Below are 70508 nucleotides of genomic sequence, written 5' to 3' on the forward strand. Positions count from 1 at the left end.
CTCGGGTCGGTCATGATGAACCAAGGGAGGGTTCGGACACAAGGGGCTGGGTCAAGGAAAAGCATGCCAAAATCAGTGCATGTATAAGCCGAGCTGTTAGGAGAGGTGTTCAGAAAAGTGAAGTGCAAGGCCAAAGTAGTGTTCAAAAAAGTGAAGTGCAAGGCCAAGGTAGTGTTCGGTCATGGGAAGAGCACATTGTGTTCAGGTCGGGAATGAACACGTGTCTTAACCAAAATCAGTGCATGTATAAGCCGAGCTGTTAGGAGAGGTTTCAAGCATTCAAGTGATGAGATGCTTAGTGTCCTTCCAGATGTCAAGGTCTCGTGCATTTCAGTGACACCTGTCCCAGTTCAAAATCTATAAATAGGAGCTGGGAGTTCGGTTATTTACACATCACTTCCATCTCACTTCATATTTCTGCTCGGGAAGGAAGAGCTCGGGGTCGGACCAAGAGGCCAGGTCGGGTCCGGTCGGGTCGGGCTTGAGAACAGGTCGGGTCGGGAGTTGACCTAGGACAGCTAGGGGTTGTCTTTTTTCCAGCTTAGTTCAGACTTCGGTGTTAGGTACATACACATTGACTGAGATTGCCAGCGAGTATACATGTTTATATGTTGTATTTATTTGGCATTATTATGTGGCATGATGTATGTTTTACCGTTTTATATATTCATATATCATGTGCACATACACGTTGAGTCTATACCTTGTTATACCTGATTATAGAGCCGCTCAGCTCTATACTCGATAGTCTGTCACTGAGAGTACCGCGACGGTGGGGACATGTATGTCTGACTACTCTGGTGTACTAGACGAGTGTGATTGCACACAAAAGTTGATCCGTGCGGTGGCAGCACTCATGTGGCGCCGGTACTGAGCATGACTTTTCAGATGACCCTTTACCAGTCATCATGTTGCATGCATCATATACATATGTTTACTCATGTTTATGTACTGGGCGTTAGCGCTCACGTCCTAGTTGTTATCTTGGATACCCATTCCACGAGGCAGGTCGCAGGATGGACGGAGCCGGTAGCTCGAGGCAGGATTAGGGATCCAGAGCTTTTCAGGGGATTTTATACAGCATGATTTGTTTAGCTGTATAAATGTTTTAGACAATTTATTTTAAGCATTTCAATATGGTTGTATCACTACAGATTTAAGCTTGGATATGTTTTACTAAGTTGTTATGTAAAGCATGGATTATATGTCCGCACATTTTTACTCTGTTTAAGAATTTTGCTGTATTAAGTTTAATGCATGCTATTAGTTACCAATTAGTAGGTGATTTCATGCAGGGTCAATACATCTCAAGTATCTATACCAAAGATAAAGTTGACAATATACAATATAAAACTTTGCTTTTGGTTAATACTTTATATATGTATATATATATATATAGTGAAGTTTTCAGCGGCCCAACAAATTCTTGCACACTTCATCCCCGATCACTAAAAACCCGGTGGTGGGTTTTAATTATTTTTTATTTTGATTTTTCGCACCAATAAAGCCCCCCACCGAGTTTTAGTGGTCAGACATGAAGTAGGGAGACATTGTTGGGCAGCAGAGGTATATATATATATATATAGTTTCTTTCAAATGTCCACCTATCATGCCCACTACCATGTCCATCAATGATGTGGCACTATTCTATTGAATGTGATAAAGATGTGATAAATTATAGGTCCAATAGAATAGTGCCACATCATTGGTGGGCATGGTAGTGGGCATTTAAAAGAAACTATATATATATATATATACATATATATATATATATAAAAAAATTTGTTCCCCTGCACTCTGTGATCGACCATTCAAACCCGATAGTGGGTTTTAGTGGTGCAAAAATATAAAAAAAAACCACTAAAACTCGGTATCGGTTTTAATGGTCGCACACAAATTTTCTGCACTCTAAGATGCAAGGGATGATGTACTATCAAATTACGATGATACTATGTATTATTAATAAATCGAATTTTACAAGTTTAATTAATAACAATAAATAAATATATATATATATATAGGTATATATCCCTCGTATAACAAAATTTTGATCTCCTACACCCTAGAGTGCAGAGAATCTGTGAACGACCACTAAAATCCGGTAGTGAGTTTTAATGGTGCAAAAAAATAAATAAAAATAAAAAACCACTAAAACCCGGGTTTTAGTGGTCGCTCACAAATTTCTTGCAGATCCATTCTGCATCCGGAGACACTGAGCTTGGCAATCACACAGTACTTAATGCCAAGGGCAACTTTCACTGGAGTTTCCGGATCAACTATGGGTTTTCGACCATGTTTTTCAGTCGATTTCACTGGGGTGCGAGGAACAAAGCTTTCGCGCGAGGTCTTTAACAAGCATGTTGCCCTCTACTGTGAAGGCCCTCATGAGAAGGAGGTTAGGAATGTATGCTAGGGAAGATGGGTTTTGGATTGGGTATGCAATTCCCCCTCCAGTCCTAGAACAAATGCAAGTGTGGTAGCTAGCTAGGTTGATATATATAGTTTTTTTTATAGCATGTGTGTCACACCAGCAGCAAGCAACAGATGAGAAATGAGTAAAACCGAAGAAATTGCAAATATTGGATTAAGATCTATTGACCATTAAGATAATAAAAATGAAAAATGTGCCATGCATATACGAAAATACATTAACATATCATTGAATCACATGCACGAGTGGTTAATTCTTCGAAGGTGTCGTTTGATGTCTTTAGACATCGTGTAACCCGCCAAGCCCTTTGAGACAAAACAAGGCAAACTCACATATATTATTTGTTTTTCAATTTACAAATACAATATTAAATTATAGTATCATGTAACAAGAAAATTCACAACGTAAAATGACAAAATATATACCATCGGAGGGACAGCTCATCGTGGGAATCAATTCAAATGCATCAACGTTATATAGCCGGCCCATCATTCAAATGATTTTGTAACACAAATCTGCATATTTCCTCATTTTTTTTCCAGTCTTTTTTTCCTGTATCGAATTAAACATATATATACCAAAAAAATGTCAACACCTCCAGCACCCTTTCTTCCTTCCAACTTAATCCCCGACGAGGCGAATCCGCCATGGATGAACAAAGGAGACAACGCGTGGCAGCTCACGGCCGCTACCCTCGTAGGCCTACAAAGTGTGCCGGGGCTTATAATCTTGTATGGTGGCGCTGTCAAGAAAAAATGGGCCGTAAACTCGGCTTTCATGGCTTTATACGCTTTCGCTTGCGTTCTGCTTTGTTGGGTATGCTGGGGATACCGGCTTTCCTTCGGTGACAAGATGATACCTATCTGGGGTAGGATCAATGTGGCCTTGTCTCAGCATTATCTGCTTGGACAGGCTTTTAGTGGGAAGTTCCCCAACGCCACCATGGTGTATTTTCAGTTCGTTTTCGCGGCTATAACGTTGATTCTGATAGCTGGTGCTGTGTTGGGGAGGATGAACTTCTACGCCTGGATGCTGTTCGTTCCTCTGTGGCTAACGTTTTCTTACACGATCGGGGCGTACACGATTTGGTCGCTAGATGGTTGGTTGGCTGTTGCTGGGATGATAGACTACTCGGGTGGTTATGTTATCCATCTGTCATCTGGTGTTGCTGGTTTCACTGCTGCATACTGGGTGAGTACTCTGTTTTTTCACCGCGTGGTTCGACGGATTTTGAAAGTTCGGTTACACACACGGTTACACGTTTATTCAGGTGGGTCCTCGACTGACGAAAGACAGAGAAAGATTCCCCCCAAACAACATCCTGTTGATGCTGGCAGGGGCAGGGCTGCTGTGGATGGGGTGGACAGGTTTCAATGGGGGAGACCCTTATGCAGCTAGCATTGATGCATCTTTGGCTGTTATAAACACTCACATATGTGCTGCAACTAGTCTGCTGACTTGGCTCATGCTCGACATCGTGTTCTTCGGTAAAGCGTCGGTCATCGGTGCAGTTCAAGGCATGATCACTGGCTTGGTTTGCATCACCCCTGCTGCAGGTACCAAAGTGTTTTGATTCTCTGTATTCTATAATTTTATGAGTGGAATAATAGTTAATTGGGTGTTACTTAAAAATATACCCTTTTTTTTTTTTTACATTTTCTTGGTGTAGGAGTGGTGCATGGATGGGCGGCCATAATAATGGGGATATGCTCCGGCTCGATCCCTTGGTTCACCATGATGGTGGTGCACAAGAAATCCGTGCTTCTCCAGAAAGTCGACGACACCATGGCGGTGTTTCACACGCACGCGGTGGCGGGGTGCCTGGGAGGGATACTCACCGGCCTCTTCGCCGACCCAAAACTATGCAATCTCTTCTATGCAAAGTATGCCAAGTATGTAGGCTTGTTCTATGGCCTTCACAATGGAGACTACCACCACGGATTTAGACAGATTGGACTTCAACTCGTCGGCGTGGTCTTTGTCGTCGGGGTTAATATCTTGACGACCAGCTTGATATGCTTGGTGGTGCGACTTATCGTGCCTCTGAGAATGAGCGAGGAGGATATGGAGATCGGGGACGAGGCTGCTCACGGTGAAGAAGCTTATGCCATATGGGGGCAGGGGGATAGGAATGAGAATTCGCGGTTTTCGGCATATAACGACGTCGAAATCGGGTCTTCTAAAGCTAAAGGTCAGGTTGAGATGTCTTGAAGAAAGGGAGTTGTGAGGTTCATGCAAAGTTGGAATGAACCAAGGGATCGAATAAGATGTGCTTTTGGTCTTTAGCATATATATTTGTAATGTTTTTGAATGGACGTGAAAAACAAGTCTCTAATGTTACATTTTATTGTACCAATAACGTTGCCTTGTGTTAGGAATTGCAACTAACGAAATAAATGTTTGTTTAATTTCTTTAAGAAAAGAAAAGAACCAGTTGCTTTAGACAATTTTTATTTGGAATCTATCCTAAAAATTATACATGAGTACGAGAGTTCTTTTTTTTTTTTTAATATAAAACAAAACACTCAGTCAATATGTGAGAAACTCACACGTCAATTTTGTGATACAAATATCATATCTGATTTGACTTATGAAAAATTATTACTTTTTATACTATGAGTATTATTTTTTTTCGTTATAAATATAGATATGATCGACCTATCTAGCGGATATTGATCTGTGCGACCGTCTCAAAAGAGACCTGCTATTTTGATAGACGTCCATATAAAACCAAAAAATGGTGGATGAGTTACACAAAAAATCATATAAAATCGTCTTAATTCTTACGGTTCAATTTTGTTACGTAAAAATTCTATCTTATTCAATTCATTAAAAAAATAATATTTTTATGTAAAAAAAATATTACTTATTATTTTAAATATGAATTTAGTCGACTCATTCTTATCAAATGACGTATTTGATGACTTATAATTTATCTCCGTTCACGATTTAAGACGATTTCTCAGTTTCCAGACTATGACTTACCCGAACCAAAAACAAAAAACAAAACAAAAAGCGCAAACAAAAAGCGTGGTCCTTTAAGGAGCAAAAGCGCACGATCTCCGTCGATTTTCCTTGCAGAGCTCTCACAATTCGGCCATGGCGAATGCATCAACTTCAACGCCTGCATCGCCACCATCGACCAAGGGAAGGTGGGATAACCTATCTACGCACGCGTCGCGCATATTTTTCTTCCTCATCATTCTTCAGGTCCCGCTTTTCAGGTCACAACTACACTCTTCTCCATTTCATATTCATCCCAATTCGTAGTTACCCGTTGGAATAATGAATTTTATGTTCCAATTTATTGGAAAGGGTCGTCCTTTTTTGGCCGATGTTTCAAAGTCTTTGGAATTTTAGTTTGATTGGTGCTGATGTGATGGTGGAAGAAGATACCTCGTGAATTGATCTGTTGATCTATTATATTTTATCGGAATCTCGGGATTTCTCCCTTTGGTCCGTTTATAATTCAGTATGCTAGGATGGCGCCTGATAGTGTTGGTTCAATATAACAAATGCTAGGCATGTGATTGAATTCAAGTGAGTTGCTTGTGCTAAGATTTTATGCTTTGGTTCTGTTTCCTAGTTGCAAATTATCTGCACGGGTTGGAACTTCTTTTTTGTTTATGGTACAGCTTGATTGAATCATGAGTTATTGCAGCATAAACCTATTTCATTTAAATTTATTGTCTTCTTGATACCTGTATATTGATCTAGTGTTGAAATTTGTTGCCATGACTTCATCTCTGTGAATTTGCAGTTAGATGCATTTTTTTTGTGTAATTTAATCACCGGTATTCGGTAACGATCTTTTTGTCGCCCTTTATGTAACTGGTTTCTTTTTCCCATCTCCTACACACTCTCAGGGTTCAATGTAGATCTGGCATGTGTACGACACCTCTTCATGTCACATCTTCACAGTTGGTGGCTAGCGAAGTCTTTCCACTTCCAGTGATAAAGGGCCTTCTTTATCCTGGAGCCATCGTAAATGGTCTCATCAGTAACATGACTGTGCCAAGCTGGAATAATCTGCTAAACTTCTACAACTTGACTGACATAAAAGAGGCCTCTGCAGTAACTGATCTGCAGCGATTGGAGGTTTGGCTTTGGCTTCTCTTCTCCCACATCTCTATCATTTCTTCTATCATAGCTTCATGTGATTGGGAGTTCTTTATCTATTCCTAGTAAAATAATGTACACGCGTTGCGTGTGCACAGTAACAATCAACATGATTTTACGAGAGAAGTTATATTTTAGATGAGATAAGTTATATATAGTGGGATGAATGCACAATAACAATCAACATGATTTTATGAGAGAAGTTATATTTAGTAGGGGGATTGGATAGTTGTGAAAAAAAAAATGAGAAAAGAGGGGTAAAATGGGAAAGAAAAAATGGTGTACTCAAGAAACGATTTTTATAACATGCTCAACTATTATAAAATAGTAGAGATATATTAAATTGAACATGCTTCCATGGGAACAAAAATGACTTTTCTATCCTACACTTCATCATTATTATCAGACATTAGGCATTATATATGTAGTAGATAAGATTCATAGACATCATTCTTCACAATTTACCAATATTGTTACTGTTGTAAATTTTCAAAGGAGAGCCCTCACTATGTGGTCTCTAAATGTGCTCTTCCTTTAGGGTCGTGGGATTTGAAATATTCAACTCGTATTCTGTGAAGTTGAATTGTTTCTTGTTTTGCTAGTAAATTGGTTACTAAAAAGCAACCATTTCAGTGATTGAAAATTTTACTTCTCCTTTTCCCCATTGCGATTTGCTTTTCTTGAAAGATTGTTCTAATCGCTGGATCAGGTTCTTGCGGGAAGTTACTTCAGTGTTGCTGGTTCACTGGTTGGTGTTATAAAACCAGGAAGGATGAGTATGTTTGGAACACTTCTTATTGTGTGGGGTCTTGTTAAGGAAGGGATTCTTGGAAAGCAAGCTAGCACGGATCCGACAAAGGCTGTATTTGTGTACCCAACAATGTTAATAGCCTTGGTTTGTGCTTTCTTGTCTGTCAAATATGATTTGAAGAAGGCAGTGAGAAGTGCCCCACCTCGACCTGTTGTTAAGCCTCTGAAGAGCTCTTCAAAATCCAAGTTGAAATGATCTAGAGATGCAACATGTAGGCAACAGTGGGATACTCTCTCTCTTAATGAAGGGTCAAATCTGGCTACCCAGATTCCCTCAAGATGCCTCGAACCAATCAAGGTCGTGTTTGCCAGGTGCTTGCTAACTGAGTATCTTGTCTTGTGACGATTTTATAGTATTTATTTTCTTCCTTTTCTAGCTTATCTATCACTATCATTGAATGTATCGGTTGCTGACTTCTACTTTCTCCGAGTTTGCAAATTTGTTACTTGATTGTTTTTATGCCAATTTAGGAAGGAAGTATGTCATACCAGAAACAAATTTATGTGTGATCCTGGGGAAATTTTTTATACTTGGCCGTCCACTTTGGTATTGACATAGGAAATTCAACACAAGCCTTTTATTCTTCTGCCACTCGTGTCATAAGCTTGTACTATCCCTTTATTGGAATTTTCAGAGGTTCGATCTGACCATGATCAGAGAAATTCACTCACGAACTAACGAATATTATTTGATGTCACATATCTTTATGTTAGTTTATAACTGTGAGGTATTAAATTTTGTGGCTTTTGGTTACGCGATCACACATAGAAATAACTAGTCGTGTGTCATCCTGGAAACTTGGGGACCATATCTGCTTCTATTTTTAGGGGAACAACATTCAAGCCATGATCTTTAACATAGAAGAAAATTAAGAATTAAATTTTGTACTTTATTAGAATCAAGACAAGACCATTCTAGCATTTGGACCCCACCGATTATAATGCAAAAACAATATTCCTGAAATGCACCTACTACCCTAAAGCAGGTCAAAAGCTTTGATGCCATCTTCTGGCCTCTTTTGTTGTTCTTTAGCTTGGAAACCTCTGTATTATGGCCCCTGTCAGCAATATATATATTGCAAATGAAATCAACAACTCCTCAACATATTATCGTTAAGATGGCTAGTTTGAGTAGGTCTGCAAGATCATTTAGAAGGCAAGGTTCCTCAGGATTAGTGTGGGATGATGATGAGCTAGCAGGTGGATTTTATCAATTTGTGCAGACAGAAGGGAAGTTGGGTGAACTAAGGCACTGTCATAGTCTCGGTGGTGACGGTGGCGGTGCGACTCTGGTGGATCAAGGTGGTTTAAAGGCAGCACCACACGTTTACAACCGTAGTGTATCCGCTCCAATCACACACCCAAGACTGCCTAAATTTGTTAGAAAAATTGTACTTGCAGGGTTCTTTGGAAAACCTCCCAAGTCTGGAGAGCATGCCAAGTGAGATTTTTTATTAGTTTTTTTTTTTAAACAAAAAAAGTAATTTAAAACTCGACGTATAATTGATGACGGGCATGAGAGGGCTATGTGTTTTTTTTTTTTTTTGACAGGTAAATTGTAAGTTTTATTAAGAACTAGTAGAGTCTTTTGTTTCTTTTAATTTTCTTTTTTGTTGGTATTTTATTTAACTGCAAAAAAGGGTATCATAGTCTGTCGTATAAAACTTGTCGAGTACGGTTTACCTTACTAGTGTAGTTTGCAATCTATTGCGTTAATTTGAGAGTTTACCCAGTGCGCACTGAAAGGTAGCGGTTGCTGGTTCTCACGTCATAATAATCTTTAAAAAAATATCTTGTATGATTGGATTTGTTGCAACTGCGTGATGATGATATTAGATTTTACCAATACCTGAAATTCGTTCCAAGTCGTGAGCTAATTAAACTGATTAATACTAATCATTTAGTACTTGTATTATTAAAAAATTTATTTATAATAGTTATAAAACCCGGAATACATAATATCTAACAAAAACCTTATAATCGGTGCGATCAAGTGGTTCGTAATTAATACCTCGGTAGATTTTTTTTTGAAACGGATTACTTAATTATATATAGAATAAAAAATTACTCTCTCTTTTTTGATTATATAGTTTTTTTTTATACATATTAAGAAAAATAATTGAAAAAACAAATTTCGTACAAACTTCTTATTTTATCCCTATTTAATGTATTCAAAAAAATGATTGCATAATTTTCAAAGTGTAGTGAATAGGAGTATATTAGTAAATGATTATAAAAAAATATTAGTAAATATGATATATGTCTATATATTTGGAACAAAAAATATATATATATAACCTATATTATTAGGACGGGGGAGTAATTCTTTTTAATATGTGAGATGGTCTTACCAGAACTTTTGTGATCAATAACAAATTTTTTTTTTACATCAAAAAACAATTTTGTGCTCAATAACAATATAGACTATATATTGGTGTATGGATTCAATACAAAAATAGCGCTATCAACATATAAAATAAAATTTCATTAACTACAAAAATTTATAAAACTCTGGTAAGCTTGCATGTGCTTAAATTTTTTTAAACAGTAATCATTCATTAATTTGAAGGAGTAAAAGTCATGATATACAATCTCCAATAACCAATTGGGCAAAATATTACCACTAGATCAGTCTTAAACAGTAAACAAACATTAGTATTCAAAGAAGTGGAGGATATTGAACAAGCTTGCGCCTAGGGGTGTAATCGAGTCAAGTCGAGTAGCACACTACTCGAGCTTGAGCTCGTCTATATCTCGAACTTCGATTAGTAGCACTACAAAACCGAAGCACTTCGAACACTTCAAAGTGTTTTAGAAACTCAGACTCTAAACTCAGAAGTATGAGTATGCAAGAGGAAAGAAGAGAATCAGAAATGAGCGAGTTGGAATGAATGCAGATGAGGTCTATTTATAGACGTTGGAAGGCTGCCTCGGACAGTCGCACCGCTTCACTGCACACATGGCCGAGGAGACGCAATGGTTCGGTCTGAAGAGACGCACCCGTTCAGTCGAAATGACGCACTGGTTCGGACCAAAAGGTCGCGTCCGTTTGTGAAAAGTTGCACTGTTTCGGGCTGAATGGTTGCACTGATTCGGAAGCAAAAATAAAATATTTAATTGATTTTTGTCCAAAAAAATTTATATCATGTTAAAGCCCAGCCCACGCCCATGTCCGGTCCGTGCCGAGCCGGCCGGCCGGTCGGACGGACGGCGGCGCGCGTGTGGCTAATGGTTCGAACCTAGCATAGTCTAGGTCTGCTCCCTTAAACAAACATGGGTACCCCTTGGGACCCCAACTCATTGTCTCAATTTAGGCTATATATGTAGACATTTATTGCCACATTTTACCAATGTGGGACTATGAGCATCAATGTCTCATTCACCATCTTTATTCCAACAACAATTGTCAAACAATTTTTCCAACAATCCCCCACATGAATGTGATTTATGCGAATATGTATGCATATGCTAAAACAGAGTTTCTTACGAAAAATTATTGCATGGAGAGAGGTAGCTTGCGGCTTTGAACCTTCCTTAGTGAAATACTATCGGATTTACTAGGCTGCCTAGTGAACGTGATGTCTTGAACTATTCAGTTGTTGATGTAAACCAAGACAACAGTATTCACACAATAATTTTTCACACACTTTATTTGTTCTCACGGTTTTGTCCGTTTTGGCCCTGGACAACATCTTGGATTCTTAAGTGTTTCATTGAAGCGGCCCGTCTTCACACTTAAATAGGTGACCTCCTATTATATGAGTATCCTGTCATACTCTATTTCTTATAAAAATATAGGAATCATTAAAAGTTTGTTAAAATTTAACATCACTACTTGCACAGGTTGCACTTTTATCCTAGGAATGAGAATAGAACGAAGTTCTAAGCGCACACGAACATTCATAACTTGATTTTCCCATTGAACCAAGATCTTGGGATCTCCAATCTACAAGGTTGGGTTTCCGCTATGAATTATCCTTTAATTTTGTAGGTTTTAATCACATTCCTCTTGATAAGCAGTTTACTTGATCTCTTCCTAAACCTTTTGTCAACGGATCCGCTAAGTTATCTTTTCAACTGCGATAACCTCATTTGAGATCAACTGCCTAATGGTATTATGTCTTCGACGTATGTGTCTTGACTTACCATTATACATACTACTTTGTGCCCTACCTATAGCCGACTGACTATCGCAATGTATCATTATTGCTGGCACTGGTTTTGTCCAACACGGAATATCTTCTAGGAAATTACGAAGCCATTCCGCTTCTTCTCCTGCTTTGTCTAAGGCTATGAATTCCGATTTCATAGTTGAACGAGCTATACATGTTTGTTTAGAGGAGTTCCACGGCACTGCTCCTCCACCGATGGTTAACACATATCCACTTGTGGACTTGGAGTCTTTTGTGTCAGAAATCCAATTTGCATCACAATATCCTTCAAGTACAGAAGGATGTGTTGCATAATGTAATCCATAGTCCATTGAATACTTTAAGTATTTAAATACTCTTTCCAATGCTTTCCAATGATCATGACTAGGATTACTTGTGAATCTACTCAATTTATTTATTGAGTAAGCAATATCAGGACGAACACAATTTGTAATATACATTAAACTTCTAATAATCCTTGCATATTGCTGTTGAGATACGGGTTCACCATGATTTTTAGATAAATGTAAATTTAAATCTACGGGTGATCTAACCGGCGTAACATCATACGCATTGAATTTCCTAAGTACTTTCTCAATATAATGAGATTGTATTAGGGTAATTCCTTCAGACGTTTTTTCAATCTTAATTCCTAAGATAATGTCTGCTTTTCCCATATCTTTCATGTCAAAATGTTTTGTCAACATTTTCTTAATAGTCATGATGACATCATGGCTACTTCCCATAACAAGCATGTCGTCTACATATAGACAAACAATTACATATGAGTTAGGTGTGCTCTTTATATAAACACATATATCACACTCGTTAATCTTGAATCCATTTGACATCATTGTTTTGTCAAACTTTTCATGCCATTGTTTAGGAGCTTGTTTTAGCCCATACAATGATTTAACGAGTTTGCACACTTTCTTTTCTTGACCAGGAGCTATAAAACCTTCAGGTTGTTCCATATATATTTCTTCTTCCAACTCACCATTTAAAAATACCGTCTTTACATCCATTTGATGAATTTCGAGATTATTTAAAGCTAAAATTGCTATAAGTGCTCGAATAGACGTTATTCTTGTAACAGGTGAATATGTATTGAAGAAATCCAACCCTTATTTTTGTCTAAATCCTTTACCCACTAACCTTGCTTTGTATTTTTCAACAGATCCATCAGCTTTGTATTTTCTTTTTAGGATCCATTTGCATCCTAAAGGTTTGCTTCCTGGTGGAAGATCTACTAATTCCCAAGTATGATTTTGCATGATGGAATCTATTTCGCTGTTTATGGCCTCTTTCCAAAGCGGGGCGTCAGGACTAAATAACGCTTCGCTTAAGGTCCTTGGATCATTTTCTATTGCATAACTAAGAAAATCAGGACCAAAAGTTTTAGCTATCTTAGCTCTCTTACTACGCCTTGGTTCTTCACTTTCATGAGTTTCCTCATTAGTAGATTCATGAATTCTTTTGGAAGAGCTCTTTTCTTTTCCTTCTTTACAAGGAAAGACGTTCTCAAAAAATGCAGCATTCCTCGATTCAATAATGGTATTTTCATGTATATCAGGAATCACTGACTTGTGCACTAGGAATCTATATGCACTACTGTTGTTTGCATATCCAATGAAGATGCAATATACAGTCTTAGGTCCAATCTTCACTTGTTTTGGCTTTGGTATTTCTACTTTCGCCAAACACCCCCACACTTTCAAGTATTTGTATGAGGGCTTATGTCCTTTCCACAATTCGTAAGGAGTTTCATTCTTCTTTTTATATGAAATTTTGTTAAGAATATGATTTGCCGAAAGGATTGCTTCCCCCCACAAGTTTTGGGGTAATCCAGAACTTATTAGCATGGCATTCATAATCTCCTTAAGAGTACGGTTTTTCCTTTCCGCAACACCATTAGATTGTGGTGAATAAGGAGCAGTTGTTTGATGAAAAATGCCAGATTCATTGCAAAATTCTTCAAAAGGAGCAACATATTCACCTCCTCTATCACTACGAATTTTCTTGATTCGTTTGCCTAATTGATTTTCAACTTTATTCTTATATGTCTTAAATGCTTCAAGAGCTTCATCTTTGCTTCTTAAAAGAAACACATAACAGAATCGTGTGCAATCATCTATGAATGTAATAAAGTACTTTTTCCCACCTCTAGTTTGTACAAACTTTAAATCACAAACATCAGTGTGAATTAGTTCTAGAGGTATTGTACTTCTTTCCACTGTATGAAAATGTACTTTAGTTAATTTAACTTCAACACATACTTCACATTTGTAGTTTGAATCAATCTTAGTTCTTGGAATAAGATTTAATTTTCCAAGTTTTCTCAAAGTATTGAAGTTAACATGTCCTAATCTAGTATGCTATAAATTAAAACATTCAACCAAATAATTCAAAGCATTAACTTTATTACTTTCAAACTCGCGAAGTACAGTCATTACATTCATCTTTAACAGTCCCTTTTCTATATATCCTTTTCCTAGGAACTGTCTATTTTTCATGATTACAACTTTGTCGGCTTCAAACACTATTCTAAATCCGGCCTTGACCAGTCTAGATCCCGATACAAGATTCTTTCTTATGTCCGAAACATGGAGGACATCGATGGGAGTAAGCTCATTTCCCGAAGTCATCTTGATCACCACTTTGCCTAAACCAACGATGTTGGAAGTTGCATTGTTACTCATATAGAGTTGTCTTCCACTTATAGGAGTATACTTCGAGAATAACTCCTTGTCAGCACAAACATGTCGTGTTGCTCCAGTGTCGATATACCATTCTCTAGGATGATCAACCATGTTAGCCTCGAAGACTACTGCTGATAGATCTATTTCAGACAAGTCAATAGGCACATATTTGTGTTGAACAACATTTGCTCGATACTGATTGTCCTTCTTTGGTAAGCGACAATCCTTGGCCTTGTGGCTGAATGGTTGCACAGATTCTTGGGAGGCAGCTTCTGCAATTTACTTGCCCATTGAGATCTTGGGGGGGTGGATGACGACTTGGCGAAAGAGATTCAATCTTGTCTGGGATCTTCGGCCTTCTTGTTTGTCAAGCACGTCCGTAGAAGTGCTAATGGAGTGGCTCACTACTTAGCCCAGGAGGGCTCTTAACTCTTTGTCTAGTTTCGAATTTACTTGTGAGAGTGTACCTTCTTGGTTTGTAAACTTTGCTTTTAGGGAGTTCGTCCCTCTTTAATTTAATGTTGTTTATCTAAAAAAAAAAAGATTTCGTGCTTAATTTAAAATTAAATAAATAGTAATGAGCATATGCATAGGTTGAGTTCAACTTACTCGTGTCTGTCATGTTCGGAAAACTTCGATGCAACCACAAAAGTTCAACTTTTTAATAGGGATATTTGATTTGACTCTTGAAAAGTATGTTTTCACTGTAAAAGTGTTAATTGCGTATTTTTTTAAGGGAAATGCTATATGTACATAGAAGGTTACACGTTGGGTTACACACTTCACATGAATTTACCAAATTATCCCTCCATTTTATTTGAAAAAATTCTTTCCAAAATACATCAAGGATATTTATGTAATGTCAAGTGTAACGTGTAACCCAACGTGTAACTTTTCGTGTACATGTAACATTACCTTTTTTTAATATATATTGATTTACATAAAAAAAACATTTGATCCAAAAAAAAATTAATTATTATTATTTAACCTATTTTATTATTTATTTAACCTTAAAAAATAAAAATAAAAATGGAAAGTTGCGGGCGGTACTAAAATTTGGACACAAACTAGGTAGGAGCGCACTTTTTATGGTCCAAATTTCTACTCGAGTCTTTACAGTCCGATCACAGATGAATCCAAGGGCTCAAATTCATCCACGATGCCCACCGATTCGCCTTTGATTAATCCAACACGTTATGGCTCAGAAGGCTTCCACGCTACCGCCTCCACATCCGTCCGATCGAGAAACGATCCGACGGCCACTGTAACGTCGGCCCTTCTCATCTTCTTCCCTATATGCTCTTATTGGAAACATTAATGTCCCGCTCTTTTCGCTCTGACAACTAAATATCTATTTCTCTAAATTCTCCAGCTTTCTCTCTCTACGACATTTTGGTTTCTCTCTCTACATTCTATATTTCATTCTTTTTTATTTGGCTTAGTGTGAGGGGAAGGGAGATGATGCAAGAGCAAGCTACGAGTTCTATTGCGGCCAACTCCTTGCCTTCGAGTAGCGAGAGATCGTCTAGCTCTGCTCTTAATGTTGAAGTCAAAGAAGGTTTTTTTATCCTGTTTAATCTTTAGAATACCATGTTTACTGGTTCTAAAAATCTTTACTTGGAATGACCCTCTTGTCAAGATTGCGTCTTTTATATTTCTTACTATTTTGGGAAAGGATTTTTGTACGTTTGTGTCTTCTTCATCGGCTGACTGCAGATCATGAGCTGAATTGTCTTGAAAAGTTGTTATCTTGTGTAGATATCACCTCCATTTCTGACTAATGCGTGCAGATTCTTTAGTTTCTTAAATATGTTGTACTTCTGGTTTTAGGAGGGATTCAGATTCAGACAAAATTCTTATGCTGGTTCTGAGAATCTGAAACCTGTGATTATTGTCATATTTGAAAAACTGGCGCTGCAAAGAGATGTTTTACTTTTATATTCTTGCATATTGTACGGTCTATAAATATTTTGTGGAACTTGATGAAGGAATGGAGAGCGATGATGAATTAAGAAGAGTGCCCGAAATGGGTGGCGAGGCAGTTGGTCTGATGGCTTCCGGTGGTTCAGTTGGCGGACAGGTTCAGCAATCAACAAGCGGTTCAAGAAGGAGAGGAAGAAGTCCAGCTGACAAAGAGAACAAGAGGTTAAAAAGGTGGTTGAATGCTGATTAAGGCCTATCTTATCCAATCAAATATTGTCATTTCATCACTGATCCCCCACTTAAATATTTGAACCCAACGTTGAGTTAGCATCAATTATTTGTGATCATTGATTGTCAGTAAGGATAGGAATGCCTTTTGTGATTTTTGCTCGATTTTCCTAGGTTGTTGAGGAACCGAGTATCAGCTCAGCAAGCAAGGGAGAGGAAGAAGGCACACTTGATTGACTTGGAGGGAAGGGTGAAAGAGTTGGAGACTAAGAATGCTGAACTTGAAGAAAGGCTTTCCACTTTGCAAAATGAGAACCAAATGCTTAGACAGGTTCATTTTCATATAGGCACTCGTGTTCTGAAATTCTTGCATTTTATTATTGTGTAATAAATAAGGTATGTGTTGCTGCTTGATATTTGTTACAGTCAAGAGTATTTTTACTCATTCTCTGCTAGAATCATGATGGTTTTGAAATTTAGGTTGCTTGCAGTTTACATGTGCTTTATATGATTGCATGGAGTAATAAGGGATGTTTCTGGATTCACTTGATTGTAATTTTTCCTTTTTGTAGTTATTCAATGTTTTGTGTTAAGACTTCATGCGTGCTACGTTAAACCTTAAGCTTTAGAACAGTACCCAAACCTAAATAACTAGTATTATAGGTGGGATGATCTCCCAAACTCGTTGGACACTCCACAATTTCTTGTGGAGCCCTTACTTGATCGTAACATTCCCTACACCTTGAGGCCCATGATGGCCCACTCTAGACTCTGCTTCAAACGTATAATGTGAGCATGAGCCACATTATTAATAGTAAACCGATGAAGGTTCTTTTTCTTATCATTCCTTTCATTGTGGTGATTCTCAATGAGAACACCTTTACTAGGTCAGGAAAAGCCGAAAGGAGAGTGTATACACAATAGATTAATCATACAGGTTTAAGAGTTTCTCGAACTGCATGGTCACCCCACAATTTTTTGTAGAAATGTGGATCATTGCATACTACATGTGTTTTTGTCTACATGGCTAAAATATCATGACAACTATAGCTGGCCTCGACGAGATTTAAGTTTGTATGTCATTTGTGGTGGACTTTATAATTTGCTTTTACCTTTCTATGTTTTTCAACTGATAGCTAGGTTGGTAGGTCTCTTGATTATGTAGATAATACAGTTATTTAATCATGGGGAGATTATCACCTTGTCCCAGATAACTTGCACGTGTACTCTCTTCAAACATCCACGCTTTGAGTTCTTGTAAGACTATCACGTGTAACTATTAATGGCATTCTACTCTTTCAAATCTGAGAGTTAAGCTATACTGTAGCAATTTCAAGTTTTCTTCAATTCCGAGTAAAACACCTCAAAGTTGGCCTCCTTCAACAACCATTGGTGAACTTTGAGGAAGAGGATATATTTCTTGAAGTTTTTTCCCCTCATTGAAAGCATTCCCTCTCCAGTACAATGAACACACTAGTCTTTCAAGGATTTGCTTTCCTTGATAGCATTCTGTGATCAACGATGGAAGTTCAAAGAAAATATATGTTTGCCCAAAAAATATCTTTAGAGCCCATTCATCCCTAAAGCAAGGTACTGGATTTTATTTGTATCATGAAATGATGGTTTTGAATCCCATGGACCGGCTGTCTCAATCTCATATCAGCGTCTGACTGTATACAATTGGTAACCATGTATTGTTGATTGATGTCTATAATATGTTGTATTGATCATACATGTAATGACAACAAATACAAGGAAAGTTTCGATCTTGATTTTTACGCGAAGCTCGTAAATGTTTTTGCTACAGATACTTAAGAATACAACTGCGGCCGGCTCGCAGGAAGGCAGAAAGTAGATTGTTCTTCAGATCTTCAAGAAAAGAGATCAAGTGCCATTACAATTTTTCTTTCTCACTTGATGATGGTTTTAATGTAGTGTGGAGATGGAAGAGGAAATGAAATGATTTAGGAAATGTTTGCCTAATTTGCTTGTTTTTTCTGACTTGTAATGCTGTAATCCAAATTTTCTCTAATGTTTATTATATATATTTCTCATGAAATATCTGAAAATGTTGTGTTAGTGACACTTTCTAAATCTGGGTTCAGCGTTGCAGGGGAATTAAAATAAATTTTCTTTTAGGAATTTAACATCAAATTTAATAGGATGGAATTGCACATGTCGTGTGTTGTTTTACTCATTTTGCACATGGAGAGAATTTACTCGTTTTGTGCTTTTTTTTTTTTTTTCTTTTTTTCTTTTTTTTAATCTATACATCAACATTGAATTGCTATAAATATGAGACATGTTGAATTGCTATAAATATGAGACTAATGGGTGTTGGGTATGCCCAAGTAATAGCAAGTCTTCTATTAAATTATTTCATTGATGTTTATACGAACGTGATATGAGTTACTTGACTCATATCTGTCATAAAACGTAATATTTTTTTATGAGTTTAGTTGATTAAGAAATCAATAATTATCTGGAACTAATAATCATCTACTTATTTCATCTCGGTTTGTATCTTTCAGAAATATTGAAAGAGTGTTAGTAAAAAAATATGCTTTTGTAGAAATGATTAAATTTATAAATTATAAGAAAACGAAAAAGAATCAAATGTTGATAGTGTTCGGAAACAAAAGTGAAAAACTAAAAATCAAGTTAGGTAGTGTTTGATAAATAAGTGATTACAATGATTTTAGTTTTGATTTTTTTTATTAGAATCACTTTTGGAGAATCATAATCATCATATGACTAATTTTTGAATTTTAATTAAATTAAGCATAAGTTAACACATAATTTGAGTTTAAAGAACACATAAGATTGTTTTTTTAAGTCAAAATTTGATGATTTTTTTAATGATTGCAAACAATCTCTTAGTATAAAATCATTAATCATATACTTTTAGTAAATTGTTAAGCAGAGTCGTACCTGAGTTTGGAAGCTTGAGGCAAAAGATAAAATATGGGTCCTCTTATTATAATAACGGTAAAGTTCGGTTCACGGATAACAAATATAATAAATAGTATATAAATACACATAAACAATATATTACATCAATAATATGTCCACAAATATTTGAAACAATGACATAAATACTACTCATATAGATGTTTTAGATGCGCTAATAATTTTTAAATTTGTGTAATCTAATTGTCAAACCATTTATCTGTCAATATACAACATAATCAGTCCTTTTTAGTATACCCTATAACATTTTTATATCAAAGATAATTCTTAATTATTTCAACTTGAGAAAACTTTTTTTTGCTGATATAATTCTTCCTAATATGGTTAAAAAAAATTTATGGCCAATATTAGTATTTAAAATTCAATCATTCATTTTTGTCATATATAATAGCATATATTACTCTTTTACATTTGTTTTAGCATCTTACGACAATTAACTCCAAATATAACTCCTCACTATTAATGTATGAACGTTTATTGTTACTAAAAAATAGTTGAAGCTTCATACAAGACTTCTTTAATCTTAAGGTTTATCTATTAGTTTCTCCATTTTTTTTTTTTGAAAAAAAACTCAAAAATTTATTGATATTGTTTAAATTATTCAAACTAAATTTGAGAAGAAAATTATTCTTCATCCATTATATAAAAAATATTAAATTTGGTATTATTTTTATTTAACATTGGTTATTTGTTTTTTTAAAAAATTCAGTGAATACCAAATTAGCGCGCACACACACACATACATATATATATATATATATATATATATATAATTTTTAAAATAAAATTGGGCCACTTCCATCGTCGGGCCCCGAGACGGAGGCCTCTTTGGCCTTATGGAAGGTCCGACCCTGTTGTTAAGTGAAGGTTATGTCCATTGAAGATGAAATTAATTCCGAAAAAATATCAATGTTTATAATCAGATAACGTATCATGTGTGTGAGATTTTTTAGATTATAGTTATTATATGAGTACTTTACAACAGACCATTGGATCTTATGTAGAGACCACTTAATCGTTCATTGATCTAACAATTATGCAGTGCACAACACCGTAAAAGATCCGTGTTCAATTTATGTAATCATAGACTGCAAACTATTTTTTTAAAAAAATTTTTATCATCACCTAAAATGCCAAAATCAAAAGAATGAGACTATACAACAGATAAAATATAAAATTAATATAATAAAACTTGACTCACGTAGAGTTGTAACAAAATAATATATGTATAATGAGAAAATAAAATATATTTTTGAACAACCAAACACCGACAGCTCTCATAATCATACATTTAAGACTAAATAATGCAAAATGACAATTATTAATGTTATTAAAAAATGGTTCTACATTGAGTGTGACTTCCTAACCAAAAATAGGAGGAGATTGACTCTCTACTCTCCTTCTATACATACTATATACTGAAAATTAATTTTTATTTTAAACAAAAAATTTTTTTTTTCAAAAGGATATTTAATATTTTAAATTATTTTTTTATCATTACACGAATTAGTTTTTTAGTAAGAGAGATGGTATAAATTTTTTTCTTGTTGGATAAAGGGAATTTAATGTATAATTTTGAAGTTTTTTTTTTTTTTGAGAGAATTTTGAAGTAGTTTTATATATATTGTAGAGCGATAAATGTGAAAAGCAGGGGCATTTTAGTAATATGACGAAGAAATAGAGTCCGCCGACAGCTCAGTTGGTAAGCTTTGTGTAGGGAGTGTGACCGGCAACAGGCGGTTGCAGCCAAAGTACAGTCTGTCCACAGCCACTCTATGGGTTGGAATATATGATGTACAACTTACAACCTTCTTCCACCCTAAAACCAACAAATTACAATGAAATTGACTTGTGAAAAGTCCCCTTTAATTAATTATTATTTATTTATTTTTACTTAAATCCAATGGATTTGAGATACTATATTTTATATTCAGAGTATATACAAGAACGACACATATATTTTATACATGCGAGATACTCATTTTTCCAGTGAACCTCATGCATGATGATAAATGTCTATATTTAGACACAATCATGGAAGTATTGTCCTAAACATAATATGAAATCTTTTCGGAATGTGAGGATTTAGTTTTAAAAGTTGACATCAATGTATATATCTGATATGTTCATCCATACTGTATTTTGCCTCACTTATATGATATATAACAATTATATAACTATGTTTGTTTGTTTTTTAAATTCGATTTCTTAATCTTTGTTCTTGTGTTTTTCATAAATTATTCTATTCAAAAACTTGAATGACTTAATTTTAGAATAAGGGATTACATTTTATAAATGGTTAAAACTTCTATAAAAGAAAATATGAAATATTTAAGATGAATTTACTCAAATAAGCTCTTAACGTAACTATTGCCCTAGGTGGAAAAATGATTAGTTATAATTTAACTTCAATTTGTTAAAATCGAGAAATGATATATGTACAATAAATGTTACATACACGGTCTCTTTTAAAATTCTAACTTTATCTCAAATAAAATGTATTTGAGATTGTTTTGTAATTTAAAAGTAATATACAACTGTATATTTTACATAAATAATTTATCGTTAAAAAAGAATAGACAAGTCCCACACATTAATAATTATTCAACGTTTAAAAGCAATCATGAATAACATTTAAATTTCTTATAGTTTGAAAAGGCTGTCCTAACCACAACAAAATGACAAATCTAAAGATTGGACCTAAAAAATGATTTTAAACAATTTAATTTTTAGCTAAAAAAATGTATTTTATTTAGAGCTTATATTATATGTGTAGCCGACAGAATATCACCGTCTACCGGTTGAGGTGGTAAAAAAAACCTTACGTTAATATATTAGACGAGAAAATAGAGAGCATTTAAGCAAAGGAGGAGAAGTAGAGAGATAGAGAGTGAGAGATGGCCGATTGATTCAGCCTAAGAATCTTTCTCTCATTTTCACTTTTCAGCGCGGATTTCTGTTGGTTTTTCAACTAATTTGTGATTATACTGAAGAAAATCATGGAGGCAAATGCTGGGATGGTGGCTGGATCTCACAAGAGGAACGAGCTTGTTAGAATTCGCCATGATTCTGACAGTGGGGTATGATCTTTTTCAACATGCATTTGGATTTTTTTTTCTTTCTCTTTTGACCTCCTCTGTTCTTGATTAGTGTTCTTGGTGGTGGATCTGAGGTGGGGAATGTTGAATTGGGACTTGGATCTTGTCATTGGGTTGTTAATTGTGATTTTCTTTGAGATTGCTGGTGATCAGCTGAATGTGTAGTGGATTTATTGATAAGTTTGATGTGAAATTCTTCTTGCTGATTTGGAAGATCCATTGACTGATTCCAGTGTAGTGTTCCCCTTTTGACTAATTATACTAAAATTGGTGGTGTTGAGTTTATTTGAGTGATGGGCTCAAATGAAATTGCGAGCTCTGTGTTTGATCTGGCCATCCCTTGCTTGGCTCTCTTAAATTCTGTTATTGATCACTGTAGTAATCGTGCAATGTGCAGGCAAAGCCCCTGAAGAATATGAACGGCCAGATATGCCAGATTTGTGGAGACACTGTTGGAGTGAGTGCCAATGGCGATGTATTTGTTGCTTGCAATGAATGCGGATTTCCTGTTTGCAGAGCTTGTTATGAATATGAACGAAAAGATGGAAACCAGTCGTGCCCCCAGTGCAAGACTAGGTACAAGAGACACAAAGGTTAGTGCGCTTCGTAGATTCCTTGGCGTTTGGGCTACTTATATTATATTTTGAACCTTAGTTGATATAGTGGTTTTGCATCTTTCAGGGAGTCCACGAGTTGACGGTGATGATGACGACGAGGATGAAGATGATTTGGAAAACGAATTTCTTTACTCTCAAGGAAAGAACAAGGCTAGATCTCAGTGGCAGGGAGATGATGCCGATTTATCTGCATCTTCCAGGCGTGAGGCTCATCAACCAATTCGTCTTCTTACCAATGGACAGCCAGTAAGTTAATTGGACAGTACTTTGTTTGCTAGATTTCTCGATTATGGTGGTTTCTCAGTTTGCCTACTAGATGCAACACAACCATCTTCGTATTTATCAAATTTTATTTATCATGATTGACAGGTCTCCGGTGAGATTCCCCCGTCTATGCTTGACACTCAATCTGTAAGAAGTACATCTGGACCTTTGGGCCCTGGAGACCGTGTTCACTCCCTTCCTTATGTTGACCCCCAGCAACCAGGTATGGACCTATCAAGATTTGTTTTAATTTATCATTCTTTCATCGGACGAGTTTTCTCTGAGCACTGATAATGTCATCAATTTTTGTAGTTCCTGTGAGGATTGTCGACCCTTCAAAAGACCTGAATTCTTATGGACTTGGGAATGTTGACTGGAAGGAGAGAGTGGAAGGTTGGAAACTAAAGCAGGACAAAAATATGGGGCAAATGGCCAACCGATACAGTGAAGGGAAAGGAGATATTGAAGGCACTGGGTCAAATGGAGAAGAACTACAAATGTGAGCATCTTCCTTTTTTTTGTTTTTGTTTTAATCATACTTTGACAATAAATGTCAATGACTGATAGCTCACTCATTAATCTTTAGAAATAATAATTATGAGTATCATTAACATAAGTAAATTGCAGCTCTGTATAATTTAGGTCATGTTGTTACTTTTATGAAACTTGTTTATGTTAGAGCTCTCTCTACCTTATCATAGGGACCACTGATAGTTTGTATTGATGACAGGGCTGATGATGCTCGCCAACCTATGAGCCGTATCGTGCCTATTTCTTCTTCTCATCTCACTCCTTATCGAGTCGTAATCGTACTTCGATTGATCATCTTGGGCTTTTTCTTGCAATACCGTTGTACTCATCCAGTGAAGGATGCTTATCCTTTGTGGTTGACATCAGTCATCTGTGAGGTTTGGTTTGCTTTTTCATGGCTTCTCGACCAGTTTCCAAAATGGTATCCCATTAACCGTGAGACGTTTCTTGAAAGACTTGCAGTGAGGTTGGTGAATTTTCTTTAATTCCCACAGTTTGGTCCTTCATTTCTGAGATGAAATGATTCATTGGGTTTAAACTTTCCCCTTAATATGTTTTATATGTTTGCAGATATGATAGAGAGGGTGAGCCCTCCCAGTTAGCACCTATTGATATATTTGTGAGTACAGTGGATCCCATGAAGGAGCCTCCACTCATTACTGCCAACACTGTGCTGTCCATCCTTTCTGTGGATTACCCTGTCGACAAAGTCTCTTGTTATGTTTCTGATGATGGTGCGTCTATGCTGACCTTTGAAGCACTCTCCGAAACTGCGGAATTTGCCAGAAAATGGGTACCTTTCTGCAAGAAGCACAACATTGAACCCAGGGCCCCTGAATTTTATTTTGCTCAGAAGATTGATTACCTGAAGGACAAGATCCAGCCTTCTTTTGTGAAAGAGCGAAGAGCAATGAAGGTGAATGTTAAATATGATCAATAATCACATTCTTTTAGACTTTTATTTATTTACTTTACCTCCTTATCCTTTCTACGTTGCATCTGCGTTATCTTATTTTGATCGTCTTAATTTTCCATCATGCATTTTGAGAATTAGCAAGACAACGGGTCTAAAAGTTAGCTTCATGAAATTAATTTAAAACAGTAACTTTATACGATTCAATACAAGTGTCTCAAGCTAGACTTGTACCAGAGGAGAAGTGGGCTGAACTTATCGTTGAAGTGTCTGCCGGAAGTATTAATTCTATATACATGCACTGGTAAAAATGTTCTGAAACCAAACAATTCAGTGGTAACACGTGGATTGAATTTGACAAAAATGTATTGCAATCAAAATGCATATTGATAACCATCATCAACAAAAATACTCTACAATCAGAACATGCAAGTATAACTGTCATTATGGTACCAAAGACAACTCTTGTTAATCTTATGTGATGAGACAAGAAACAAAAGAGAAATGTAGCATAACCGTATTGACATTATTTTTCTGCAGAGGGAGTATGAAGAATTCAAGGTACGCACCAATGCTCTTGTTGCCAAGGCTCAAAAAATGCCTGAAGAAGGATGGACAATGCAAGATGGAACTTCTTGGCCTGGGAATAACACCCGGGATCATCCGGGAATGATCCAGGTATTTTCTTACTTCGATGTGTTTTTGCATTCAGGCTATGCCTTTACTATTTACAATGTTCTAATTCTCATCTCTTTTTTAATTAACAGGTCTTTCTGGGACATAGTGGGGGTCTTGATACTGATGGAAATGAGCTTCCTCGGTTGGTTTATGTTTCTCGTGAGAAGCGCCCAGGATTTCAACATCACAAGAAAGCTGGAGCTATGAATGCTTTGGTAGGTGATTTATTTTATTGGGGGCACATTATGGGTGAGCCCGACTTCAGTTACATCACAATCCCACTAGCACCCGCTCTTTTGGTGACATGTAATTAGGTTTCGAATTTATCTGTGTGCTGTAGGACGTGTATTTAAGCCTATATGTGAGGTTTGTGACGAATGAAAGCCTAAAATCGTCCATTTTTTAATCACCTTCTTTCTCTTTTTTTTTTTTTTGGTAATGTCAAGTGGTTACTGAATTTCTAATGATAATGTTTATTGTGTTTCAGATCCGCGTCTCTGCTGTCCTCACGAATGGAGCATATCTTTTGAATGTCGATTGTGATCACTACTTCAACAACAGTAAAGCTCTTAAAGAAGCCATGTGTTTTATGATGGATCCCGCTTATGGAAAGAAGACTTGCTATGTGCAGTTTCCTCAGCGTTTTGATGGCATCGATTTGCACGATAGATATGCTAACCGCAATATTGTCTTTTTTGATGTAGGTTTCACTTGACTTTGTTACTACTTAAATTTTGAGATCCGAATATCTCTCTTGTCCTTGCATTTTTAATATTGATATGTTTTCCAACTGCAGATCAACTTGAAAGGGTTAGATGGCCTTCAAGGCCCTGTTTATGTGGGAACTGGATGTTGCTTTAATCGGCAAGCTCTGTATGGATACGATCCAGTCCTTACAGAAGAAGACCTGCAACCAAACATTATTGTTAGAAGCTGTTGTGGCTCAAGGAAGAAGGGGAGGAGGGCCAATAAAAAGTACATTGATAAGAATCGAGCTATAAAAAGAACTGAATCCACCATTCCTATCTTTAATGTGGAAGACATGGAAGATGGTGTGGAAGGTATTTGCTTACATAGTTTGATAGTTTTGTTTACCATAATGCATATTTAAGTCAAGTACTGTTCCCTGAGAATTGGATTATTTGGTCCCCCGCACAGAATTTACCCTGTAGTTAGTACGGTCAATTTGGATCAATTCTGGAAAACGATTACAGGGAAAAAAACAAACCTTTCATTGAACTCTTTAGTAAAAAAAAATGCAGGTTTTGAACTGTCTTGTTATTCTTGTGTTCACTCCTAAAGGTATATTTGTATCAGTGATTCTCTTAAAGGCAGTGGCTAAGCATTCCTTATCTTGTACAGGATATGATGATGAGAAGTCGCTTCTTATGTCTCAGAAGAGCTTGGAGAAACGATTTGGCCAATCTCCTGTCTTCATCGCTGCAACCTTTATGGAACAGGGCGGCATTCCGCCATCAACAAATCCTGCCACTCTTTTAAAAGAAGCAATTCATGTTATTAGCTGTGGTTATGAAGATAAAACAGAATGGGGCAAAGAGGTGATGTGAATATATAATGATTTATCCGAGTTTTGTATCTTCTAACATGAAAGATTTATCCTTTATATATAATATTTGCCTTTGTTATAAAAACTCAGTTGAATTTATTCCTATCATTTCAGATTGGGTGGATTTACGGTTCTGTCACAGAAGATATTTTGACTGGGTTCAAAATGCATGCTCGAGGATGGATCTCAATTTATTGTATGCCTCCTCGTCCAGCATTCAAGGGGTCTGCTCCCATCAATCTGTCTGATCGTTTGAACCAGGTCCTTAGGTGGGCTCTCGGATCCATTGAAATTCTTCTGAGTAGGCATTGTCCCATATGGTATGGCTACACTGGGAAATTGCAGCTATTGGAGAGACTGGCTTATATTAACACCATTGTTTATCCGCTCACCTCTATTCCATTGATTGCCTATTGCATTCTTCCTGCTATTTGTCTTCTTACTAACAAATTTATCATTCCAGAGGTGAGATACAATACAATTTTTGTGATTTCCTTCCTGAGTTATGTGATTCTAATACCACTCTTGTGCAGATAAGCAATTTTGCCAGCATGTGGTTCATTCTTCTCTTCGTCTCCATTTTTGCTACTGGCATACTTGAAATGAGGTGGGGTGGTGTTACTGTTGAGGACTGGTGGAGGAACGAGCAATTTTGGGTCATTGGTGGAACATCAGCCCATCTCTTTGCTGTCTTTCAAGGTCTCTTAAAAGTCCTCGCAGGAATTGATACCAATTTCACCGTCACTTCAAAAGCATCTGATGAAGATGGAGACTTTTCCGAGCTTTATGTGTTCAAATGGACATCCCTCCTTATACCTCCCACCACTGTCCTTATTGTAAATTTGGTCGGAATTGTGGCTGGTGTATCATATGCTATCAACAGTGGATATCAGTCATGGGGTCCCCTTTTCGGGAAATTATTCTTTGCTATCTGGGTCATTGTCCACTTGTATCCTTTCCTGAAGGGTTTGTTAGGCCGGCAAAACCGCACGCCTACAATCGTCATCGTTTGGTCTATTCTACTTGCATCAATTTTCTCTCTGCTTTGGGTGCGAATCGACCCCTTCACATCTGAGGCTACAAAGAAAGCTGCACAAGGTCAGTGTGGTATCAACTGTTGAAAAGAGTTCTTTTGAATGCCATCTTATAAGATCAACTCCATGTGACACCAGATACCTGTATTTCGTGTGTATAGACAGGAAAGTAAGGGGAAAAAAGGTCATGTTGGGAACCTCTTTAAATTATGTTGTGCCATTTCATATGTAGTGTCTAAACGAGGTGATGGATATATTTATTCATCAAACACTGAAGCCCATGTGATTTAGAATACATCATACATTTTGTATACGCTGTGTAGTGACCACTTGTGTTCTTGCGGCCCTTTTTCCCAGTACAGAGGTTCTTACAAACTTGTTTATTTATTATTTCGGCCGAGTAATTTGGTTATTTATCACCCAAAACATGTTTGATTTTGGCATTTTTCAGAGAAAATAATGATTCAACTTTATTACTTGATTTGATGAACCAGTGTCCACAGCAGCATTCCCTTCTTGGCATTAACTGATCTGTGAAATGGACTGAAGGGAAAAAGAAACCACCAGGATATAAAAATTTTTGGTGCAAAAGAAATGTGTACCAAATGATGAAACATTAGCCATCACCAAATCTGAGATTACAATTAAAATGCAGGAACAATTGTCTCTATAATCAGACTTGGAAGTAACAAAAAAACAAAAGATGCAGTAGCAATCCAAAGGCGAGAAAACGTGAGTGGGTTAAGTATGGACCTCAAAAAAAGGGAAAGGTCACGACCAAATAACATCCAGGTCTGAGTCTCAAAATTTTGGTTCTTCTAGGTATCAGGAAAATGACAACATTCACCAAGCCGACCTCGAAAAAAAACTGCATCCGGCTTCTAGCTTTGGTTATTTGTATCAGAGCTCTTCCTACGCGTCCTCTTCTTTTTCTACCAAAATTCTCTTGCACGCTTCATAACACATGAAAGATATCCCAGCTGCAGGCACCAACTTCAAGCAGCTCGGGCCGAGCCCTTTGTATAGACCTTGAATTCCCTCTCGTTCAAGTATACTGGCAAGAGCGTGAAGTACATTCCTATACACTTGCCTCCCACTGACAGCACCAACCTGCATGTGCTTACGAACCACTTCAAGAGGGAAGGTAGCACTACTTGATATAGCACCAGCTACTGATCCAATCAACAGTGTTTCAATGTTTCCAATCTTCTCCTGTTTGAAAATCTTTCTATAGGCCTTCCGTAACGTGTCATATGCACAGTAGTTGGCGGCAGAATATGGAATCACTCCGATGACACTGGGTGCAAGACCTCTATAGAGCTCTCCAGGCCCACCCTCTTGCAATATTTTAACGAAAGCGTCAAGCAGACCATTATAAACTCCTCTCTGCGGTATGGAAACAGACTATCAAGGGGTTGATACATAAATTTCCAGGAAAAGGAAAATGTTGGTTCTTTTTACCTGAATGGTCAATCGTGTCTTGACTAACTCAAGGGGATAAGTTAGCAGAGTTGAGCTTACTCCAGCACAGGCTCCTGCCACTAATGAAGCGGGAACAGGCAATTTGAATTGTTCTCCAGGTCTTGAAGATAAATTCTTGTTGACAGTGTCATAAACAAATAACTGTAGTAAAATTTGCAGGTATAAGAATGGGAAAAAACACAGTAGAAGAGTAAACTGTTAATACAAGTATTTTCCATATCTAAATATTTAATATTCTCCGTTTCATGAGTAGTGTCTCATATACCAGTCAAATAAGCAATGTTTTGCAGGAGATGGGAGTTTTAGTTATAGCTTCTTACACAGCAAATAACGGAGGAAGCACATAAAATGAATTATATTTTTAACATAAAGATTTATGATAATGTAAAAGAACCGACGGTCAATTGTGCCAATCACACCAGAAAAAAGAAAGGATGAGGAAAAGGACGTAGAAATGGGCAGTTACACTTTGATTAGAAAACGGGTAAGCTTCTAAATGAAGCTCGAATTTCCAGACATCAATAGTTTTCAATTATCTGTATATTGCCAAATCATACCCATTTTATATACAGAATAACTCAAAGCAAATCTCGTACATAGTATTGGGTCTAGGACAGTAGAATTATGAGCAATGCAACACGGACAGTTGGTAGAGAGGGTAGCAGTCACAGTAGTAGAATGTGGATGGTAAAACTAGCACATGCCTCAGAAGATATTGCTTTACTTATCTTAACATTAGTTAGTTCCTAGGAAATAAAGTCCCATGATGCTAAACAAAGAACATCAGCTAATAGCCATGGTCCACAAAGGTTCTTTCTAACCGTTCTATACAAGTGGTATGCTGTCTTTGACAACACCAAAAAGTCCAAGCACGGGTATTCTGCTTAGTCTTGACCGCCAAACATCACAAGATTATAGCACTAAAAGCCACACAGAATGTACAATTCATAACGAGAAGCTCCTTCAGTGCTCAAGCTCAAAACAGATTTACAAGAACACAAACAATGCGGTAATCAGCAAACAAAAGGCAGAAATACGTTATATCTAATCAAAATTCATGCCGCAGACAGTGAAAGAGCTAATATTGAAGTCTCAAACCCATTTACTTGCTCGACAAAATAGACAAAATGTTCCTAGCAATAGAAGGGAAAGGTATCCAGCTAACCACAAATCCATTGAAATCTATACGAAACAACTAAACAAGCCAGAACAGAATAAAGAAAAACAAAACATAAAACTAGCACAGAATATCAAATTGGCCAACAAAATTACTAAGAAAAAGAAAGATGAGAACCGAAACAAATCACACTTTTACCTCAATGGCCTTGCTAGGTGCAACTCGAATCACATTAACGAAATTACCCTTAAATAATCCAGTCCATCCATCTGCTTCCATAATATTGTGAAACACCTCAGAAGTTGAATGCCCATTACTGCCCACCATCAAGTGAGTCCTAATAGTCTCGAGTGGAGCCACCGCAGTCCTCGATATCGCCCCAGCCATTCCACCGCTCAATAATCTTCTCAACGAGGGATTCTTAATTTTAAGTCTGAGCCCAACTCCATTTTTCTTCTTGTTCGTCACCCCCTTTTCCTCCTCCTGCACACCTAAGATCTTAAACCCCTCGGGCAACGAAACATACTTCACAAATAAATCTGCATACGGTAATTTGAAACCCCCGTTTTCGTTGTTTCCCATTTGCCCCACAGAAGCAAAGAGACCGCCACCAGGGTAAAAGTTGCAATCTTGGAGATTCCACTGGAGACCCAAATCAGAATTAAACAGACACCCATTTTTCCTTACCTCCAAAGCTTGCATTTTTTCTATCCTACCCATCATCCAACGCCTCCCAAAAGACGCCCCACTGCCTTCTGCAACAGTTCGTGGACGCCTTTTCCAAATTTTTTCCCCAACTTCAGGGAGGATTGCCGTTTTAGAATCAAAATCCTCAAATTTAAAATATTTCAAGTTTCCAGACTCTACGGGAAAGCTAAATCAACAAAAGATACGATATAAGATAAAAACCAACTTTCTCGGAATAAATTACGCAATAAGAACTAAGAAACATACTTCCCCAAATCATTTCATGAAAGATTTATCTGTAAAAAAAAGAAAAGGGCTGAGGATTTGGAGGCGGAGAAATCAATGGGGGAGGAGGAGAAGGAGAAGGGGAGACAACTAACCCTTTTCCGACCCCAGAATGGAATGGAAACAAAGCAACGAGCTGATGCCAGAAAATACAAGCACCCGCAAAAGAAGACACCGTTTTCTTTTTTTCTTTTTATTTTTTTTCTTATTTTTAATATTTTGGTGATTTATTTCCTACTAATTAAGTGGACATATATATTTCAAAAATAAAAATAAAAATTAAGTGGACATATAATATCCGTAGAAGATTGGAATATTGTTTCCTTCAACTTTGTCAGCCATATAAAAATTTTGTTTAGAGATTCATTTTGAGTCATATAGAATAATCATATTTATCATAGGAGAGCATATTATAAAAGGCAAACAATGAAATTAAAAAATTTAAAAAATACTTTAAATAGATACAAGTATATAGAAAATCACAAATAAAAGCGATGGATTTGTATGTAGGTTAGAAATGAAATAAAAGAAAAGATAAAAACATTAAATAGTCATTAGCAACCAAAAAAATGAAGAAAGCTACTCCATTTAACAACCAATTTTAGTAGAAACAAAAAAAAAAAAAAAATCGTTGTAAATTGATGTTAATGTGTATTCCAAAGTCATTTAAAATGGACAATAAATTACAAATGAACCCATAAAAAAGTTCTATCGATTGCTAACTTAAATGAACAATGATATATTAGAAAGTTCACAATTAAAAGTCATATATTTATATGTAGCTTAGATTTAGTAGTATATATGTTATTGTGTTCCATCTAATGGTAAATTTTAAGAGACATTTTTTTTTATTTCACACAACATTAAAAACTATGTTTTTTTTTTTTTTAAAAAAAAAAGAAAAATCCCATATTGTTCTTATATAGTATAGATAAACTTTATTAGTAGCAATGTTCTAAAAGGCGCCGCCTAAACCCGCCTAAGCGCTAGACGGTTGTCCATTGTCTCGCTTTTTTGCTAGGCTATGTTTCTAGGCGTTGTCCGCCTAAGCGGCGCTCAAGCCGTCTAGGCTGGTAGAAATCCGTCTAGGCAGTTACAATTTTTTAAAAAAAAATTAAAAATAAAAAACTAAAAGAGAGACGCGAAGCGAGAAACAAACACAGAAAGAAAGAAGAAGCGCAGAAAAGAAAGTCAAACAAAAAATTAAATCTCATATTATATATGAAAATTTGATATCTATTAATATTTATGTTGTTGTTGTTATTATTATTATTATTATTATTGTTAAAATTTTATAAGAGTTTCGTACAAAAACTGAAAAACATAAGACATAAAAATTATATTTTATAGTAAAACTCATGAATATTCCAAATTATTTACAATAATGCTAGAGGTGCAACCAATATATCGTACAACGATATTTACAACAATTATGTCGTGGTATTTTGCTATTATCTCGTGAGATTTTGATATGATATCGTGAGATTTTGCATTTAATCTATCGTGAGATTTGATAAATTAAAATTTTATATTGAATTTTTTGTGGTGTAAAAATTGTTATACAAATTTGGTTGTACATGTAGCATTGCTCATTTATTTATTATTTAGGTTTTAAAAAAGAAACCGTCTAGGCCCCGCCTAGGCGGCTAGGCGATCGGTCGCCGTCCGCCTATCGCCTAGCACTTTTTAGAATATTGATTCGTAGTATAACAAATCTTTGGAAGCAGCTAAAATATTAAACATGAATATATTAATTAATAATTAATAAAAGAATAAAAATGTAAACTTTGGTCCTTTTGCAAAAGAGGAATCAGGCCTCGGTGAGCTGCTGCAATAGTTTATGATCTCTAAACTGTGATACTGCTGGGATTATGGCATTCCATAAGTTGTAATCAGGAGTAAAATCCCTTCCCACCATTTCCAGAAACAACATTAAAGCCTTTTGCGACTCCCCTTCGCTGCAAAAGGCGTCGATTAAGAGACCATAGCTTTCAGAATCAGGCAAGAAGCCTCTCATCTTTAAGTCCTCCATAAGCCTCATCGCCCTCGTCGCTTTTCTCTGCTCGCAGAGACCGTTGATCAAACCATTAAAAGTTGAAGCGATGGGAAAATAACCGAGGCCGATCATTTGGTTCATGAGCTCAACAGCTTCCTTTATGCATCCTTTCTCACAAAATCCTTGAATTAAACTTGCATAAATAAGAGCACTTGGGCATCTTCCTGCTGCAGTCATCTCATCGAAAACTTTCTTGGCTTCAACGATATGGCCATCCTGACACCAACTCAGGATTCTTGAACTCATATCTACAGCTGTTGGAAACAAATTTCTCATGTTTTTTAGAAACTCGAGAGCTTCCGTTGTTACATTCTCCCTGTATAAACCATACAGAATGCTATTGTATGGATTGATACGACCAAGAGAACTCCCTTTACCCTCTTCCATTAGTTCGAAGATCTTGAGCCCCTCCCGAGTCCTTCCACTCGAACACAGTCCATGAATTAACGTCTCAAAGGTGGCAAAATCCCATTTTACACCAGCCCTTTTCATTTCATGGAACATGTCCAGAGCTGAATCCAACATCCCAGACTCACAGAAACCTGCAATCAAAATATTATAGGTGTCGGTGTTTGGTAGGCATCCTTTCATCTCCATCTGTTTTAGAAAGCCAAGTCCCGCTCTCACTTTCCCTGCTCTGACAAAGCCCTCAATTAGAGTGTTGTGAGCCACGACATCAAGCGTCCCTCCCTTTCCCTCCACTCTCCTTAATACCTCAGCTGCCTCAGACACACGCCCAGCATTGCACAGAACTTTCACCACCTTAGTCACTGAAACAACATCTGGTAGAAAACCGTTGTCAAAACACTTCTCCATCAACACAAGAGCAGGAACTAGATTGTTTTCATTGCAATATGCTGATATCAAAATGTTGAAAGTAACGTCACTATAGTCCTCCATTTCACTCATTAGGCTCCTAGCTCGTCCCACCTTACCGTTCTTACAAAGAGCATAAATTAACGTATTATACACAACAACATTTATCTGAAGTCCATGAGTCTTCATCACTTGCAAAAGTTTGAATCCATCCCCAATTCTATTTGTCAAGCAAAAACCTTTCATCAAAATCCCATAAGTGTAATCATCACCCTTTAAATCACTACCCATTATTTTCTTCCTATAGAATTCTCTTGCAATATCAATATCTTCCTTCGCTAAAACATCAAGAATTGAGTTCAACAATTTCAAAGAAGGGGCCTTCCCAAATTTAGGAAGCAAGTTGAGCACTCTGGTTACTTCCTTTATCATTCTAGCTCGTCCATAACCTCGGACAATTGTGATGAAAATATCATCACCTGGGCCTGAACCTATTGATTCAGGCATTTCTTCGAGCAGTTGCTCTACAGTCTCAAATTCACGGAAAGTGCACAGCTTGTGGATCAAAGCTCGATATGTGGACGTAGTGTGGGTGAAGTTTGGTATCTCAGATGCCCATTTAAAAGTTTGAAGAGCTTGGCTAGCTGTTTTTTGCTCTAAAAGGAGATGTGCAATTTGCTGGTGAGTTGGGACCAGGGCAGGGGATACCGAGATAAATCTTGATTGAACGGAGAAAATTAGCCGCTTTTGGATGAATCTTGAGGTTAAAAGTTTTGAAAGGCTGCAAAATCTTGGCATGGGTTTCGTCAAGTTTCAAGCTTTCTCTTGAATCATCAAATTACTTCAAATATAAATTAAGTCGCAGCATTGGCATGTACAAGAGAGCAGCAGAGCAAGATTGCCTCACTCTACTTCAGCTCTGTAACTCTTTCTCCAAACTCAGTCAATTGCATAGTTTCATTCTAAAGCTCGGTTTTCAAAGTAACCCCTTAATCCTCACAAAGTTCACTTCTATCTCCTCACACCTCAATGTCATTGACTATGCCTCATCCCTCATTTTATCCCCAGAATCAGAACCCCATTGCTACGATTCCTTCCTTTTCAACACTGTTATTAAAGCCTATGCAGAGACGAACAGTTTTAAGCGTACTGCTATATGCTATTACAGAGAGATGCTATTTTACGGAGTTAGGCCTAACAACTACACGTACCCATTTGTTCTGAAGGCGTGCGCCGGCATTGGGGACTTGGATTTGGGCAAAACGATTCATGTGTCAGTTTTCAAACTTGGGTTCAGTATGGATGCCCATGTTTTGAACTCTTTAATTCATATGTATTGCAGATGTGAAAACGGGATTGACATGGCAGAGAAGCTGTTTGATGAAATGTCCAAGTGCGACTCAGTTCCTTGGAGCGCGATGATTGGTGGGTATGTGAGGTGGGGTATGCCAAATGAAGCCGTCAAGCTGTTTAGAAGAATGCAGATTGCCAGGGTGAGGCCAGATGAGATAACCATGGTGATGGTGCTGTCTGCCTGCGCTGATTTAGGTGCACTTGAGCTTGGGAGGTGGGTCGAGTCTTACATAGATCGAGAGAAGTTTGAGAAGAACTCTGAACTGTGGAATGCATTAATCGACATGTTTGCAAAGTGTGGTGATGTTGATAAAGCATTGCGGTTGTTTAGGAACATGTGTGAGAGTAAGAGGAGTATTGTTTCTTGGACATCCGTAATTGTAGGTATGGGGATGCATGGCCGTGGCCTGGAGGCAGTTAACTTTTTTGAGGAGATGAAGGGAGCAGCTGGGTTGGTGCCTGATGACGTTACATTCATCAGTTTGCTATCTGCTTGTAGCCATTCTGGTCTAGTCGACAAGGGAAAGCAATATTTTGATTCAATGGTAAATGAATTTGGAATCACACCTAGGATTGAGCATTATGGATGTATGGTAGACTTGTTCAGCAGGGTTGGACTGGTGAAAGAGGCTGTGGAATTTGTAAGTAAGATGCCCATTGATCCGAATCCTGTAATATGGCGAACCTTAGTTGCTGCGTGTCGTGCAAATGGTGAGCTGAATTTGGGTGAAAGAATAGCCAAGGAGCTGATGGTTAATCAGCCAGTGCATGAGTCCACCTATATTCTACTTTCTAATTTATATGTCAAAATGATGGATTGGGAAAAGAAAAGCACCATCAGGACAGCAATGGGGAAGAAGGGGATCAGAAAGGTTCCTGGTAGTGCTATGATAGAGCTTGGTGGTGTGATTTATGAGTTCGTTGCCGGAGATAGAACTCACAAAGAGCACCAGAAAATTTATGAAATGGTAGATGAGATGGAGAGGAGGTTGAAGAGTGGTGTATATGGTGCCACAACCTCCTGCATTTTGCTTGACATTGATGACGAAGACAAGGAGGTTGCTCTTAAGTCTTAACAGACAGCGAAAAGCTGGCTATTGCGTTCATGCTTGTGTAAACATCCCGTGGATCTTGCTCAAGTTCGGATCGATAAAACTTCATGTGTTTATGGTGATTGCCACTCAACTGCCAAGGTGATTTTACATGATGGGATTGTATTGAGTTGTTTTCTATGGTTGCTAAAGCTTAATGTTCATGTAAAATGAAACTTGAAATCTAACCTACTTTGTTACAACCTTCAATTTTGCAAGTTGTTTCAACCATGTAATTGTTTGTTTCAGATCATGCCTTGAACTCTGTAAAACCCACCCAAATCCTTTCCGACCAGTTCTCATGAATTATTTAACAACTACATCACATCAAAAAAAAAAAATAATAATTACAATTTAATATTAAAAAGGGAAAAATAATTGTGCCCACCCTCTAATAAGCACAACCATTAGCAGCCACCAAAGTCAATATCAAGGTTAGGTATGGGGGAAGAAAAATTGTTTTAAAAAAAAGGTCAGCATCCCAACGATTTCATGTACACACACACACACACACCAAGTTGAAAATTTTAGGAGAAAAATTATTTTACAAGTTTTCAAATTATACATGAATAATATTGTACTCAATCTCGATTAAATTACTATTAACATCAATACATGTATTAATTACTTTTGCTTTGGAGTCCTATACTTCAGGCAATCCTAATTTTCCAAAGTCAACACTCAGCCATAACTAGAGCATTTCAAGGCTTTTTATGTTCTACGCGTTTTATCATGTAATAAATAAATTACATAAACTTATCTTTTAGCAGCAAACACAAAATAAAATATAAATTTTGTCACATCTTCTCTAGTCCCTATATGATTATTTTAAAATCCTTTGATCACTCAATCTCACAAGACAAAGGAAAAGTTGACCATGGTGTAGCCTTTTATAGACTAAACAAACTTTAATTGATAGATGTAGCTTAACTAAAGAATTTCACCAAATACCATTTAGAAATCAAATCTGCACAAATTAGCTGTCACTGTGTCCTTACTTTACAATGGGATGCAAAAAAAAAAGAGGGTCAATTCCAAAAAATATTGTACAATTACATGATAATGCAAGCTAAGGAAATGTGAACAACTCATGTTACAACAAATTTGACTTCTTCCATCACAAAATATAATAACAGTTTTTTCCAAGACATTCATTAGTTAATAGTCTTCTAGCACATGCTAATTCACCTGCCCTTCAACTTCACTTGTCTTTTTAATGACAGATAAATTAATTAATTCAAACCAGAAGGGGAAAGAACCTGCAAAGCCAGCTAAATTTCATGAAAGAATACTCTAGGAGCTTTACATGGCAAGAAATGAAAAAGGGGTGAAGTGTTTAAATGTTTCAGAGAAACTTAAAGTTCCATTTAATGAACAGAATTAGAAATCTTTTGTAGGAACAAGAAAACTATGCAGCATTTCATCGATTCACATTAAGGTTCACTCTTTTAACACAGCATATCTTGGTGAGAAGTGAGAGTCAATATTAACCACATAGAGATTGAATAACAAAAAGACTAAGACCATTGTACATAAGATTCAAAAACGTGAAATCTGATAAAATTTTGAAGTGTATTCGAGTTCTTTTTAACTATACTAAACAATGCATAAACCCCATACTGAGAAAGAAATCTAGATCTTGATCTGAAAAGCCACAATAACCCAAAAGAAAGAAAGGAAAAAAGACCCAAATTTCTCACTCACATTTATTCCAAGAACCCTTGTGTAAACTCTTTTTTGTATGAATATTTAACCAATACAATTAAGCCTGTGCATCTCCTTTCTTTCCCATTCCATCTTCTTCCCTCTCATCCAGCAGCTTCGTTGCCTCCTCATCTGCTGGCGGTGCCTTCTTCTGTGCCTCCTTGGCCTTCAAAGCCTGCAACTTGGAGTGATTGTAATACGCAACTCCCAAAAAGGCCAACCCATAACCAAACAAATTCAATGGCGTCACTGTATCCTTAATCACAGACCAAGAAAAGGCAATCAATAGCCAATCCTTCACCACCCCAGCCACATTCATGGTCAAAGCTGAAGTCTTGCCCACCAGCAAGAACACAGCCAAGTTCAAAGCAAACGCGCACAGAGAGTTGGTCCCAAAAATAGCGAAATCAAAATGAAACCCGGATTTCTGCCTCAACAACAACGGGTACTCCACAAAAAGCCACGGAATGGAAAGAAAAGCCAAACAGCTAGGTGCTACGTAGTAAAGCGAAGTAATGGGGTTCAAATTGATCCCTTTCGAAGTCAACAAGATCTGAATCATTACCAACCTCGTAGCCTCAAAAAGAACGGCACCAAGTTGAAGCAGAACCCCCCAAGAATCATACTTGGCCTCACCAAAAGCAGCCACCGCAACTCCCACAGAGATTGCAAGCATGTTAAGCATGGTGTTGCTCTTGAAAGCATCTTTCTTGAAGAGAATCCCGATAGAATAAACAGCAACAGGCATCAATGCTTTCAGCATTTGAATGAAGGAGACGGATAGGTATATGTAAGCCGAGTTGGATAGCCACAGGGAGAGAGCATACAGAGCCCCGATTGGAACCACGGAGGTTAGGTACACGCGGCGGGTCAGCGCCACCGGGTCCACGATCTTGAACAGGCGGACGGCGGCGAAAGCCAGAGAAGAGCAGAAGGCCATGTGAATCATAGTTAGGGAGATGGGAAAAGGCCAATTGTAGAGCTTGTGGTCGAGGATGTACTTGTTGTACACAATGACTGTGAATGAGAGGAAAATCCATACGGAGACATACGTATACGAGAGGATGATCTTCTTCACCACCCCATCTGAGAGGGCCTCATTTTTACCCATCGGTGGTGGCGGCGGCGGCGGCGCGGCGGCGGCGGAGGTTCTCGGGGAGGATGGAAGAGCAGATGTCACTCATACAATTGTGGGGAAAGAAGCGGAGAGGGGAGAGAGTTTTATGGAAGGGTGTAATTAATACAAAAGTAGACTTTACTTTTAATTTATTGTTTAATTTAGTTATTAATTATTAATTTAAGAATCCATCTTTTTGCATATATATTTAAATTAATTATTAATTCATCGTAATTTGAAGTGCATCTTCATGTATAATTGTTATTTATTATTAATTAATGATTAATAAGACATTAAAAAGATATTTATTAGTCCAGATTTGGTTCATTTATGTTCTTTCATCTCAATTATACTATTGTTTTTCATACAAATTAAGGATGCTATAACTTATACAGACAAATTTCCTAATACATTCTCATTGAACGAAATTGAGAAAACAAATTCAATACAATTATACACGGAAAACAGAAATATATCGGTAAAAGAGATTATTTATTACATAGGAAGAGTATTATGTATTTTGGAAGAACGAAAAAAGAAACGTTGTTTATATGATTAGGACGAGAGTTGTAGTTTTTATACCATTAGTGATATGCTTTTAACACCTTATTGTATGATATATCTTTTCTAACATATATTAAAGTCGATATTTTTGAAATAATTTAAATGGTGGAGATGGTATTTAAAAATAATTGCAATGAACAATTTAGGAAATTTAACTTGGTAAATCTAATAATTAATAATAAATAAATTATGAAATTTATATACTCAATATATGTAATGTGAAACGAGACTTTCAAATTTTTAGAAATTCCAACTTGCTTTTACTCTGACTTCAAGTCCAAAATTTTAAAATAACTTCACTTCAATCTCTAAAATATATATATATATATATATATATATATATATATATCTTCTTCTTCTTTTCTTTTTCTTATTTCCAATTCAAAATTTCATCATCATTCTTAAATACAAAGGATACTTAATATATATATTGTATTTAAGAATGATGGCGAAATTTTGAATTGGAAAGAAAAAAGAAGAAGAAAGAAGAAGATAAAACTCAATAATTGTATTCCATATTTGACAAAGTAAAATGTGTGGCATAATCTGGACTACATGAGATGGGATAAAACATGTAGAATTAATCAAACAAAATGTTGACTTTACCGAATTTTTTAGACTTTTTCCGAGATTTATTTCATTCGTCTCTTTCCGATGTCACCCTTGTCTCTGTCCATTTCATTTTTATTAGTATTATTTTTTCCCCCAATTTTTGGAACATAGGCAGCAAATGATTATTGATTTTCAGACGCACTTTTATTTAATTTTTTTTCCACAACAACTATTAATTTTAGAGTGAAAAATTAAAGAATCAAATGTTTTCACCTTTTGACAGCGTAATTAGAATCAATATCACATTACACATATGTGCAAACATATTGAGATAGAAAGCATTTAAGCATATGCAATATGAGGATTTTATTGAATAGATTTGTGGCCCTTCGATCCCCAGATTAGAAGTTGATAAAAAATTGAGATGAATTCGAGATTCACTTCCATCACAAAAATCGGCCACTTTATTCACACGATAGAGTATTTGACTTGGGATTCATATTTGTTCATGTTCAAAATTTTGTGAAAAAAAAGATGAGAAATGCTTTTTTAGAAGCTCTCGCAAACATTACCTTAATCCAATCAATCCGTGTATTTTCAATCGGGGCTCCAAATCTTTCGAAAACTTGTTGAAACATTACACTTTTGAGTTAGATAATTTCCTCATTTTGCAGGGGCTCTGTTCCGTCTATGAATTCTTTTTTCTGTAATACAATTTCAGATTTTTGTAACAATCTATTATTATTTTTGTATTGAAATGATATCTTAGTGGTAGCTACGTATGTGCATTTGTTTTTGTCTGAAAAACCCAGCTTGAAAAGTTGTCCAAAGTGTTATTGGCGGCTACGTATTAAAGATAATGTTTGAGAAAGCTTTCAAAAAACACTTTTCAACTTTTTTTTAACAAAAATTTTGTTAAAAAAAAGATGAAAAGTGATTTTTAAAAGCTTTCTCAAACACTACTAAAATATCCAACGAGCCTTTTTCGCTTTCCCAGATTCCATATGCAAAGCTTAAAATCTTCAGTCCCTCATTTTAGCTTACAGGTTTGTATGTCTAAAGTTTAATAATGACTTCTTTGAGTCGTGAAATCTCCCAACGTAAAAAAAATAATTAAATAAATAAAGTATTCGATGGTATTATGGAGATATCAAAATTATACCATAACACCAAACGTCAGCTTGATTTTGTATTTGTCAAAAATTGCCCAACGTAACTGTCTATTCGATGATGATGATTATAAGGTATGAACATGTTAGGTTATAAACCCATGAGATGTCCATATAACATTGTCGATCCCTTGAGAAGCCGACGTCCGCGGCCTACTCTAGGCGGCTTTCACTCACCTTTCAGTATTCAGTGTATGCATTCATGCACCTTAATCCGGCCTATAATTTTTCCAATTATCGACACTGATCCGATGATAACCCTTTTCTAGGTCGCCCCTTCCGCTACGTCGGCTCTCAACGAGAGCACCAAATATTAGGTTATAAACCCATAAGGTGTCCATCCCAAAAGGCTTGCCTATTGGATGGGGTTGTCTCATGAGTTTATAACTAAATGTAATTAGTTAAATATTTCAATGTGAGATATCATATTAGAACAAAACACAATCTGCTCTTCAAACAGCAAACACGTTTTTAATATTCATATTCAACCAGCTTTGATTTTCCCGACAGTGGTTCGATTGACATATTCGTTCTATATTAATTATGACCCTTTTATTAAATTACGAATTTCATCATAATAGTTGGAGTAATTGAGGACTCACTAATCCATTGGTTGGTTAAATTAGTTTTTTTTAAAAAAAAAATTATATGCCGATGAAACCCGCAACCGTTTCCCTTCAACTCGGACCGAGTAAACCTTCATTCTATTGTAATATCCTGCAAACGACGCTAACTAGTTAAATCACACTACGCGAACATACTTGTTCAAGAAAGTGTTGCTGAGGCGAATCGAACACATAATCATTGATCTAACACTCACCTACTATACCAACTCAGATACCCCTCGAAGGCTGACTTTTGTATTCATACGAAGGATTACACACACATAAGTAGCGAGGATCAATCATCTGTATATTTGAGTAAAACGATTATACCCAAAATGACGAATTACTGCACAACCACCATAATCAAGAAAAAAGGTTGCAGTGTGTTCTGAAAATTTATTGAACTCAGATAAAATGGAATTATACATGATACAATATCCCCTGTACACAAACTATTTGGACAAAACTAATAGTTAAATCGACTTGAAGATCGGGTAACAGGAATCAAAACAAATAATTATACAACGGTGTCCATAGATTTCAAACCTCAAACAAACTTTTATCCAAGAGGGGAAATATAAATTAGGCAATAAGTACCAACTAGAAAAAGGAAATGGAAATCTGAGTAAACATGTCAACTAGGAATTTTACAGGTAATTAAAGTTCCAAGATGATCCCATTCACTAACCGGTGAAGCAAGATTTGTAAGCTTTTGTTCGCCTTCCATACCCAGGATTAGCTGTATCCTGTTGTACAATGGACACAGAGATCACACACAGAGATCACCGAGCACATAGAAAAAAGAATCTGAACAATGAATGAAGCTAAAGAAACATAAATGTCGATTCACATTAGTGTGCTTAATATTATTTCACGGTGAGAGTCCGTGCAAAGCAAAAGGACATGGTGTTGCTTGGACTAAACTTGATGCATTGGTGACTCAGGAGGCAAACTAAAGAACATATATTTAGGGAAAAATAAGATTTTCTGGTGTCGGGTCGGTTCTTGTATTTAAGAAAATACAAGTGAATCTTAAATATTTTGTAACAGAATATCAATTTGCCTACCGGCTACCACCTCAATGTGTCAAATCGTGCTCAAAGTGAAGCAATATAAACAAATTATTGCACCCAATACAAATCTTGCCCTAAAACATAATGCAAAATGAGGAAGGTGTTTCTTCCTGTAAATACTGCTTACCTAGATGTCATAGAACCGAGAGCGACGTCTTCGAGAGCTGTGTAAAGGAAAGTACATGAGAGATATGATATCCAAACAACAAAACCAAAATTGAAGGTTTTGCAACAAACAAGGCGGACAGATTAGTAAAATTTAAAAACATCAACAGATAGGTAAAATATATAATGTAAATGAACCATTCAGAAATTTAATTTGTTCATAATCTCAATGTTTATTGAGTTATATGAAAGATCAAAACTCAAAAGATAACAAATTTCGATATCATGGGAAACACAAAATAGTAACCACCGATGCATTCACTCACCTGTTTTGACCAACTCTTCCCCTTGAAACTTCCCTGGCACTAACAAACTCGTCAACAGTATCTACAGGAGATCTAAAATCAGGATATTCTACGGATGATATAGAACCCTCATCAGAATTCGAAGTATCAAAACTCAAACGATTATTTCCTCTTCTGGAAACACCGACTCTTGATCTTCTTCTGTTTCTAGATGCCCGAAAATTTTCAAATACCTGATATAACATGCAGGACGTCCACCAATTTCCCTTGTCCCCAGGGAAGTCATCAAAGTCATCTCCCGAGTTATCATCCCCATATTCTATCACATAATCACCTAGAACCACTCCACGAGGGATTTCCGACTGGATAGTGCTTAAAACATCGATTATCTCGGACGATTGCTGGAAATTCTCCCAATCCAGTTGGCGGGCTGGATCGATTTTTGAAGGGCAAGCATGAGGATGCTCTAGTCGTGCATGTTTTTGAAGTTCCAAGTATGTACCCGAGAATGCACATTTTTCCTCTTCACAGCGGCGTTTCTTGTCATCCAGGCGTACACGAGCTACATCAATCACTATCCATCCAGTAACTTCTCCTCTACACAAGGGGCATGCTGGTTTGGCATCTGATTCTGGATCCAAAAACTGCCTAGTTTCAACAGAACTTGGTGATTTAGGTCCAGATGACATCCCACTTGCTTGTTTGAAGCGATAGAGACAATTTGATTGCAAATGGTCCGTGTCACATACAAACGGCCGACATCCATTATCATACGACGTGCATTGGAGGAGAACACTATTGTGTGGAAACTCCAAGCAGATGGGACAAATAACATCATCCCAGTTTGTATACAGCTGAATCTCCTCCATTCCAGTTGTGTATGGGCCGAACCCTCTTTTTCAATGTCTAAAAGCAGGCACAGAGAATTTAACTTTAAGTCTCTAGAAACATGGAGCAAGTCTCTTCATTCCATCTGATAAAAATATTAGTGTCAGAATAATCAGTAGCTTCACATTGATCCTAATAAGTTCACCATGCAAAAAAGTCTAATAAATAAAGAATTGGAAATAATATGTGAGGCCCCGTTAAACTAGTTATGTTAATGATCATGCAACAAAGTAAGTAAATAGCAACGCAGCGGAAAAACAATTTAAAATGGATTTTGGGCCTAGAAAAATTTTGGCATGCAATTTATATAAAAATAATAAAACTAGGACCTCAACAGACTGAATACCGCACAAACAAATGCCGGCCAAGCACAACAACGAAGCAAAGCATTCAAACAAGTATTTGAGCCAGCAAGGCTTGGTAACAACATAAAGGCATTCAATCCATGGAAAACAACTCTCAAATACGATGAGAGTTTCCTCGGAATATAAAAAAACGACTCTGACACAATACATACATAACTCCAACAATACATAATACATAACTGGGAGACATGACATGACATGATCCAATAATTGCTACTAGAGTTCAATAAACATCTAACAATCATAATTCTCCAAAATATGGGACTACGAATTCCAACATAATTCAAAGGCTAGTCAAAATATACCTCGACTACTTCCAACTGTTGTACCTAAAACTTTAAATCTTTAATATATCAATAAAGGTACTATGTAATCAACGAAATCAAATTTAACACGAAGTCATCGAAACTCACTATCGGGCAGCCTAATAAGGTCGCGAGCCAGGCTGCAAAGCAAATTTAAAATCTCACGACTTGAAGTAAAACCAGCTGGACCGGAGCACCAGTTGAACTCGCCGGAAAGTGGCTGGAAATGAGTTGAACGAACGGGGGCTGGTTCAACTATTCCCAAGCTTCGAAATACAGCCTTTAGATGGTCGAAAAACTCCAAAATCGAAGCTGGATTCCTTGAAGAAACGCAGCAGAAACAGGTTACGAACGGTGATCGATCTTGGCAGAAACGAGAATCAAAAACAGCGATCGATAGCTCAAAACGAAGCTACTAATGTAAGGAAGAAAACCCCTCAAACCGTTCGAAATTTCGACGCCGTATGAAGGACATATGAGCCTGTTACGACGGCGACCAGACGGAGGCGAGAAGGTGACTAGTTGGGCTTAGGGACTTGGGGCTTCTCATTCTTGTTCAAAGCGTGTATGTATACATTATTTATGTATGTGTGTGAATAATAGACCAAAATACATTATTAACTAGAGTGTTAGAGATAATTTATTAGGTGATTATCTTTTATCGCTTAGATTTGAAAGATTTTATGATCATAATAAATATATTAAAAATAATATTTGTAAAGATCTATATTTTATTATTTTCTCGATTTTGAGTTTAATAAACATTGCATCTAGCATTGATTTATATGAATTCTTTTGCGAATTCTTTTTTCCACATTTCTCTATTTTTCTTGTGATTTATAACATATTATATGACGTTAAAAACTGACAATGAAATTAATTTTCGTTCGATTGATAATTCCTGAATGTTGTATACAATTGAGAATGATATCTCTCTATTTCTCTTTTATTTATAATTATCATCACGATAATGTAAACAACTCATAATAAAAATAATTCTCGTTCTATTGATAATTGTTAAATGTTGTAAACAACTGAGAATAACAATAATTCTCGTTTTTTTGAAGTCATTGGGATAGCACGACATGTTGTCAATACTCGATTTATGATATCTTCATCGGTGCTTTAGAAATAGCACAATTATAAATTGGTGCCCATGAAATACAACGATGTTGATGGCTATAAAGTAGCACAACAGGATTTTATATTGAGAAAGTTCATGGTTATGATCTAATATATTGGAATTATAATCACGAATCTCTTTCAAATTATCAATTAGGATTTATGATAACGATTTGATAGATCGAAATAGATTCATGATTATATCAAATATATTTAGAATTTAGATAAATTCATGAGTACGATTTGATATATCGAACGAGATATAATATAATAAATTGAAAATTTAAAGATATTCATGAATCGTGATTGAAATATGATATGAGATTCAAGATCTATTATTCTTGAAAAATATAGATCTTATATCAAAGTAAATTTTGTCTTACAATTTTTGCAAACATGGCAATGTAAATTTAATGTGAAATAACATTTATGATAGATTGAATATTATTGTTGAAGGTAGACCATCTACTTGATACATACTCATAATAATTTGAAAGGGCGAAATTTCGGTTCAGTCCTAAATGTTTGGACACATTTTCGGTTCAGTCCTAAATGTTTGGATGTTACCGGTTTGGTCCTAAATCTTTTTCAAAAGTTTCCGATTCAGTCCTAAATGTTTATACGTTCCCGGTTTGGTCCTAAATGTTTCCCAAAAGTTTTCGGTTCAGTCCTAAATATTTTTACATTGCCAATTTCGTGCCAAATATTTCTCAAAAGTTTTTTTTGATCCTTTCATCTACTCGTGTGTTAAAACTAACATCGCGTAGTGTTATATAATTTATAATTGAGTTTTATATGATTTATTATATATTTAACATTAAACAAGTTGTAAATAAAACACAAATTTATTAGAATTTTTATCCAAATTTAAATCAATTTTACACAATTTTCAAAATAAAAATATTAAATTCATGATGCTACAAAATAAAAACATAAATAAAATAAACAAAACTTGAGGAATTAAAATTTAATGATGTTATTTCACATTTCTATTAATTTTGTTATATTCTCATTCATGATGCTTGCACATTTAAGAAAAAAATTTGAAGATTGAAAAAATATATATATCTTTTTAAAACTCTTTTTATAATTTAAAAAATATTATTTGAAAAAATTTTACTATTAAATAAAACTTAATTTCATATCACTACTTCAACGGTGGTCAAATACTTCATTATATTTTCTCAATTGTTAACCATAAGTATTCTTCTCTTGAAAAATTTGTTGAAAATTTTAAATATTTTGTGAAATAAGTAATGCTAGTTATTTGCCAAAACATTTGTTTATTTTTTTGTAATTGATAATATTTTTAACTATAAGATTGCACGGTTCAATTATTTTTTATTCTATAATTTTATTTTGCATAATTTATATTATATTTTCATTTAAAAGAAATTCTTGTTCATTTATTATTATTATTATTATTATTATTATTATTATTATTATTATTATTATTATTAGCTTCTATTTTATTTAACTTTGTCTTTTGTTTGTAAGTTTTTTTTATGACGCTTTGTTTGTAGATAAAAGTACCAAACCGAGAACTTTTGGAAAATATTTAGGACAAAATCTGGAACGGAAAACATTTAGGACTGAACCGGCAACTTTTTAAAATATTTGGGACCAAACCGGGAACATAAAAACATTTAGTACTGAACCGAAAATTTTTGAAAAATATTTCGGACTAACCCGGGAACATTCAAATATTTAGGACTGAACCAAAAATATGTCCAAACATTTAGGATTGAACCGGAATTTTTCCCTAATTTGAAAAGATACATCCAATTTATCAATTCAATTATACCAAAATAATTCTTATACAATTGTCTATTAATGTAATCCATTCTTCAAGGTGAATGTGATAGTATCAATGAACACAGTTGATACATTGTTGTTGATTAATTCTTAAAAGAAGAATACATTATTCTAGGTGAGATATGAATTATAAGATTGACACAAAATATTATAATATACGTTTTAATAAAGGATGTATGAATGTACACCGACATCTCATATTATTATTTATATAATAGGAAAAATTGCTTTTTTATCATGTATATTTGTTATTTTGCGATTTTGGTCATCTATATTTTCATATTTCAGTTTTAATCCATTATCCTTCTTTTTTTTTTTGGCAATTTTAGTCCTTTTTTCCGATATGGCGCTGATGTGGCAGTAATGCAATGCTGATGTGAAGCTGACGTGTACAGTATCACGTAAGCATTTTTGAATAAAAAAGACCAAAACTTGATTAGTAAATAGACGCTTAGCGTAATTTTCGCTGTGAGGAAGCTTTAAATTTATGATTGTGGTCAACATAATCATTTACTAGTTTTGGCGGACTCTGTTGCTAGAAGTTGTGACTTGGGGTTTAAATCTAGTTTAACTAAGGAAAGTATCCGATATTTTGGAACTATAGGTGGCGAATTAAAACTCTTGATATCACATTGGAACAGTGGTTATGAATTTCTTCTAGGATACCTTCGTATGGAAATAAATCAGAATCGTGAATATATGTTGCAATAAGAGTTAGTTAGATCCTTGATGATGTGGATATCAGTAAGCATCAGAGCGCGCGACGAAAACTAATTAATGTCAACTTATGTGGGAGCAAGGTAAGAAAAATTAGTGGTGTTTTGGTCTAAGGTATTTGAACCTAGTTAGTAAGTCTTGAATTTCGAGGACGAAATTTCATTTAAGGGAGAAAGAAATTGCAATACCTAAAAACATAACCTATTTTGTCGCATGCATTAAATTTAATAAATATTAAGATTTATAATTTTTAAGTTTAATTGATTTAAATTATTTATTTGAATTATGTGTTAATAAAATATTATTTATTTGTTTAAAAAGATTTTATTTTACTAACTATTAAATTAATTCTTTTATTTGTTTAGGTTTACTCATTTAAATTATTTTATTATACAATTTATTTGTTTTAAATATTTTACAGGTTTAAGCCTGATTATTTAAATGATGTTAATTATTTAGTTTATTCATTTAAATAATATTAACTATTTCGTTTATTTATTTAAAAATTTCTCGAGCTTATTGGATAGTATTTAAATGATCTTAACAATTAAAATTATTTATTTAAATATTTTTACTGTCCAACTTATTTATTTTAAATAAATTAATTTTAGCGGTTAGTCATTTTAAATTATTTTAAATGTATATCTTATTTATTTAAATCTTTTTTAATTGTCCAAATCGTTTTAAAGGTTTTATTTCGCTTGTGTATTTATTTGAATGACTTTTAATCGTTCGTCAAATTTGTTTAAATTATTTAATTTAATCTCTCTGTTTATTATTTAAATATTTTAGTTATCGTTGTGACATCAAAAATATTTAAGTATTGATTTTAATTTCTTGAACCTAGTTGCTTTAAATTCCTTTAGAGTATAGTTGCTCAAATATTTTAAGTTATTAGCATCTTTAAACTCGACGAATAAAATTTAATTATTTATTCCTGAATTTTCAAACTTTGGGTATTTGCGGGAGTTTGAGCCTAACACTTTTAATCGCGCCAAAAAAAGAAGAAAAAAAAAATATAATGCATATTATATAATATTTACCTACACACTTAAATATATGTGTTGACCCGGTCCATTCCTATTTTTTTCCTAAGCCCTTTTACACGGCCCATAGGAAGGGATTCCCACAGCCCGACTTCCAGCCGATTCTCATTTCCCCTTCTCCAAGCCTTAACCGATAACCCATTTCATTCTTCTTCTCCATACCTTCTCAAGTGATCGGTGTTCCCTCATTCCATTTCTAGCTTTGGGCCACCGCAGCAGGTCATTTTTCCGATGAGATTTCCCGTCCAGGCGAGCTGCTCGAGTTCCACCATCTTTTCCTCGGCTCGATTTCCAGCTCAATCGATTTTCCCCATTTTAGACTTTTAAAGTGTGAGGAAAGATTTATGGGTTTCCTTGGCCACCAAGTAGATTATTATGTGTGTGCTTGCTTTTATTGTTTTCATTCGAATCTATGTTTATCCATGCTTGCCCGATTTTTCTAGCCATTTCTCTGTTGAACGAGCTTCTGCCTCTGTTGTAATTGGTCGTCCGAAGATTCCAACTTTCATTTGCTGCATCGTTTCTTGCTTACGATCGATATATATAATGTCTTTTGGTGTTGGATGGGGTTGTATGGTGAGTCTCAGATTTTGAATCGTTTTCCCCCTGTTTCGAGTTCTATTCTATGTTGTGACTGGTCGTTCGAGTATTTCAGGCTCCTTTGGTGTGTCGTTCATTCTTATGATTGATATATATAATGTTTCTTGTGTTGAGTGAGTGTTTATTTGTGAGTCTTGGTTATTGTTCCCTTTTTCTACAACTTCGAAATTCTTCAATGTGTTGGGCTTATGTGATTCGATTTTTATGTGGTCTTGGATTGGTGATTTAGAGGCTTCCATGGTTGAGATGTAGCTCACATGGTAGCACCTAGGGTGTGAGATTTGGCTAGAAATTGTTGAGGTCAGGGGCTGTGGATTGGATGCCATAGGAATCTGGATTTCTGGGGGGCTGGGGCAGGACTGTTTCGAGTAGAGAATTGGCTTGGGACAGGGCCAAAATTGAGCTGGTGTTTTTGATTGTGAAGGGATCGGCCTTAGGTGTTATGGTTGAACAAGGAAGTGGTCTAGGTCCTAGATTAAAGGTTGTTAACATAGGATTTCAAGGTTTAGGGGCTAGGAAGGGGGATGAATATGGACATGGGTGAGCAGATTTTTGGGCTAGCAGTGGGCTGTCTGGAAATGATTGAGCAAGACAGGGTCGTGCTCATGTTTTGGTTAAGGGATCAGGTTTAGAAATAGCCTAGGATGCTAGGAAAATGTCGTTTCAAGCAGAAACTAAGTCGGTTAAATTTAGGTCGAGTTCTAGGCTATTGGAGGTTAAGGTGCTGGGATTTTAGGTGTCAAGTGTTGCTGCCCGAAAACGTGATTGCCAAATAATTTTTGGATATGAATTGTACCTCGAGGATGACTTCTGAATGGAGTATAGTACTTGGGAGCCGTGTCTTTAAGCGGGAATCGTTTGGACTAAGGTTTGTATAAGTTTTAAGTTTTGCAAGTTGATTACTCGGGATACGTCCTAAGTGCCTAGAAATAAAGTCCAGATTCTTAGCTATGGTTTGCCACCTAAATCACCATCCATGTCAACGATCTTACTTCATTTTTTGATAATCGAGTAAATATCATTTTCTTGAATTCAGTCTAAGCCTTCGAGTCAAGTCAAGAAATAAAGTATTTTGAACAAGGAAAGTTGATTGTGCCAAGACGAGCAATGTCGGTTGGGGGATGCCTCAACTCACTTGCCAAACGATGGGTAGTGTGCGGCCGGGAGACATCCCGGAATCCCTACCAAAACGACGGGTAGTGTGCGGCCGGGAGAAATCTCGAAATCCCTACCAAATCAGTTATAAGGGGCAATGTCGCGTCGGGAGAAATCTCGTCGTCTTGCCGGCATAGTATAATGCAGTCATTGATCGATCAAAAACAGAGGGTTACAAATAGGGGCCCACATGATTTGAACCAGTAAAATACTTTCACCTACCCCATGGGGTAATACTCATGGGGTAGGGTTGAATTTTCCACCTATCTCAAGATTAGGCCTCGTGCGGAGACTGGTATCTGGTGAAGGATTGGTCACGGTGAGGTATCTTTTTGGGATGATACCTGGTTGGGTAATGCACCTCTGTCGAGCAGGTGTGATGTCAGAGGGGACCGGAGAGTGAGTGTTTCTAGCTTCCTATCGGAGGGAGCCTAGGATTTTGATCTCCTCTGTGCTATCGTCGCTCCCTCGGTGGCGGATGAGATTGTGCTGATCCGTGTTTTGGTGGATGAGCCGAAAGAGGCCTTTTGGATCCACAGCACCGATGGTGCTTTTTCTATGAGATCTGCGTGGGAGCAGGTCAGACCGAGAGATTCGGTCTCGGATATCCTGACTCCTTGCTGGGGGCGCTGGATGAGGCCCACCATGTCCTTCTTTTTGTGGCGATTTTGGAATCGGTGGTTACCTGTGGATGAGGTGCTCCAGCAGCGTGGTATTACACTTGTGTCCAAGTGTCAATGTTGTGAGATGTCGGAGATATTCACCCATATTTTCATCGACGGTCCCATTGCCCATTCTGTGTGGCATTTTTTTGGGGCCATCTTCCGTGTCCGAATCCCCGTCACTGAGGACTTTCGTCTGTTTTTCAGTGCTTGGAAGCGGGGTCGTGAGTGGTCTCCTGGGGGTAATGTGAAGGAGTTCGTTCCGTTTGTCGTGCTTTGGTTCCTCTGGACTGCACGCAATGATGATAAGCACTGTCACTTACCCTCTTCTGCGGAGAAGGTCAAATTTCAAATTGTGTCTTATCTGAGACTTGCTCACTCGGCAGCTACTATCAAGCCCAACCTTTGTATTGGGGCTTTGTAGGCTGCCCGAACCATGGGTATCTCAGTTGGCCTTCAACGGATTCATAAGACTGTTATTGTCCGTTGGCTGAGGCCGCCGCCTGGGTTCTTCAAGCTAAATGTTTATGGTAGCTCGAGAGGGAACAAGGGTGAGTCTTCTGTTGATGGGGTTTTTAGAGATTATTCTGGGCGGGTCTTGGCGTATTTCAATGAGCTCATCGGTATGGGGTCCAATGTTCGTGCAGAGCTTTGGGCGGTTTGGAGGGGTATCCTTCTTTGTTCTAATCTTAGCCTTTTTCCCCTTTGGATTGAGACCGACTCCCAGATAGCCATTTAGATTCTTCGATCTCGGAGGTGTCGTTGGGATTTGAACCATATTTTGTCGAGGACGCGTGTTTTGGTGCGAGATAGGCCGGTTCATTTCTCGCATATCCATAGGGAATGGAATTCGGTAGCGGATGCGCTGGCGCAGCTTGCTCATGACCATAGGCAGTGTTTGTTAGAGACTGGTGTTCCTCTAACCACTTACATCGCTATCTTGGCCCGTTATGATTTATCCGGGATTCCTTACCTTATATTCAGGTTTACCTAGAGCCTTTTACTCGCTTTTGGCCGTTTCTTTTGGGCTTCCTTTCTTTTCTTCTCTTGATCTAGCTCCGCCTAGACCTTTTTTAATATATATATATATGTAGATATTTAATTTTCTTTGCAGGTTCAGCTCTCCGGCATCCTTCCGAAGTCTTTTGGAGTTACCTAGTCTCCCTGCACCGATCGACTTGATTTTTCAGGGAGATATACTTGTCAGGAGCTCACTGTGTTTTCCTCTTACCTGGCTCTTTCTTTTGGATGGTGGTAGACTGTGGTGGATTCATATGCCTTCTTTTTTTTTGGTCTTCCTGTCTACTTTGTTTTTAGGATATGGTTTGAGATCTTTACGCCATATCTCTGCTCCTTTTTGTTACGGGTGTGCTGGTTGATGACCGCTCTTCCTTTTCCAAGGCGACCTATTTTGTTCATTGACTCTGCAGCTGATCGTGACTTTCGGGATATATCTCTAGCCTAGCTTTCACATTCTAGTCCAGATCAGGATGTTGAAAGCGCTACATTTGCGCCTCAGTGTCTGTTTGGATTTTGCCTAGCTAGAGTCGTGGATTTTGCTATCCTTTTGCTTCGCAGGATGACTTCTGCTTATGATTTGTTAGTTGTCACTGATATTTTGTCTATTTTCACTCAGTTCCTAGGGTTGTCTTGGTCTAATACCCTAGTTGTTTGGATGTGACTATTTATATTGTGTGGTCTTTTAAGGAGGTCTTGGTCTAGTTCCCCTCCTCCTTTGGGATTTCCTTATATTGCTTATTTATGTTTATATATAGGTAGAGGTCTGTCTAACCCCCCGCTTCCAACGGTGTTTTCTTAAAAAAATATTATGATAATATGATATAATTTATGACGTAAAATTATTTTATAAAAAATGATTGATTTTTAATTACATATATCATATGAAAGTTGTATTTTATATTCAGGACAATACATGCAATAAAATAGGAAAGTACGTAAAATTTAAATAGATCAATTGCCTTCACAAAATTAGGAAGACACGTGTTGGGATAATGAAGTCAATTTATAAAATAAATAAGTGATATTGAGTGTGATTAACATATTTTAGAATGTAAATAACACTCCTCATATAAAAATGCAATTTGTATTTCTTGTGACTAAAATAAATTATGCGATAAAATCAGTTGAATTGTGTGCATCTCTAATATTTTATAATAGCTGAGGGTATTAGAAAAGACAAATACTCATATGAGACGGTTTCAAGGGTTATTTTTTGAGACGAGTCTTTTATATGGGTTATTCATTAAAAAGTATTACATTTTATGTCAAAAGTATTACTTATTATTATAAATATGGGTAGGGTTGACCCGTCTCATAGGAGTGTTACTTATTAGAAAAACTATTTTTTGTATAGCTTGGACACATCAAAATTTGTTTCCCAATTTGCCCTTATCTTTTGAAAATATTTTACAATTGAGAATTCATTGTGCACTATTTGGAAAACTTCTATATTTGAAAATTTTTGAAAGAAAAAAGAAAACCGTTATAGCACTATGTCTTACAGCGGTTTCATCACGGCTGAAATCTCACCAAAAAAATAAGAATTAAATAAAATGATTAATGTCTATTAATTTATTATTATACACAAGCAGCGCGTGTGCGTCGATAATTAGTTTGAAATTAATTTTTTTTAAATTTAAGTTGGTGTTAATAATTGTTTTAAAAATAAACTGTTATTTTTGTAAACAAGAATTAATTTTCTTTAAATTTAAAATAATATGCATGGCTATTTGTTTAGAATAATTTATTTGCATATTTCCACATTAGATTTTGTAAATATCGTTTTATTTTGTATGCAAAATTATTTAAAATTTGCGTAATCAAATTCACGATTTTATTTTTTCAATTACTATAATACATGAATCTTTGATTAATGTGGTTGTCATATAAATTTAGTTTTTAATAAATTTTTGTGCTATGGATAAAATAAATACTTGGAATTTTATTATAAGAAACAGGATAAAACTAAAATTTTAATCCCTTGTAGAGTTTTTTAGTCCATCGTGAAGTAATATCTGACGAGCAGAATTTTTTTGATAATATCTCATAACTCGATGATCCAAATGACCAGTGACCAAAACTACTGGATAAACAACTCAAATAGTTGCAAGTCATACTTCAGACAAGTAGGGCTAAATCGGATGTTATATAGGTCAAACTGCTGTTGAAAAACGCTACTGGACCTGAACCGGATGAGCTTAAAATAGAAACCAATATCCACTAAGAAGTTCTGGTATTTGGGCCAAATGAAATGATTCAATATGTGTTACGAAGATACAAAAATGATCTAAAAATTATATTCAGAAGGAAAATTCTGAATCAGAGCATAAGGAGTTGATAAACTGCAGTCAAGTTTCTAGTTCTGCACTTAAAGTTTGCAGAGCAGAATTTCGAACACATCTGAATATTTTGGGCATATATCTCTCATACAAACTCCGAACTGAGTGATTATTGATTCCATGGAAATACAAGACAAAGGGCTACAACTTTTATGTTCATCACTTTGCCAAGAAGTTAATGAATCAAGATATATGGGCAAGAGAACAAGCTACCAAAAACAGCATGGCTGAAACCTGAAGTGCAGAAAAGAAGTAGACTCCGAAATGCAGCAGAGTCCAAACCAGTAGCCGATCAAAACCAGTATCCTAGGCAACTAGTAGTGGATGAAACCAGTAGCTACTGCACGAGCAGAGCCCAAAATCAGCATAAGAAGAGGAAAGTGGCCAGAAGCACAAATATGACCGTTTCAATATCAGAAACAGTACAAGACATTTACTAACGGTCATATTCTTGTGTCTAACATATATATCTCTCTTGGAAGCTATAAATACAACATCACTCAGAAAATCAAAGAGAGAATAAGGGTGTTTAAACAGATTCTCCAGTTAATTTGAGAGTTTGTCCTTGGTGTGAATAACACAACAAATTTCTTGAGCATTCACAGTCAAGTTCTTCACACCCCAACTCACTCACACTATATGAGAGATGATTTGTAAAGATTATTTGAGTGAGAGTCTACACACAAAGACATTAAAGATTGTTTTTGTAGTCTTGACATAAGATACGTTAAACATTATGTGAATTGTGAGGTTGAGGCCTACAATCGAGAGTGTGCTAAGGGTTTCGATTTAGGCAGTGGGTAAATACTAAGTTTGGAGTGGGGTAGTTACAAGAAGTTGTAATGCTCAAAGTCTTCCAGTAGAATTCTTCCGAAAACGGAATAAGGGGAGATGTTGAAGGATTTGTCTTCGAACTTCGATAAACAAATTCGTGTCTCTTTACTTTATTGCATATACTTCTTTTTGTTTTTTGTGGATGATTTGTTGAAGAATTTTATATGTTCTTTAAAGTGCCAAAATGTTGCATACAAAGTATTTGATAAAATTCTTCAACCAAAATATTTTATTATCTCAACTTGAAATCTTTCAAACGATTTCCAAAATGTTTAATCGATTTCTAGAGGATTATGTAACCAAACTCGATATAATCTCTCGGTGCTCGGTTCATTTTTTAACATTTTAAGAACGAGTTATTGTAGCTCAAAATATTTTAAAAGTGTGTATTCACCTCCTCTCTACACACATTTTCGATCCTATCAATTGGTATCAGAGCGGGTCGTTCTTGAAAGAGCATTTTAAATTGATTTTATCTTCAAAATTTTGTTTTGGAGATTTTGTAACATATATATGCATAGTTAAGAATTTCTGGAAGCTTGCAGCGACCTTGGGAAAAATGGCATAACTCCTTGCTCGAGTTTCCAAATGACAAATCGCTTTTTGAATTACAAACTAGACTCGTAGAGGATCGTAGCGGTATAAAATTTGCAGCCTGGTCTTGCACGAGCAGAAGCATTTTATTGGTTAAATTCAGACTATGTGTGCTGCGGCAGAAAACATGACATGGACAAGAGTTGGTGTTTTTGTCAAGAAGCTTAAGGAAGCTGCACTCATCAATAAAAGAAACAAATTAATTCAAATTCAAGCCACATATCGTCAAGAAAACTCGGTAAACTCGTTCTAAAATTAACTTTAAGAGAGCTTTTGAGTTTGATTGTCATCATGATGTTCTACTTGTGCTAGCATGTTTTGAATTAAGAATGTCTAGTCATTTCTCTTACAATTGCAATTGTGCTTAATGACTAAAGGGATGCTTAATGGAAAATCTAGTTAAGTACACTAGATTTATCCCTCTATTTTTTTTTAAACTTCTTTTACTCAAAATTTCAGGGGGAGCACATCGTTTCACATATTTTTGAACTTTATTTTTATTTTCACAAAAATGGGAGAAATATGTTAGATAAAAATATGATTTTCTCTCTTTGCATTTCTTGAGTTTAATTGTGCATATTTTTATCCAAGTTTTGTGATCATCAAAAAGAGAAAGATTGTTGGGTTGTGAACACAAGCAATCTTGATTTTGATGATAACAAAACTTGTTATTGTGTTTTAACATATTTACTTAAGTGTGTAGGTCATACATATCATTTTGGAAGTGCTAAAATGCTGACAAAAGTTCCCGCACACATTTGTTTCTGGCGAGCAGAATTGTTTTAATGATATCTCATAGCTCGATGATCAAAATGATCAGCGGCCAAAACTAATGGACATACAACTCAAATAGCTGCAAGTCATATTTCAGATCAATAGGACTAAATTGGATGTTATCTAGGTCAAAATGATGTTGAAAGACGCTACTGGAACTGAACCGGATAAGCTTAAAACGGAAACCAGTAGCCATTGAGCAATTCTGGTATTCGGGTCATATCTTGCATATCCGTAATCAAAATGAAATGATCCATTATGCTTTACGAAGACGAGACAATGATCTACAAATCATATTCAGAAGAAAAAGTCTGAATCGGAGCATAAGAAGCTGATAAAATGTAGTAACCCAGAATCTATTTTAAGATAATAATATGTTAAACATGATTAAGGGTTGGTAATTAACCAATTTTGGATTTTAATCGGACTTCAGAACTAAGAATTGGACTTTTAATATTTGAGCCAGTTCGGACGGTCCGAAGAGGACTTCGGACGATCCGAACTCAGCAATCCGGAGGCTCCGAAGAAGGGCATGTTGACTTCGGAGTTAAGGCAAGTTCGGACGGTTCGAACCAGGATCGGACGACCCTAACTCCTTTGTGCCAAGCAAGCAGCATTACTCAGCAATGGATTTTGACAAATTTCGGATTTAGAACACTTTGGACGGCCCGAAGTGGTGATCGGACGGTCCGAACTTGACGTGTCTCGCATGCAGGCAGTTAGCTGGATCGGACGATCCGAACAACTTGACCGTAAATTTTCCTATAAATAGGGCTCATTAAGATTCATTTTGAATTACGAATTCTGAGTTTCCTTCTTCAGTTATATAAGTATGAGATATACACTTGAGGGCCCTCTCGGTTATTATAGAGGTTCTGGAATAACCAATGTGTGGTTATAGTCATTCGGGACTAGCGACTCCAAAGGGCTTACTACGGACAAAGGTATGGTCCGAGAATCTATTTAAGGTTTGGGAGTATTTATTAGCTTAGTTAAGACTTATATAACTTGTGTAGTGATACGGTGAACTTTTGAATATAGGCTTGGAACATAGGATCCTACTAGACTTGAACTAGCCTAGAGGTACGTATACATTGACTGAGATTTTCAGCGAGTATACATGTTTATATATTGTATTTATTAGGCATTATTATGTGGCATGATGTATGTTTTACCGTTTTCTATATTTATATATCATGTGCACATACACATTGAGCCTATACCTTGATATACTTGATTATAGAGTCGCTCAGCTCTATACTCGATAGTCTGTCACTGAGAGTACCGCGACGGCGGGGACATGTATGTCTGAATACTCTGGTGTACTAGACGAGTTTGGTTGCACCCAGAGGTTGATCCGTGCGGTGGCAGCACTCATGTGGCGCCAGTACTGAGCATGACTTTTCAGATGACCTTTTACTAGTCATCATGTTGCATGCATCATATATATATGTGCACTCATGTTTATGTACTGGGCGTTAGCGCTCACGTCCTAGTTGTTATCTTGGACACCCTATTCCACGGTGCATGTCGCAGGATGGACGGAGCTGGTAGTTCGAGGCAGGACTAGGGAGCAGGAGTCTTAAGAAGTTATTTATACAAAATGATTCGATATAGCTGTATAATATTTACTTTTAATCTTTTCGATATAGTTGTATCACTACAGTATTAAGCCTGAATTTGTTTTACTAAGTTGATATGTAAATTATGGATTATGTTTCCGCACGTTTTACTCTTTTAAGTATTTTGTTGTATTAAGTTTAATGCATGCTATTAGTTGTCAGTTAGTAGGTGATTTCATGCAGTGTCACTACATAAACAGTAGTCAAGTTTCTGGTTCTGCATTGAAATTCTGTAGAGCAGAATTTCGGACTCAGTTGAGTATTTTGGGAATATCTATCACATACAAACTTCGAACTAAGTGATTCTTGATTCTATGGAAATAAAAGACGAAGGGCTACAACTTTCATGTTCATCACTTTGCCAGATGTAATGCCTAGAATTTCTTCTACATTAAACCGTATGCATAATTTGGAGAATTTAATTATTTTAAAAATAAATCAAAGGGGTTAAATGACTTTTACGTGTCATGTTTATGTGTTTTAAATTTTATTATGACATTTAAATCGAGTATTTTGAGAGTTATGAATTTTTAAGGAAAAGTCGATTTACGAACGCGTAGACGGGACCGTGGACGAACGGGGTAAAATTTTTTATCGAAATTTATGTCTAAGGTTTTTAAGAGTCCAAAATAATTATTTTGAGATTTAATTTATAGAAAATTATGTGTTGATATACATATATATAATTAATTAAGTAAAAACCCATTTTTCAACTAGATAGACCATTTTAAAGGCTTTTAGGGCATTTTCAAAGTTGGGATTTCTTTTATTTCAAAAATTTGAGAATTTTTATTATCCAAAACTTAATGTTTGGGCTAACATTTTATTTCAAGGTCTTTTACCCAATTTTTATTTGTGACCCTAAGCCCATTTATACATAAACCCAAAGTAAGCTCTAAACTTCATTTCCCATCATCTTTACCTAACGTTTCTTGGAGGAGAAGCTTAGAATCCCAGCTTTCGTCCATCACTGCACACACTTCACAAAATTTTTGAAGAAAAATTTCAAGATTTCGAGCTATCTGGGCATCCCGTCGCGAGTTTCGTAGTTGTATCTCTTGTTTTTTTATCAAGGCATGTTCTTTTCTTTTTTTGCTCACCCATTTAAATCATATAGGCCCTGTTTTGATGTTAAATAATGTGTTTGATTGCATTTGTTTGTGATTGGAGCTCAAAATTTAAGATTCAAGCAACATTTCTCGTTTGTATGCATCATGGCTTGATTTTCTTCTTTGCTGGTCACACATGGTTTGAGTCTGCTGCACATTTGGTTCGAAGGTCTAGTTGGGTCCTTAGGGTCATGGTTTGTTCGTGGTGCACGGCCTGGAGGAGGCCGAGCTAAGTGCCGAAGGATTTTAGGGGTTGTGTGCTTGAGGCAATGCGCGAGGTGTTGGGCTCTGGAAATGGCCCTCGGCCGAGCCATGAACATCATGGCTCGAGCTAGGAGCGGCCGGAGCATAGAGGCCGAAGGGTTAGAGGTAGACTGCTCATAGTGGTGGCGACCTGCGCATAGGTGGTATTTGTGGCTCACGGTCGAGCCTTGCAAGCCATGGCTCGAGCCATGGCCTAGCCTAGGTGGTCCGGCAGGACCTTGGAGTGGTCTTTCTTGCGGGGCTCCGGCCACGGCCGAAGGGCCTTGGTTGGGGCTGCGCATGGTTAATGGCGTGAGGGAGCTTGGTTTGAGCTGCTTGATGGGTCGGGCAGCTCGGACAGGTGGGTTATCCGGGTCAGGTCAAGTGTAATTGGGTCATATGTTATGGGTTTGGGTTCGGGTTATTTTATATCGGACCGGGTAATTTAATTAGGAGCACAAGTGTTAATTGGGATTAAATTGTGTTAATGAGCCTAAGTTTTTTAAATTGTTTTAAAATTGGGCTTGGCTGAATTAATTAAATTATTGGGCTTAGTTTGTTTGGCCAAGTTTGTTAATTGGGTCAAGTTTGATGGGCTAAGTGTTGGGCTAAGTTGTTAGGCTAAGTTTGTTGGGTTAAGTATTTTATTGGGTCAATCTATTTATTAGTGGGTTAGTTTAAGTATTAATGGGTCAGGATGAGTGTTAATGAGTCAGTCTAAGTGTTAATGGGCTTTAGTTAAGGGGCAACAACTCGAACGAGTCAGTGTCAAGTAAAATAGTCCGTAAATATATATTTAATAGATGTATATGTATATTTTTATAAGTATGATTTTTATGGAAAATAAATTAAATATATATTTACAGGCAAAATTTTAAGGAAATATGATATTTTGAAGTTTATGATTAATGCATATATTTTATGATAAGATTATGGACATGTAAAGAAAATATTTTTGGAAAGTTGATGTGATTTGTCGCAAACACGAGACTGGAGGTCGGGATACCGGGTCCGATGACCTTTCCACTTATGTTTACGAGCCTACGGATCCCCAAAGCTTTGGTGAAGAGACATAGGAGGCGTAGGGAAACCCCATAGGTTCGGGTGAACCCGCCACCATGTACGTTGGTTTTTAGATTGATCAATCGCTTATGAACACACTTCATTGATATGACCCACAAAAAAATGATTTTATGATTATGACATGTCAATGTTTATGTTATGTTACGTATTATGTTTATGATCAAGATTATGATGATGTTCATGTTTATGATTCAGTACTATGCAAATATTTTTACGATCATTCATGCATGAGATGACTCAGAATATTTTTATATTATATATGCTTGTATGCAATTTTATTATGTGGTATTTGTTATTAATATAATGGATAGAGCATGTTGAGCCTCTAGGCTCATTAGATTTAATGCATGCTAGTTTCCAAGATGTGATCCCGACTGGCGGCGAGGACCTCTGAGCGTCCGTGGAGAGCTAGCACACCTGTGACCTTCGTCGGTTCATGTTTCAGTGATTATGGGATTTTTATTATGGGATTGTATTGAGCTATTTTTCGCACACGTTTACTGATTTCACTTTTGAATCCCTTGGTTTTGAAACTTTAGTCGTTTGAATGGGTTGGCATTGAACTTTGATTTCAGTATTTTCGTTATAAAACTCTTATGCATGGGATTTCAGTAGTTTGAGTATTTTAAATGATTTGGCACGCAATCGATTTTATTATGCATTATAGTTTATGAAAATCTATTTTAGGTATAGTTGTATATATGTATGTGCCTATATGTAGCTTTTTTTAAGAAAAATAAAATTCGAGTAAGGGTCGTCTTACCAAAAGTTAATGAATCAAGAGATGTAGGCAAGAGAATAAGCTACTGAAAACAGAAACGCTGAAACCTGAAGTGCAGAAAAGCAGTAAACTCCAAAATGCAGCAGAGTCTGAACCAGTAGCCGCTGAAAACCAGTAGCCGATCAAAACCAGTAGCCGAGGCAACCAGCAGCGGATGAACACAGTAGACGACCAGTAGCTACTGCACCAGATGGTTCTCTCATATTTTATAGTTTCCCCTTTTTTAAAAAAAATAAAAATTTCTTTCTTTTAAAGTTTATTTGGTTTAAGTTTTGGTTTCAATTAAAGCAACATATAATTGGATCTTTTAATTCTTTAAGCATTTATTTGTATTTCTATTGAATTAGTCAAATAATTAAGTGATAGATAGATAGGGAATAGTTGAAAATGTAGATAGTCTCAAATTGGGAGAGGTAGTGGATGGTTTGAAGCAAGTTTTAGGGAACGTTAGATGCGGGCACATGTCTTATGTTTATGTATGTGCAACATGTTATGATTTAGGACGGGTTGAGAAAAATAATATAATATGTATGTAGTGTGAATTATGCATTTAATTTTTTTTATGACGTGATAACCCTCAACCGCTATTTTCATTGTGAACTAGATAAACCCTCAAATTAACGCAATAAAATGCAAACCATGAAAGTCAGGTAAACTGCATTGGACAAGCCTTGTGCAACAGGCTAGTCCAAGAAACTGTTGTTATTTTACTATGTCCCATGTCTGTGATAAAATTTGGTTGTCTTTCATCTATGTTAAAGATAAATACATCATTTTGATTTCAAAACTGTGGAGATGTTACCAAAGATAATTACTTTTAGTTCTTGCTTATTTCCAAAAATAAATGGAAGTCGTCAAAACTTATTAAAAGCACATATACCACAAGTAAAAAATTATTAATGCTTGCAATGCTTTTTTTTTTTTTAGAAAAAATATATAACAATATCATTTGAGCCAAAATAACTTAATCAAAACAAAAAGAACAACAACAAGTATGTTGCGTGTATTTAGATCAGAAATAATTTTCTTTAATTTTCATTGATCTAAAGTGGTTAATTCTAGTAATTTTGTCACGTGATAGTTAATTTCATCACCCTTCATGTGTTGCATTGGAGGATATTTGCCGAAGAAAATATTCCTTCATGTCAATACTACAACCTGTGGCAAGTAAAGACAACAAAAGTTGGACAGAACTGATATTTCAAAAATAGTTGGGAAAAGTTTGTCGAGGATAACAAGATTATGACTCGTGATAGTTTGGTATTCGAATATTTTGAAGAAGCTTGTTCGTTATCAAAATCCTGGGACCAAATGGATGCAAAACTGAAGGATTTAGTATACTTTTGTCCATGGATATTGATCACGAGACAGACAAGGAGGATGTTGACACTAAAGAGATGGATCGTGTGTTAAAAAGAAATGGTGATTAATCCTACGAAAATAAGGATGACGATGATGAAATAGATTTTTTGAAGATAATGAGGATGGAGATGATAAAATAGAGGATGTTGATCACTTGCCTAATAAGAAAATTAAAGTGGAGCAAGGTTTACCTGAAAAAATAGAGGATGTTGGTTACTTGCCTGAGAAGAATGTTAAAGAGGAGCAAGGTTTATCTAAAGAAAACAAGGACGATGACGATGAAATTAAGGGCGTTGGTAAATTGTCTAATAAGAGAATTAAAGTGGAACAAGGTTTATCTGAAGAAAGCGAGGACAATAATGATGAAAAAAATTTATATTGATCACTTGCCTAAGAAGAAAATTAAAATTGAGCAAGGTTTATCTGAAGAAAGTAAAGACGATGATGATGAAACAGAGGATGCTGATTACTTGCTTAAAAGGAAAATTAAAGTGGTGTAGGGTTTATCTAAAGAAAGCGATGATGATAATGAAACAGAGAATGTTGATTACTTACCTAATCAAAAAATTAAAGTGGAAGAAGATTAATATGAAGAAACCGATGATGATGATAAGGAAATAGAGGTTGTTGATTACTTATCTGAGAAAAGCGAGGGAGATGATAATGATATAGAGGATGTTGCTTACTTGCCCGATAAAGAAACTAGAGTGGAGCAAGCTAAAAATGGAAAGTTTACCTCTTTATTTTCTTAAAATTAATTTGGTGTGATCTGATTTTTTTAGTTTCTTACTATGTTAAAACGTTTTTATAATAGTTCAATTTTATATATCTGCGGTCAGTAACACTAAAAGGAAAATAAAAAATCCAAAACTCTTATATCGAAAATACTATGGTTTGGAGATATTTGAGAAAGGATTGGCTAAACGACCGACCAATCCTTATTTTGTCACCAGAGTTAAACAAATACAGACACTTGATTTGGTAAGTTTGACATAACCAAGATCTCCAATCACAACGTTATATATGAATACAATGTGATTAGAATTGATTCATATTTTCTTATATATGAGATTTTTTAATTGTATTGTGGCAATTTATCCCTTTACCTTTGATTGATGATCACAGTCTTGATCTACCAAAACCAAATATATTAATGGTCAATCTGCATGGGAGGGAGTTTTATGACAAGTACAAAAGATGTCTGTTGGGCAGATGTTGTACTCTGGGCAGTGGAAATTTCTTTTCAGAAGAAAACGAGTTGAAATTGGAGATACTTGCATCCGCGAGTTCATAAAAGGAGCTAAGGACATTTACCTAAAGGTCAGTTTCCTTCGTACCTGTACTGGACCAAACTAGTTCTAGTTGATGAGTTATAATACCATTGGATCACGTAGAACTATGTGTAATCCAAGCAAGACTTGGCACCCTTCTAAAACTCTTGTGATCCAATGATATATATTATTCATGTATGAGTTAACAATAATAGTCATCTATATATAGCTCATACATAAATAAATATATCATTGGATCACAAGAGTTTTAGAAGGGTGCCAAGTTTCGCTTGGATTACACGTAGTTCCACGTGATCCAATTGTATTATAACTCATTGACTAAACTAGTTTGGTCCAATACAGGTACGAAGGAAACTTACCCTTAGCTAAAGGTCCATAGCTCCTTTTATGAACTCACATATGCAAATATCTCCAATTTCAACCCCGTTTTTTCTGAGAAGAAATTTCCATTGCCCAGATTACAGTATTTGCCCATCACCCTCTTTTGTACTTGTCATAAAACTCCCTCCCATGCGAATTGACCAGAAATATATTTGGTTTTGGTAGATCAAGACTGTGATCATCGATCAAAGGTAAAGTGATAAACTGCCACAATAGAATTAAAAAATATCATTGATAAGAAAATATGAACCAGTTCTAATCACATTGTATTCATATATAACGTTGTGATTGGTGATTTTGGTTCTCTAAAACTTGCCAAATCAAGTGTCTGTATTGGTTTAACTCTCGTGACAAAATAAGGATTGGTCGGTTGTTTAGCCACTCCCTTCTGAAATATCTCTAAACCATAATATTTTGGATATAAGGGTGTCAGATTTTTTCTTTCCTTTTAGTGTTACTGACTGCAACTATATAAAATTTAACCATTATAAAAACGTTTTAACATACTAAGAAACACAATAATCATATCACACCAAATTAATTTTAAGAAAATAAAAACGTAAACTTGCCATTTTTAGCTTGCTCCACTTTAGTTTCTTTATCAGGCAAGTAAGCAGCATCCGCTATATCATTATCATCTCCCTCGTCTTTCTTAGATAAGTAATCAACAACCTCTATTTCGTTATCATCATCCTCGGTTTCTTCATATTAATCTTCCTCCACTTTAATTTTTTGATTCGATAAGTAATCAACATTCTTTTTTTCATCATCATCATCGTTTTCTTTAGATAAACGCTGCTCCACTTTAATTTTCCTTTTAAGCAAGTAATCAGCATCCTCTGTTTCATCATCATCGTCTTTCCTTTCTTCAGATAAACCTTGCTCAACTTTAATTTTTCTCTTAGGCAAGTGATCAATATAATTTTTTTCATCATTATTGTCCTTGCTTTCTTCAGATAAACCTTGTTCCACTTTAATTTTCATATTAGACAAGTAACCAATGTCCTTTATTTCATCGTCATCATCCTTGTTGTCTTTAGATAAACCTTACTCATCTTTAACATTCTTATCAGGCAAGTAACCAACATCCTCTATTTTTTCAGATAAACCTTGCTCCACTTTAATTTTCTTATTAGGCAAGTGATCAACATCCTCTATTTTATCATCGACATCCTCATTATCTTCAAAAAAATCTATTTCATCATCGTCATCCTTATTTTCGTAAGATGAATCTCCGTTTCTTTTTAACACACGATCCATCTCCTTAGTGTCAACATCCCTTGTTTGTTTTGTGATCAATATCCATGGACACAAATATACTAAATCCTTCAGTTTTGCATCCATTTGGTCCCAGGATTTTGATAACGAACAAGCTTCTTCAAAATATTCGAATACCAAACTATCACGAGTCATAATCTTGTTATACTCGACAAACTTTTCCCAACTATTTTTGAAATATCAGTTCTCTCCAACTTTTGTTGTCTTTACTTGCCACAAGTTGTAGTATTGATCATGAAAGAATATTTTTTTCGGCAAAGATCCTCCAATGCTACACATGAAGGGTGATGAAATTAACTATCACGTGACAAAATTACTAAAATTAGCCAATTTAGATCAATGAAAATTAAAGAAATTTTTTTTTGATCTAAATACACGCAACATACATGTTGCGGTTCTTTTTGTTTTGATTAAGTTATTTTGGCTCAAATGATATTGTTATATATTTTTTCTAAAAAAAGAAAAAAAAATCATTGCAAGCATTAATAATTTTTTACTTGTTGTATACGTGCTTTTAATAAGTTTTGACGACTTCCATTTATTTTTGGAAATAATCAAGAACTAAATGTAATTATTTTTGGTAACATCTCTACAGTTTTGAAATCAAAATGATGTATTTAGCTTCAACATAGATGAAAGACAACAAAAGTTTAGCACACATATGCAACATGGTAAAATAACAACACTTTCTTGGACTAACCTGTTGCACAGAGATTGTCCAGTGTAGTTTACCTTATTATCGTGGTTTGCTGGCTATTGCATTAGTTCAAAGGTGATATCAGTACGCACTGAAAAATAGCAGTTGAGGGTTACCACGTCATAAAAAAATTAAATGCATAATTCACACTACATATATATTATATTATTTTTCTCAACCGTCCTAAATAATAACATGTTGCACATACATACACATAAGACATATGCCCGAAATTAACGTTCCTTAAAACTTGAATCAAACCATCCACAACCTCCCCCAATTTGAGATGATCTGCATTTTCAACTAATCCCTATCTATCTAACATTTAAATATGACTAATTCAATCGAAGCACAAATAAATTCTTAAAGAATTAAAAGACCCAATTATATGTTGCTTCAATTGAAACAAAAACTTAAAGCAATTAACTTTAAAATAAAAAACTATTTTTATTTTTATAAAAGGAAAACTATAAAATAAGAGAGAATCATCTGAGTTGCACAACTTCTAGATATGAAGTACTTGACAAATCTTGGTTTAGTCGTCATCATGCGTTATATCCATCGGTCAATCTCTCAAGTCCTGTCGATTTTTACAACAAAAATTAAAAGATTAACTGATTTCCAACTCAGGTAAGGATTAAAAAAACAATAACAACAACGAAAATGTAAATGTAAATTAAAAAAACCATGGGCTCCCCAGTTAGCTATGTCTGCGGATGTGCGATCTTTGAGATTCAAATTCGAATGGGATTTTTGTGTGAGAGAAAATATGCGCTAGTTAGGGTTTGGGTATAAATTCCAGAGGTCGCGTGCTTTTATACAGTGCCGGAGTCGGCGCTAGCTAGGGTTTGGGTATAAATACCAAAGGTTGCTTGCTTTTTATATAGGGTCATTGGGTGCAGATTTCGAAGCCAATTAAATATATTAAGAGAGTGTTTGCTATGTCTGCGGATGTGCGATCTCTGAGATTCAAATTCGAATGGGATTTTTGCGTAAGAGAAAGTCTGCGCTAGCTAGGGTTTGGGTATAAATGTCAGAGGTCACATGCTTTTATATAGTGCCGAAGTCGGCGCTAGCTAGGGTTTGGGTATAAATACAGAGTTGCTTGCTTTTTATATAGTGTCGTTGGGTGCAGATTTCGAAGCCAACTTAAATATATTAAGAGAGTGTTTGCAACCTCTAAAAATAAGTTATTATAGTTTTTTCATATATTTTTAGAGGTTGCAAACACTACTTAAAGTTGTTCGAAAATATCATAGTTGTCTGCCCATCTCAATTTTCTATTTGTATGTATATATATATATATATATATATATATATATACAGTTTTGCTATCCTGCCCACTTACCGTGCCCACCTAATGTGCCCACCATGAGATGACACTCAACTATTGGATGTGATGAATTGTGCGTCCAATAGTTGAGTACCACCTCATGGTGGGCACATTAGGTGGGCACGGTGGGTGGGCAGGATAGCAAAACTCATATATATATATATATATATATATATATATATATATATATATATATATATATATATATATATATATATATATATATACATTTTTAGCATAATCCATGATGATTTGTATGGCCCAATTAATGCTGCATCTCATTTTTCTATTTATATATCCATTTTAATTGTATCCATGATTGTATGGCCAAATATATATGTAAATATATTTAATATATATATATATATATATATATATTTTTAGCATAATCCATGATGATTTGTATGGCCCAATTAGTGCTGCATCTCATTTTTCTATTTATATATCCATTTTAATTGTATTATTGTATGGCCAAATATATATGTAAATATATTTAATATATATATATATATATATATATATATATATATCCATTTTTAGTATAATCCATCTCAATTTTCTATGCGTGTATATATGAATATATATATCCATTTTTAGTATAAAAATGATGACTTGTATGGCCCAATTAGTACTGCATCTAAATTTTCTATTTATATATATATATATCCATTTTAATTATAATCCATGATTGTATGGCCCAAAGATAGATTTATATATATATTATTATTATTATTACGCTGGACTAAAATACTCTACAAAAGATTAAAATTTTAGTTTTAACATGTTTCTTATAATAAAATTCCAAGTATTTATTTTATCCAAAGCACAAAAATTTATTAAAAGCTAAATTTATATGAAAATCACATTAATCAAAGATTCATGTATTATAGTAATTGAAAAAATAAAATCGTGAATTTCATTACGCAAATTTTAAATAATTTTGCATACAAAATAAAACGATTTTTACAAAATCTAAT

The 70508-nt window shown here is 35.7% G+C and overlaps 8 protein-coding genes and 1 pseudogene across 12 annotated transcripts; 5 read left to right on the plus strand and 4 right to left on the minus strand.

Annotated features, from left to right (window-relative positions):
- Positions 1–2941: 2941 nt before the first annotated feature.
- Positions 2942–4710, plus strand: LOC140872242 (ammonium transporter 2 member 5-like). The gene is made up of 3 exons (XM_073275052.1): positions 2942–3622; positions 3702–3987; positions 4101–4710. Exons 1-3 carry the CDS (start codon positions 3017–3019, stop codon positions 4640–4642), a joined length of 1434 nt encoding a protein of 477 aa, XP_073131153.1. The 5' UTR covers positions 2942–3016; the 3' UTR covers positions 4643–4710.
- Positions 4711–5428: 718 nt separating this feature from the next.
- Positions 5429–7820, plus strand: LOC140871750 (uncharacterized). 2 transcript variants are annotated; one of them, XM_073274431.1, is made up of 3 exons: positions 5429–5655; positions 6298–6529; positions 7260–7820. In XM_073274431.1, the coding sequence occupies exons 1-3, from the start codon at positions 5531–5533 to the stop codon at positions 7554–7556; spliced, it is 654 nt and encodes a 217-aa protein (XP_073130532.1). In that variant the 5' UTR covers positions 5429–5530; the 3' UTR covers positions 7557–7820. The 2 variants fall into 2 exon arrangements, with proteins under 2 accessions (XP_073130532.1, XP_073130533.1); XM_073274432.1 differs by having other exon boundaries at positions 6310–6529.
- A 7626-nt stretch (positions 7821–15446) lies between these two features.
- On the plus strand, positions 15447–18430 carry LOC140872100 (transcription factor HY5). The gene is made up of 4 exons (XM_073274844.1): positions 15447–15768; positions 16199–16364; positions 16536–16692; positions 18169–18430. The coding sequence occupies exons 1-4, from the start codon at positions 15669–15671 to the stop codon at positions 18214–18216; spliced, it is 471 nt and encodes a 156-aa protein (XP_073130945.1). The 5' UTR covers positions 15447–15668; the 3' UTR covers positions 18217–18430.
- A 3770-nt stretch (positions 18431–22200) lies between these two features.
- Positions 22201–28344, plus strand: LOC140871646 (cellulose synthase A catalytic subunit 1 [UDP-forming]). The gene is made up of 14 exons (XM_073274254.1): positions 22201–22411; positions 22827–23022; positions 23111–23292; positions 23416–23533; positions 23623–23809; positions 24041–24307; positions 24412–24757; positions 25295–25432; positions 25522–25647; positions 25920–26132; positions 26229–26493; positions 26795–26991; positions 27114–27464; positions 27533–28344. Exons 1-14 carry the CDS (start codon positions 22331–22333, stop codon positions 28118–28120), a joined length of 3255 nt encoding a protein of 1084 aa, XP_073130355.1. The 5' UTR covers positions 22201–22330; the 3' UTR covers positions 28121–28344.
- A 239-nt stretch (positions 28345–28583) lies between these two features.
- LOC140871686 (adenine nucleotide transporter BT1, chloroplastic/mitochondrial) lies at positions 28584–31730 on the minus strand. Its single transcript, XM_073274322.1, has 4 exons — positions 31587–31730; positions 30831–31506; positions 29495–29656; positions 28584–29419 (listed from the first exon to the last, which is right to left on the minus strand). Exons 2-4 carry the CDS (start codon positions 31353–31355, stop codon positions 28946–28948), a joined length of 1161 nt encoding a protein of 386 aa, XP_073130423.1. The 5' UTR covers positions 31356–31506; positions 31587–31730; the 3' UTR covers positions 28584–28945.
- Positions 31731–33400: 1670 nt separating this feature from the next.
- On the minus strand, positions 33401–35274 carry LOC140871850 (pentatricopeptide repeat-containing protein At2g17525, mitochondrial). The gene has a single exon (XM_073274589.1). The coding sequence runs from the start codon at positions 35272–35274 to the stop codon at positions 33415–33417; it is 1860 nt and encodes a 619-aa protein (XP_073130690.1). The 3' UTR covers positions 33401–33414.
- A 74-nt stretch (positions 35275–35348) lies between these two features.
- On the plus strand, positions 35349–37101 carry LOC140871851 (pentatricopeptide repeat-containing protein At4g21065-like; annotated as a pseudogene).
- A 1374-nt stretch (positions 37102–38475) lies between these two features.
- On the minus strand, positions 38476–39848 carry LOC140871773 (probable sugar phosphate/phosphate translocator At2g25520). The gene has a single exon (XM_073274462.1). The coding sequence runs from the start codon at positions 39733–39735 to the stop codon at positions 38683–38685; it is 1053 nt and encodes a 350-aa protein (XP_073130563.1). The 5' UTR covers positions 39736–39848; the 3' UTR covers positions 38476–38682.
- A 2722-nt stretch (positions 39849–42570) lies between these two features.
- LOC140871639 (uncharacterized) lies at positions 42571–46248 on the minus strand. Of its 4 annotated transcripts, XM_073274245.1 has the most exons (7): positions 45781–46248; positions 44348–45087; positions 44136–44196; positions 43832–43868; positions 43320–43377; positions 42847–42934; positions 42571–42743 (listed from the first exon to the last, which is right to left on the minus strand). In XM_073274245.1, exons 2-6 carry the CDS (start codon positions 44981–44983, stop codon positions 42860–42862), a joined length of 867 nt encoding a protein of 288 aa, XP_073130346.1. In that variant the 5' UTR covers positions 44984–45087; positions 45781–46248; the 3' UTR covers positions 42571–42743; positions 42847–42859. The 4 variants fall into 4 exon arrangements, 3 of the variants coding, with proteins under 3 accessions (XP_073130346.1, XP_073130347.1, XP_073130345.1); XM_073274246.1 differs by lacking the exons at positions 42571–42743; positions 42847–42934 and adding an exon at positions 42936–42977; XR_012147729.1 differs by lacking the exon at positions 42571–42743 and having other exon boundaries at positions 42911–42934; positions 44136–45087; positions 45781–46246.
- Positions 46249–70508: the final 24260 nt, after the last annotated feature.

The sequence above is a fragment of the Henckelia pumila genome, unplaced genomic scaffold, assembly GCF_033568475.1.
Source record: "Henckelia pumila isolate YLH828 unplaced genomic scaffold, ASM3356847v2 CTG_461:::fragment_3, whole genome shotgun sequence".
Lineage (NCBI taxonomy): Eukaryota > Viridiplantae > Streptophyta > Magnoliopsida > Lamiales > Gesneriaceae > Henckelia > Henckelia pumila.

What these genes read in the sequence shown, in the direction of transcription:
- LOC140872242 (XM_073275052.1), top strand. Translation starts at nt 3,017, where the DNA reads ATGTCAACACCTCCAGCACCCTTTCTTCCTTCCAACTTAATCCCCGAC. An exon ending in GTTTCACTGCTGCATACTGG is followed by an intron (nt 3,623 to 3,701) that starts GTGAGTACTCTG and finishes ACGTTTATTCAG; the next exon opens with GTGGGTCCTCGACTGACGAA. An exon ending in TTGCATCACCCCTGCTGCAG is followed by an intron (nt 3,988 to 4,100) that starts GTACCAAAGTGT and finishes TTCTTGGTGTAG; the next exon opens with GAGTGGTGCATGGATGGGCG.
- LOC140871750 (XM_073274431.1), top strand. Translation starts at nt 5,531, where the DNA reads ATGGCGAATGCATCAACTTCAACGCCTGCATCGCCACCATCGACCAAG. An exon ending in CTTCAGGTCCCGCTTTTCAG is followed by an intron (nt 5,656 to 6,297) that starts GTCACAACTACA and finishes ACACACTCTCAG; the next exon opens with GGTTCAATGTAGATCTGGCA. An exon ending in CTGATCTGCAGCGATTGGAG is followed by an intron (nt 6,530 to 7,259) that starts GTTTGGCTTTGG and finishes TCGCTGGATCAG; the next exon opens with GTTCTTGCGGGAAGTTACTT.
- LOC140872100 (XM_073274844.1), top strand. Translation starts at nt 15,669, where the DNA reads ATGATGCAAGAGCAAGCTACGAGTTCTATTGCGGCCAACTCCTTGCCT. An exon ending in GAGAACAAGAGGTTAAAAAG is followed by an intron (nt 16,365 to 16,535) that starts GTGGTTGAATGC and finishes CGATTTTCCTAG; the next exon opens with GTTGTTGAGGAACCGAGTAT. An exon ending in AGAACCAAATGCTTAGACAG is followed by an intron (nt 16,693 to 18,168) that starts GTTCATTTTCAT and finishes TTTTTGCTACAG; the next exon opens with ATACTTAAGAATACAACTGC.
- LOC140871646 (XM_073274254.1), top strand. Translation starts at nt 22,331, where the DNA reads ATGGAGGCAAATGCTGGGATGGTGGCTGGATCTCACAAGAGGAACGAG. An exon ending in GCCATGATTCTGACAGTGGG is followed by an intron (nt 22,412 to 22,826) that starts GTATGATCTTTT and finishes TGCAATGTGCAG; the next exon opens with GCAAAGCCCCTGAAGAATAT. An exon ending in TTCTTACCAATGGACAGCCA is followed by an intron (nt 23,293 to 23,415) that starts GTAAGTTAATTG and finishes CATGATTGACAG; the next exon opens with GTCTCCGGTGAGATTCCCCC.
- LOC140871686 (XM_073274322.1), bottom strand. Translation starts at nt 31,355, where the DNA reads ATGATGGGTAGGATAGAAAAAATGCAAGCTTTGGAGGTAAGGAAAAAT. An exon ending in CACCTAGCAAGGCCATTGAG is followed by an intron (nt 29,657 to 30,830) that starts GTAAAAGTGTGA and finishes ATTTTACTACAG; the next exon opens with TTATTTGTTTATGACACTGT. An exon ending in AGACACGATTGACCATTCAG is followed by an intron (nt 29,420 to 29,494) that starts GTAAAAAGAACC and finishes TCCATACCGCAG; the next exon opens with AGAGGAGTTTATAATGGTCT.
- LOC140871850 (XM_073274589.1), bottom strand. Translation starts at nt 35,274, where the DNA reads ATGCCAAGATTTTGCAGCCTTTCAAAACTTTTAACCTCAAGATTCATC.
- LOC140871773 (XM_073274462.1), bottom strand. Translation starts at nt 39,735, where the DNA reads ATGGGTAAAAATGAGGCCCTCTCAGATGGGGTGGTGAAGAAGATCATC.
- LOC140871639 (XM_073274244.1), bottom strand. Translation starts at nt 44,983, where the DNA reads ATGGAGGAGATTCAGCTGTATACAAACTGGGATGATGTTATTTGTCCC. An exon ending in GGAAGAGTTGGTCAAAACAG is followed by an intron (nt 43,869 to 44,135) that starts GTGAGTGAATGC and finishes TCCTTTACACAG; the next exon opens with CTCTCGAAGACGTCGCTCTC.